The 67,473-nt window shown below is 55.7% G+C and overlaps 1 protein-coding gene across 1 annotated transcript; it reads right to left on the bottom strand.

Moving 5' to 3' along the window:
* Positions 1-35,763: 35,763 nt before the first annotated feature.
* SLC7A5 (solute carrier family 7 member 5) lies at positions 35,764-64,615 on the bottom strand. The gene is made up of 10 exons (XM_005892416.3): positions 63,969-64,615; positions 51,829-51,954; positions 43,576-43,681; positions 43,155-43,199; positions 42,669-42,792; positions 42,162-42,265; positions 41,697-41,793; positions 41,040-41,189; positions 39,295-39,472; positions 35,764-38,237 (listed from the first exon to the last, which is right to left on the bottom strand). The coding sequence occupies exons 1-10, from the start codon at positions 64,498-64,500 to the stop codon at positions 38,182-38,184; spliced, it is 1,518 nt and encodes a 505-aa protein (XP_005892478.3). The 5' UTR covers positions 64,501-64,615; the 3' UTR covers positions 35,764-38,181.
* Between the last annotated feature and the right edge of the window lie 2,858 nt (positions 64,616-67,473).

Here is a 67,473-nt window from a genome sequence, read left to right as displayed (position 1 = left end):
CACAACTTACTGTCAGCAACAACAATATCACCGTCACAACAATTCTGAGTCTCTGGCCCTTTAATCCTCCCTGACCCAGGAACCAGCTCAGCTTTCAAGCTTGACCATCTCACAGTCAACAACTTATGCTCAGGGTTCATAGCTGTAGCCCCTTAAGTTTCAGCTGCCAGGTTTTGAAAACAGATGGCATTCACTAACCCTCCTAATTCTCCAGAAGGACTATTCTGAGTACCTTCTCCATCTGGGAGGAGGCCACTTTCTAAAACCCTTCGCGGAAACAAAGCTCAGAAACCCAAGTTGTGGGTGCATCCTCCCGTCCTGGGCCACATTCGTGAATGATGCAATTAATAGAAAATATGTAAAATGCAACAAAGACAGCTTCTACATCAACACCTACCTGAGGGTTGGAATGTTTTTAGAAGCATTTAGAAACTGGATAGGAGAATTGACTAAGTATTGCCTGGTATTTCAAAGGCGTGCCAGGAGTAATGCTCATGTTATCTGATTTCTGAGAAAATAAAGATTTCCCATTAACGCATTTCCTCAAACCGTATGAGCACACGTAAGAGCTTATTGCATCAGGCATCTGTGTACTGTCTCTTTCGTCCACTAGATGTCAGTCTCCGCAGGCTGTGTCTTACTCTGTATCCCCAGGACAAAAATGTTGCTGTCTGTGTTAAACGTTAATAAATTATGAATAAACAGTGAGTGAATAAAACTCCCCAAATGACAGTACAACTTAATGCAGAGAATGTTTGTCCAGCACAGTCAGAGTGAGGGTATGTTTCAGTTGGTTAAATATTTCAGAGTAACGACCTGTATATAGACCATTCGTTCCCCAAAGATGGAGAACCACACACATTTGAAAAGAAAACTCAAGGGAGGTAAAAATGAAGATCAAGAAAGACCTATTAGAGAGGAATGTAGGGCTACTGAGTAAAGGGAACATAGGGCCCTTTGAATAAGATGCCTGTCCTACCCACCCTGTGAAGCAGCTTTGATGGCAAGCTTGATCCTCGCATTGCAAACTTTAAACTCTGCTCCTTAACATCCCCTCTAAGGGATCCGGGGTCAGCTCTCACTCCAATTCCTGTCTCATCAGTCCAGTTCAGTTCAGTTCAGTCGCTCAGTCATGTCCAACTCTTTCCAACCCCATGCACTGTGACACACCAAGCTTCCCTGTCCATCACCAACTCCCACAGCTTAATCAAACTCATGTCCTTTGAGTTGGTGATGCCATCCAACCATCTCATCCTCTGTCGTCCCCTTCTCCTCCTGCCTTTAATCTTTCCCAGAATCAGCATCTTTTCTAACGAGTTGGCTGTTTGCATCAGATGGCCAAAGTATTGGAGTTTCAGCTTCAGCATCAGTCCTTCCAATGACTATTCAGGACTGGTTTCCTTTAGGATGGACTGGCTGGACCTCCTTGCAGTCCAAGGGACTCTCAAGAGTCTTCTCCAACACCAACTCAATGTTAAAGCATCAATTCTTCAGCGCTCAGCTTTCTTTATAGTCCAACTCTCACATCCATACATGACTACTGGAAAAACCATAGCTTTGACTAGATGGACCTTTGTTGGCAAAGTAATGTCTGCTTTTTGATACCCTGTCTAGGTTTGTCATAGCTTTTCTTCCAAGGAGCGAGTGTCTTTTAATTTCATGGCTGCAGTCACCGTCTGCAATGATTTTGGAGCCCAAGAAATAAAGTCTCTCACTGTTTCCATGTTTCCCCATCTATTTGCCATGAAATAATGGGACCATATACCATGATCTTAGTTTTCTGAATGTTGAGTTTTAAGTCAACTTCTTCACTCTCCTCTTTCATTTTCATCAAGAGACTCTTTATTTCTTCTTCACTTTCTGCCGTAAGGGTGGTGTCATCTGCATACCTGCTATTTTTCCTTCCTCACTTCTGTTGACCAAAAGTAAAGGACACAACATAAACGTTGTCAGTTAAGTTTTATTTCCAAAAACATGGAGTTTTTAAAGTACCCTTGACATCACTTCTCATATAAATTCTTTCTTCTTTGCAATCACCCTCTGTGTTTTTACAGTCTTTTAACTTTATTGAGGTTTTCAACAACTAAATCAAAAATTTCTTGGTAAATGTCACATTGCATTTGAAAATATCTGGGTTATTTTCACTTATTTTTTGATAATGATTTCTAACATAATTCCACAGTGATAATAGAAAGACTCTGTATGATTTCAACACCTTGAGACCATGAAATTTTTGCACCTTGCTTTATGTCCCTGGATATGTTCCAGTGTCTCCTGGTCTATAGTCTGTAGGAATTTGAATAGAATTTGTATCTTGCTGTGTTGTGAAAACTGTGTAAATCTTAGTTATGTTGAATGGGTCCATAGTGCTTTTAAGGTCTCCTATATTCTACTTTTCTGTGTGTTCATTCGATCAATTTTGAGAGTTTGACATTCAAACTCCAACTAAAAATCTTAATTCACCTACTTAAAAAAATAACTGTAATATATAGTGGAACTACACATAACTTTGTTCTGTCGTTCCCAAGTCTCCTGTAAATGTGTTATCATACTTTCATAATTTAAAAAATAAAAAGAAAGTTTTTTCGGAGACCTTCATGAGGACTACACCTCTCTCTCACAGGGCTCTGAGGAACTACTCCAAAGAGGTAAGGGAAGGGCCAAGATATATAAGCACTTTTTTACTGGAAAAAACATGTAATCAAGCACACAAAGACTGCGGCTAATCACAAAGGACAGCCGCCTCAAGTTAATGGTTTTACTGTGCTTTTCTCTGTAGGAAAAGATGTGAGACTCTAGGGTCACTGAAGGTTTTCCTTAGATATTTAACTCAACTGTCTGGGAGGTCTGCATCCCCATCGTAGAGCACTTTCTGTTTTTCTCCACCTGATTCCCACCGGCCCCACCCAGCTCTGTTGGTGGGCGACTGCCAAAGGCTTGATCCCCATAGAACTGGAGTGGCGGGAGACTGTTTTTTTTTTTTACTCTCCTTTCCTCTTTTTCTTCTCTCTTTTCCTTTCTTTCTCCGCCCCCCTTACTTCCTTAGTATTTTTTGCTCTGGCCTGAGAAGGAAGGCCTGGGGTGGGCAGAGGGGAACTCCACCTCGATGGGCCCTGCGAGCACTGCCGATGCTGAGAGTGAAAATATGTGTGTGTGCTAAGTTGCTTCAGTTGCGTCCCACTCTTTGAGACCCTCTGGGCCGTAGCCCATCAGGCTCCTCTGTACATAGGATTCTCCAAGCAGGAATGCTGGAGGGGGTTGCCATGACCTCCTCCAGGGAATCTTCCTGGCCCAGGGATTGAACCTGCATCTCCTGCATTGGCTTGTGGATTCTTTACCACTGAGCTACCTGGGAAGCCCCCGTGGCTGAGTAAAAATGAAAAAAGTAGATTATTCTGGGAAATGGGTGTGAAGCAGGAAGGCAGGGGTGCGACCTTTAAAAGAATGAAAGAATATTGCGTCTGAGGACACAACATAACCTGGTTAGAACCAATGGGTCCGAGTTGGTGGACAAGCTGACTTCCACTAGATCTCGAGCCTCATTATATACTCATTGTAACACACCAGTAAATGACACACCCACAGGCCCTGTGACAGTTCCAAAGCTGACTGTCAAAGACCAAAAGTGGGTGGTGGCCCAATTCTTGGGAATCTCTGCCTCTTCTCCAAAATAGTTGGAATAATCCTCCCACTCATTGGCCTATGAAATTATTTATACAAGTTAACAACACCATGTTTGGAGGCCAGTCTACAATGGCTCACACTCTTGTCTTGGAATGTGTTTCTCTCTAAATAAATCCACTCCTTACCTAAGACTTCGTCTCTCACTGACTTCTTTCTCCAAGGAGACATCAAGAACCTGCACGTCATTAAGTCTTAAAAGCAGGTGAATGATCTCGGAAGACAGTGGGATTTGGCCAGGTTCTGTTAGGGGGGGACACTGACTGAAACCTCCCACCCCGACAGGCACCATAATAACCATTTGCATGAGTTATTTTATGACAGGAAGTCCTGGTAAGGAACACAGAACTTGTAGAGGAAAACGTCTTCCCCAACATTATTTATGTAAAAATATGTAACACCTCCTCACCAGCCTTGGGTGTTAGTGTCCTGGGTCTGGGGCATTCTGATCGGTGTGTGGGAGTGTCTCCCAGCTGCTGTAACCTGTAACACTGAACATAATTCAGTTCAGTTCAGTTCAGTCGCTCAGTTGTGTCTGACTCTTTGTGACCCCATGAACTGCAGCACGCCAGGCCTCCCTGTCCATCACCAACTCTCGGACTTCATTCAAACTCTTGTCCATCGAGTCAGTGATGCCATCCAGCCATCTCATCCTCTGTTGTCCCCTTCTCCTCCTGCCCCCAATCCCTCCCAGCATCAGAGTCTTTTCCAATGAGTCCACTCTTCTCATGAGGTAGCCAAAGTATTGGAGTTTCAGCTTTAGCATCAATCCTTCCAAAGAACACCCAGGACTGATCTCCTTTAGAATGGACTGGCTGGATCTCCTTGCAGTCCAAGGGACTATTAGCTACCACCAACCAAAAGAATTCAGGAAAAGTCAAAAGGAGATGCCATGTGTCCAACCATCTCCCAGAATCCTTCTTGCTTGGCTGAGCAATGCGTGTGCCACCAGGAAGGACCCTGAGTCAGAGTGATTGGCCAAAGAAAACCCGGAAACTACTCCTATCACCATAAAACCTGAGACTGTGAGCTATGTGGCAGAGCAGTTCTCCTGGGTTCCCTTACCCTGCTACTTCCTGTCGGGCGTTCTTCCCAATAGTCTCTTGCTTTGTCAGCTCATGGGTCTCCTCGGACAATTCATTTCCCAGTGTTAGACAAGGGCCCGCTCTCCAGCTCCAGAAGGGGTCCCCCTTCCTGCAACAGTTCGAGTCCCAGCCCCATGGGTTCAAGTTCCAACCTGAGGAACATGGTTTCAGGTGGAGGCTGATCAAAGCAAATGCCAGTGACATTGCTGTGAAGTTGTGCAAGGCCCCTGCGTTCCCCTGCCACCTGGACCCTCCCTCCGAAGCGGGACTCCACTCTAAGCTCTTGAATTCCACTGAAATGTCTGCCATCCCAGCCTCTCAAATAGCCTCTCTCCAGGATGCCACCATCAACTAATGGTTTTATAAATAATGCAGATGCTGTGCATCACATGTCATCAGGGAAACACAGGTTACAGCAGCTGGGAGACACCCCCACACACCGATCAGAATGCCCCAGACCCAGGACACTAACACCCAAGGCTGGTGAGGAGGTGTTACATATTTTTACATAAATAATGTTGGGGAAGACATTTTCCTCTACAACTTCTAGGTTCTTCTGGCTGGTCTATGAATCAGATTAACAGGAGAAAAATCAAAGTTTAATAACATGTGTACATAGGAGAGATCCAGAAAAACTGCACAGCTCACGAAAATGACCAAAACCCTCACCTTAAATACCATCTTCAGCTACAGATAGAATAGGATGATGAGTGGAGTGGTCTGGGTCATCGGAGGGGCAGAAGATAATTCACCTGGAATGTTTGCTGCGCCAGCAGAGACAATGGGACATGGAGTGGACTCTGATCGCAGGCCCCGCTGAGTCCCCTACCCAACCCAACCATATTCTCAAGACATCTTTATTGACAGTCCTATTCTGGGAACAAGCCCTCTATCTAAATCCTTTGGGCAGTTGGAGAAAGGTCAAAGTTTCTTCCTGAGGCTTTTAGGCCTTGATTGTCTTCAATTTGAAGTGATTTGCAGGTCAGAGACATTTTGGGTGGCAAATCTAGTTCCCCTACAGTAATGTATTTAAAAGAAAATACATAAAAAGAAAGCAAAAGTCGCTCAGTTGTGCCTGACTCTTTGGGACCCTGTGGACTGTATCCCGCCAGGCTTCTCGGTCCATCGGATTCTCCAGGCAGGAATACTGGAGTGGGTTGCCATTTCCATCTCCAGGGGATCCTCTCAACCCAGGGATCAAACCTGCATACGCTGCTTTTCAGGCAGATTCTTACCATCTGAGCCACCAGGGGGCCCAGTGTATTTAATGTTACAATCCACTCATCCGAAAAGAGAAGCAAACCTGAAGCAATGCTGTGAAGTCAGGGCACAGTGGGTGGGGTCTCGCGAGCCAATGCCCACCTCCCAGAAGGTAGGTTTAGGGTGCTGTCTCTGGGACACAGACTTGAACCTGCATGCTTGAGTGTGTGGCACTAAGGCTCACGGCGTCACTATAACCCACCTGCCAACCAACTGCTGTGCATTCGACACTAACAGTTGCTTCCTGGCTGGCAGGAGACCTCGTCGTCCTGGGATATCTCTGAGGCTCCCTGATAAAGACATGGAAACTTCTCTCCCAGCCTGGACCAGTGAGCAGGGCCTACAGGCACACCACGAGGAAGTCAGCTCCACCCACAGCACACAGGGAAGTGTTCATATTGGTGTATGTTTAGTAACAGTAATAAGAGAACAAGCAAAAAAAGAGAAAACCTGGTCACCAGACTTACCACGTTAAAAATTACCGGGCACTGGCAGTCCACTATTTAAGACTCTGAGCTTCCACTGCACGGGACATGGGTTCAATCCCTGGTCAGGGAACTAAGATCTCGCATGCCCCATAGTACGGGAAAAAAAAAAAAAAAAATTACCAGGTACGATGTGAAGCAGGCATTCTCTCCATGCCCCAACTCCTCCTTACTTCTGACCCTTGACAAGAGGAGACATTGAAGTGTCCGCTTTCAGCATTTCCTGGGTATAATAATAATGACTTGGTGATGATATTCTTAAAAGCAGAAGGGGGTGTCTTGTTTTGTCTGAGCACCAGACCACTTTGGTCCAAGGCTGGGCACCTCCTGCCATCACAGAGCCAGAGACAACCAGACCTTCTCCTGGGCCGGGGAATGAAGGACAGGAGGTGGACAAAGACTGAGAGAGCTGGGCTCAGTGAGAGCAGACGGGGCCCCCTTAGGGTTGAGGAGCAGCCCTGTGGTCCCAGGGTGTCACCAGCTCCCACAGCTGGGAGCCAGGCCCTGGACCCCTGCTGTGGACACAGTCCCCACAGGTGAAAGGGGCCTGAGGGGTGAGCTCACCCCACAGCATACGCCCTCAGGACCCCCAGCCTGCAAAGGCGCCCGGGGATAGGAAGGGCCTGAGGCTCCCGTGGGGCACACAGACGGCATAGAAGCTGGGAGGAGCATTCAGTTCAGTTCAGTTCAGTCGCTCAGTCGTGTCCAACTCTTTGCGACCCCGTGGACTGCAGCATGCCAGACTTCCCTGTCCATCACCAACTCCCAGAGCTTGCTTAAACTCATGTCCATCGAGTCAGTGATGCCATCCAACCATCTCATCCTCTGTCATCCCCTTCTCCTCCTGCCTTCAATCTTTCCCAGCATCAGGGTCTTTTCCAATGAGTCAGTTCTTCGCATGAGGTGGCCAAAGTATTGGAGCTTCTGCATCAGTCCTTTCAGTGAATATTCAGGACTGATTTCCCTTAGGATGGACTGGTTGGATCGCCTTGCAGTCCAAGGAACTCTCAAGAGTCTTCTCCAACACCAACTCAATGTTAAAGCATCAATTCTTCAGCACTCAGCTTTCTTTATAGTCCAACTCTCACATCCATGCATGACTACTGGAAAAACCATAGCTTTGACTAAATGGACCTTTGTTGGCAAAGGAATGTATCTGGCTTTTTAATATGCTGTCTAGGTTGGTCATAACTTTTTTCCCAAGGAGCAAGAGTCTTTTAATTTCATGGCTGCTGTCACCAACTGCAGTGATTTTGGAACCCAAGAAAAATAAAGCCTTTCGCTGTTTCTGTTGTTTCTCCATTTGCCATGAAGTGATGCAATACAGGAATCTGCCACCAGAGGTCAGCCCTTCCCCACTGACGGCCTCTGGCCATCTGACAATGGCCTTGCATGATCCCCGCATGGCATCAAGGAAGAGCCTGCTGGAAAGCTCCCGGCATCAGAAACAGAAGCACCCGCAGCCTTCCATGGCTGGAACTATTTCCCCCGTGGCCATCACATTGAAGGTGGCCGGTCCCCAGGCAGGTGGCCAAGAGGGACCAGACAGAAGGGGCTGGACTAGAGGTGGCTGGAAAAAGTGTCTTTTCAGAACTCACTTTCACCTCCCCAATGTGTTAGGAGAAGCGTAGGTTTTTTCTGACTGCACTGTGTGGCTTGTGGGATCTTACTTCCTGGGCCAGGGGTCAAACCTAGGCCCTCAACATCAGCTTCAGCAGCTCCGGGTCCTAACCATTGGACTGCCTGGAATTCCCAGAAGGTGTGTTTTTAAGAGGGACTTCCATGCTGGCTTTGGGGTCATTTTACAGGGTGAACTGAGGTCAGACGGGCCTGCCAGCCTTCACACATATAGAACACAGGGGAAGGCCCGGCCCGAGCCCTGGGGCCACAGGGGAGTGGAAAGATGGTGGAAAAAATTGTTTGTGATCCCTAGCGTCAGAAGCCCAGTGTCCTCAGGCGTCCATGGAAACCTGTAAATGATTGTTTGCTCAACTCTTCTGAAAACAGATAGGCACCGGAACAGTTCTCCCTGCTGCCCGCCAGGTGAGGAGAGCCCAGCCGGGGCTGGATGGAGGCCAACTGCTCGTTCTTAAAATGTTAACCTTCATCTCCACCATCAAAGTGTGGAGAACAAGAGCCGACATGCCTCTCTGCTTCTGGGGCTCAAACCCACGCAGCTCTACCCATGGGGTCTAAGATGGGCTCCTGGCCCTGCCTCCTGCCCTCCTGCCCTCCTGCCCTCCGCCCTGCACCTGCACTTTCCCCTCCCCACACCTATTGCTTTCACCTTTGGCCTCCTTTTTTTTTTTAAATCAGATACACATTTTTTTTCTTTTGGAATACTTTTAGATTTACAAAAAAGTTGCAAAGATAGTTCTGAGTTTTTGTATGTTCATCTTCCAGGACATCGGTAAATCGGTAGAAATGGAGAAACCAACACGGGGACACAGGTGTGTGACCACCAACTCAACTACAGACGCTGTTTGGATTCAGCTGGCTTCCCCATGAATGCCTGGTCCCGCTCAGGATCTCACGCAGGTCACGATGCTGCATTTAGAGGCCATTCACTTCTCAGGATGTGGTCTCTAAAGCACCCCGTGCCCATCAGATGTGCACCGCACACATCCCCGCCCCCCGCCTCCCCGCCTCCCCCGCCATATCCCACCATTGCTGCTCTGGGGAGAAAACACATCCTTGAGTTAAAGTCCAGGTTGTCTCTGAAATGCCTCAGGGCTCCAGATGGAGAGCTGAACCTTGCTTTGCCTGCTCCCAGCAGTCCCCACACTGGCCTTCCTCCATCCATCCCTCTGGGGTCCCCTTGGCCTCCTCTCAGCTCCCAGAGATGCAAAGATGAGGAGTTTTCCAGAACGGGAATAGTCTCGAGTCTTGGGTGGCATTAGGGATTAAAGCTTTTCTGAGAGTCCCAATGCTTGGAGGTCACTCCTGTGACTCTGGCCCTTTCTACCCTGCCCACCCCTGCAGAGTCTCCCCTGAATCCCACAGCTGGAGCGCTGACACAGGGCGTCATTTGAGACTCACTTGCATACAGCAAGACAGGTCTGTACTCTAGTAAACGGGAGGGAATCTGTAAGTCTTGCTCAGGCTGAGTCTCCGGGTAACCTTGATGCCTTGGCCAGGGGATCAGAACAACCCCTGGGATAAGGGATACAGAAATCAAAACAACCCCACCAGGCACCAAAGTGACTTGTCTCTCCCGCTCACTCGGGGGCCACCAGCCGCAGGGCGCCGGAACGTTAGCGATTGCATCCATTCAATCCTGACTTCATTGTGATTGTGAAATGAGGCCAAAGCCAGGGATGAGAGGAGCACTGCTTTTCTGAATCAGTGACCGCAGTGGAAGGCGCAGTGACCTCGCGGGGCCATGTCACTAACCGAGTCCCTGGCTCGGAGCCTCTTGGGTGGCTCAAACTTGGACAGACTGGACTGTCTCCTTCCTAGTCTTTCTGTGGTGGCCTCTGAACAGTATTGGGGTGGGAAAACCAACACCCCTGCACACCTGGGAGGGCAGGGCTTGGGGAGGCGATGAGGCTGAGGGGCTGTGTCCCGTGCCCACCCAGAGGCAGAGGCTCCACCTGTGAGCTCCATGCCCACAGCTGTCCCTCTCCTCCCTGCTCCTCCCCAGGCCCCAGACAGTTCATTCCGCACGGCTGCCCCCGCAGTCATCTTTCCATTTCCCTTCCCCCGTGCTGGCCCCGCAGAATACCCCTGGCTTTACTTTGTAAATCTGGGAACCTCCGGAAACAACACAAAGAGCTGCTGAGTCTGCAGCCAGGACCCGGGGTCCCAAGCCCCGGGCTGCAGGGTCCTCACCCGGGCAGATTCCGGACCCGGCAGAGGTCGGGAGCACAGTGACACCTGTGGCAGCTTCCAGCTCCTGCTCAGCTGTCCCCTGGCTCAGGGACTGTCCCTTCTCCTGGTTTCCTGTGGTTACCCCACTGTCACTTCCATCTACTCAGGACAATGCAACCCGACAAACCCTTTCCTACCACGTGGCAGTGAAGCAGAAATTACCCCCAAACCCGGTGGTACGTGGCCTGGGTGACAGTGACACGTCCGTGCGGGCTCCTGATGGTGATGGGTGCAGGGCTGTGGGACCCAAAGTTCCCCGTGGGGCAGGCCGAATGGGGCCTCTGGGAACGTCTAACTGCTTAAAAAATGAAGGCTAGTTTTCTTTTCTTTGGCTGCATTTGCAGCATGTGGGATCTTAGTTCTCTGCTCAGGGATCAACTCCAGGCCCCCTGCACTGGGATTGCAGAGCAAAAGTCAACACACTACCATAGATAAAATAGATAACTAAAGGGAGTTTTGTACTCAGTATTCTGTAACAACCTACAGGGAAAAGAATCTATGTATTCTAAAAAGCCAAGCTCTGTGGCTTGAGCGGCCTCATTTCCTCCAGGAGCTCACTAGGGGCCTCAAGGACCCCTGGGATGACAAAATTAAAATGTCCCGTAATTAATTTGTCCCACAATCTTTGTTTCCTTTTCAGTTTTAAAAAACTTCTCTTTACCTTCTACTTCTCTTGGAGCATTATTTATTGTGTTTATTTCCTTTTGCATTCCTTGTAATTTAGTCTTCACGTAGGAAATGATTTTTTATTTTCTTTTTTCTTTTGGCCACGCAGCATCTTCATTCTCCAACCAGGGGCAGAACCTTGGCCCCTGCCTTGGAAGCAAGGAGTCCTATCCACTGTACTGCCTGTCAGGGAAGTTTCTTTCCTGTTTTAAATTCTTTTCTTGAGTCTATCATTTCTGAGTTTTAAAAAATTGACTTACAATGGTTTTTTCTCAGGCTTTGTATCATTGTGTGAAACTTTTTAGCTCATTTTGAGACAGCAAGTTTCGGGTTTATCTCTTTTCAGATGCCTCCTTCCAAGTCTTCTGGTTCCTCCTCTGTAAGGAGTGTCACTCTGCTGCTTATTCGGGTTTTTCTTGTAGTAACTTGTATATGGAATTTGACCTTGATACTTTTCTGTTGCTTCTTATGTGAATTTAATGTTCATGAGCTTTTAGCAGGAGGCCTGGTACAAAGGCTTTTCCTGTTTCGCAGACACCCTCCTGCTGTTGACCTCATGTGCTTGTAACACACACACATACACACACACACACACACACACACCCTCCCCTCCCCCTCATTTGTCTCCATCACCCCTAAGGAGCTATGGTTCCTCAACTTCATTTCTAAAAGCTGTATGGATCTGTGGACCAGAGTGCGGTGTCCAGCGCTGCTCGCGCTCTCTCCTCCTGTCCTGCACACCCCACAAGCCTGCAATATGCGCTTTCCTTGATTCCAACGCGGGACTCAGGCCTGGGAGGCAAGAGGAACCAAGACCAGCGGGGGCGTGAAGCTGGAAAGATGCAGCCTCTCAGACTTGTCCGGTCGGGTTGAGTGGGCCATTAATCCACTGGAACGAGAGCCCAGCATTCTTGGGTCCCTCCGGCTATTTCATTCTTTGGGAATTAACACATAGGATCCTGCAAGTTTCAACAGACGAGGCCAGAAGAGAGGAGCGGGTCATGCCCCGAGCATCCGAGGCCGTGGTCCCTGGTGGAACCCGAGGTCCCTGCATCCACGAGACAGTCACGGGTCAGTTTCAAATGTCCACCCTGCGCCATAAAGGAGGCTTAACGAGGAGGCAGACATTCACTGAGCGAAACCTGTCACGTGCTCTCTGTGAGTGGGGAGTGCGGGTGAGCGGCTTCTGACGGCAGACCCCCACAGCAGCCCCCAGCCTCTCAGAGGCTACATGTGATCATTCCGGGCACCTTGGACCCTCTCCCGTGGAAGCTTGCTCTTGGCCTCTTTGCCGGGCACTGGGGTCTCCAGATCTCTATGTTGTTTTCCATTTCTCTGCAGAACCCGGAGAAGACTCGCCTCACTGGCCTTCCATCTGCTTGGCTGGTGAGCACATCTCTTCAGCCGTAAGCAAAAATCCTGGAACAGTGCATTCTCCGGAGATAATCTTCTAACTCACTGTAATTAACAAGCACGCCAGACTGTGTGAAGGTCCCTGGGCCTCGGGGTAGGCACAGCGAATGTGCTGGGACCTGGCCGTGGCTGCTTCCTGGGCTTGGCTGCCACTGGTCTCCAAGCATCATACCCTCTGGCTCCCCAAGGCTCTCCCACCCAGGAGGAACAGACTACACTCTGCTGCCAAGATGTGGGTGTTATTTGTCTCGCGGTCACAGAGCTGAGCCAGGCTGGCACCCCACCAATAAATATTATCGTCCGCTGCCTGTAGCCAAGACCAAGTTGGGATCTGGGAGTGGAGGTCAGAGGAGCAAGATTCCCAGATGGCACAGGGTTTGGGGGGGACATGGGAGAAGCAGGCGCCTCCCTCCCTGGGTCACTGGTGAGAGTTGGCGGGAACGGCTTCTGCTGAAACGGCAGAATGAAAGTCCAGGGGCCGAGACTTGGGCCCCGGCGCCAACACTGCCCCTTCTATTGTCCCCAGTCGAGCCCAAGAGCCCTTTGTGTGTCTGAATAACTGGCCAAGGACCGGATGGCACACTGTGCCAAGACCTGCGATGGGCCGGCTTGAGCTGGGCGGCCTCTGCTGGAATCCTTCGGCACTTTACAACATTTGGCGAGCGTGGTCAGCGGGCTCCGGGCACTCAGAGGCCTAGGTGTTCACAGAACTCACAGCTGGTCCTCAGAGGGGGACGGACAGGAACAGGTGCACGGACCCACAGGTAACCGGGGGCAACGAGAAGTGTGTGAATAAAGTAAACAGGTCAGCCCGGTAGGCAGGATGGGGTCTCCCGCGGGGCAGAGGCCAGAGGGGCCCTGCTGGGGTGACCAGGTCTCAGACACGCTGTGCCCTGAAAGGGGGCTGGGGGAGAGGCAGGACAGCTTCCCACAGGGCAGTGGGCATGAGGAGGGGTTTGGACCAGGGCAGTACGCCAGGCTGTGACACAGAGGGACCTGCCACCTAGAGAAAAGTCACTCTGGCCACTGCGGAGACACAGGAGTCTGGGGAGGTGGGTAGGGTAACCACGACCTGACCCAGGGGGACCTGTGGATGTGCAGACTCACGTGGCAAAAGAAGCTCTGCAGGTGGGATAAAGTGAGGCCCTTGAGGTGAGAAATGGCCCTGGATCATCTGAGGGCCCCGATGTCATCATGTGGATCTTTATCAGGGAGATAGGAGGTCAAGGTCAGAGGAGGAGAGGCGACACAGAAGCAGAGGTCAGACATGGGACCTCTAAAAGCTCGAGGAGAGGGTCCATTTTTAACCCTCCAGCTTCTGGTGGCCAGTAGGCCTTGACATCTGGGCTTGTAACTGTACCTTTCCAACCTCTGTCCAACTTCACATGGTCTTCTCCTCTCTGGGTCTCCATGTCTTCACATAAAGTCGCCAGTCACTGGATTTAGGGCCCACCCTCACCCAGCATGTGGCAGAATAGTGTCCCCCCCCCAAAAAAAAACATGTCCAAGTCCTGACCCCAGAGACCTGGGAATGTGACCTTATTTGAAAACAGGGTCTTTGCAGATCTAATTAAGTTACGAACTCCAATGATGGATATCCTTAAAGAGGCAAAAGAGGCAGATTTGAGACACACAGATGCTGACTCTTCCAGTGACCATGTGAGCACAGAAGCAGATGTTGGAGTGATACAGCATAAGCCAGGAAACACCAGGAGCCCCAGGAGCTTGAAGAAACTGCGAGTGTTAGTCGCTCAGTCATGTCCAACTCTTTGTGGCCCCATGGACTGTAGCCTGCCAGGCTCCCCTGTCCCTGGAATTCTCCAGACAAGAATACTGGAGTGGGTCGCCATGCCCTTCTTGAGGGGATCTTCCCAACCCAGGGATCGAACCTGGGTGTCCTGCATTGCAGACAGATTCTTTACCATCTTGAGCCACCAGGGTGAAAATGGAGGAAGCAGGAAAACTTCGAGGATTAATCTTATTTATGTCAGCTTGACTGGGCCACAGCTTTGTGTTCCAACACAATTCTAAGTATTTCTCTGAGGATGTCTTTGGATGAAAGTAACATGTAAATTTGTGGACTGAGTATGCAGATTGCCTTCTGTAGTGTGGGTGGGCCTCATCTAATCTGTCAACGGCCTGAATAGAACAAAAAGGCCAACCTCTTCTGAGTAAAAGAGAGTTCTTCCTGCTCAGTGGCCTTGGAACTGGGACAACAGTTTTCCAGTGAACCTGGAGGAAGTGACTTGGTGCCTGTGGTGACCAGACCATAGCAGGTTGGTAGCTTCCATTTCCTGTCCTGGGACAGTCACTCCTGGACCCCAGAATTTCCCTGTAAGGCCTCTGACCACAGGGAGACCCTCAGGGTCTGGGCAGCCCCATGGAAAGGCTGCATGGAGAGAAAGATGTCCGTCCAGCCCCCAAAACTCCAGCCACACCAGCCCAAGACCAAGAAGCAGGAGATGATTCTAGACTCTAGGTCTACCTGCCCCGTGATTGCAGCTATGTGACACCCTGGGCAAGAAGCGCCTGCTGAGCCCAACTGCCTGGAGCCAGGAGCCCTCATAACAAATTGTTTTAAGCTGTTAACCTTGGGGCTGATTTTGTAACCAAGCAGGGGCCCTCTGGGGAGAGGCCTTCCCCTTTATCCTCTGCTTTAGCTCCTCTCTGAAGTACCTGTTGAATAGATAACAATATCTGATGCACATTTCCTGAGTTGTTTTGTAGACATGAAAACCCTCCACCAAATGGAAGATGTAACTACTTGATGACCATGAGCACACAGCCCTAGGCTTCCTGGAGCCTAAGGACTGATAACGTTAACTTCTGTGATACTACCCTAATTACCTCACCAGCAACCGATCAGAGGATTTTGCACAAGCTGATCACAGACCCTGCGACCTGCCTCCTGGCTTTGTAAAAGGCTTTGCCAAAAACCCTTCAGAGAATTTGGGGCTTTTTAAGGCCCAAGCCACCTGTCTCCTTGCTTGGCCCTGCCATAAACCTTTCTCTGCTTTAAACTCCCACATTTCAGTAGGTTTGGCCTCCTCACCGTACGTTGGGCACAGGAACTTGTGCTAACAATTTGTTCCACGGCGATAGCAGGAGCAAGTAAGTGGCTTGGTGAGAACTTGAAGTCTTCCCCACTGGGGAGATGCTTTGGGCAGGGATAACCCCACTGGGAGGCTTGGCTCATGGATGGCCTCTCTGATGGACACCCTGTCCTCTGCTGGAGGAAGTCCCAGCCAGGGTGCCTTTGTGCAGTGCATGAACTGTGGCACTGTACGTGGCAGCCCCGAGTGGGGGCCTCACCACACACAGAAGGAAGTGGGAACTGTCTCCACCAGTGTCCCCACCACTCCCCCACTGCGTCCATCACTCACTCATCACAGGGCCTCTCCCTCATCCTGGCCTGTTTTGGCTGCCAGGGAGCTTAGCCAAACATGGAGCCAGGGGAAGGTGCCAGTAGAGGCAGGCCTGGGTGCCAGGAGAGGGAGGAGGAGGTGTAGGGAAGGTGCCAGCAAGGCCACGGGGCCCGTGGGCCAGGACTTGACCCCTCCTCTCGGGCACAGGTCTGTAGTCTCTGCTTGTCCCGGCCTTGTCTAGCCCAAGGTGAGCCCTTTTGAAGTCTGTTGCTGGGGACAATTAACAGGCGCCCCGATCCAGAACCCAGCAGCACTGCCCCGCCCCGCACCCTCTCCTGAAGGGGAGTGTGCCTCCTGCTGCCCTCTTCCCGGCCTCGCTGGCCCCTGGTGTCGCAATCCAGTCTGTTGTCTGGGCCTGAGAAGATGGGTGCTGGCGCCTCTCTCCGCCCCTCCAGATCCCAACCCCGCTCCCCACCCTCTGCAGACATCCCAGGGTGCCCTTGCCTTGGGCGGTCCTCATCTTGGAGGGTGACCCCTAGGCTGCCCTCTGTGGGCACCGCCTGCTCTACCAAGCCCCTGCCAGTGGGGAGCTGAAGGGAGAACAACAGCTTCGAGCACAGGTGAGAAGAGCCTCGTCCTCACTCTGACTCCAGAAAACCCTCAAGAGATGTGGAGTAAGGGGCCTCCACCAGGAGACGGTTGTCTGCATTCCACATCCTCGGGCCCGATGGGGGTTTGCAGGGCAGAAAGAGGAAACCTGCCCCCTCGTCCCTCCTCACCGGACGCCAACGCCTCATGGTTCACATCAGGGCCTCGCGTGACCTTGCCGGCCTCATCTGCCTGCCTGCTGCAGCAGCGGGGACCTGGGGCAGGAGACCCAGCCTCCCCAGAGTCTCACATCCTTCCGTGTAGTGACGACAGCAGAGTGTAACTAATGCCCACCGCTCGGCGACAGAGGCTGTCCCCTGACCAGACCCCAGGCAGGTTCCTCTGAGCACATTTTCGACGAGGCCTCATCCCTGGGCATGCACTCAGGGGCCGATTCCAGCAAGAAGTCTGCTTAGTCAGCTCAGCCAGCTTCCCCCACCTTGGTATCTGACCCCCTCAATATACAACCCAACCAACTCCTCCTCCCTCCCCTTCCCAGAGGAGGTCTCTGATGCCCTGGGCTGCCTCCAGCAGGAGGCCCGTTGGCCAGAGTCCCCTCCTCTCCCCCTTGTCCCCTCCCATGACTTTTCTACCCAGTGACCCCACCTGGCCCTCAGCTGTGACCCTCCCTTCCTGACGCTGTTTTCCAGGCTGAACCCATTCTCTCTCCCTCTGCAAATCCCTCCCCATATCCACTGTCTGGAGGGGCACCCCCCACAACCTTAGCACGTGTGATGAGTCATGCTTTCCTTGGTGACCAACCATGGTTCCCTTTGGAGGAAAGGGAGTCAGAGTCCCTGGTGCCTCGAGCTGGAGGCAGCAGCCTCTCTCCCCACCTTCCTGGGAAACTCTGACTTCTGAGAGGGAGACTTCTGTGCTCGGGACACCAGAGCAGCTGCTGGGGGCCCCTTGGGAGACCTCCAAGAGGACCCATATGAGCCCACCTGGCCCGGGAATATGTATTCACGTAGGGTGGTGGGGAGTAGCTTCCACTCCTGGGGAGCCCCTTCCCTGCAGCCCGACCTCGAGGAGGGCAGCAGAGCCAGACGGAGGGCAGCCAGCCTCCAAAGAAGCCACAGTGGAGAAGCCCGAGGGCTGGGGCGATGTGGGCGTGGCACTGGACGCCAGAGCTGCAGGACCAGACCAGACAGGACTGGATAGGAGGTCTGCTGGGCAGAGCAGGGGAGGACAGCTAGTGGTCTCCAGGCCGGCACCCTCAGGATGGAGGGCGACGGCAGGCGGCAGTTTTGATTACCAACACCTGTGAGGGGCAGTGCTGTGGCACCTGGGAGGTGGAGACCGCATGCTACTCGACAGCCTACAGTGCACAGGACCCCCCTCAGACCCCCAAGTTCATGTGGAGGTCAGGAACCCCTGCCATTGCCACGTGCTCTTCATGCAGGCAACCATGACACCAGGACATTCGTGTGGTCAGCGCCCCCACCCTGGGCACAGCTAGGCAAAGGCGCCCTCGCTCTGCAGTCACCCTGCTCCCACATCTTGGAAGCCTCGCAGAGCCCAGGGCCTTGTAGTCCCTCCCAGAGTCCCCGGCACTGCTGAAGCAGGGTTTCTGTCCCTCCTGGGGACCTGCCTCCTCCCTGACAGAGGGCATCTGGGGAGATGCTCCTGTGGTCACTGGGGTCTCCCCTCACCCTCTGCGCCTGCACAGTTGCTCGGGGCTCCAGGAGGGGGCAGGCTCCTTCTGAGGGTACCCCTACCCCTCCCGCAGAATTCCAGCCTGCCCGCCAGCTCCCCACCAAGCAGAGCGCTGGGCGGCGCCACCTCCCGCTGGCTCTTTCCGAGACCGCTGCGGCAGCCTGCTCACACTTCCCACTTGAACGGCTGTTCTGGGAGGCGGCGCAATCCGAGATCATCTTGCATCAGCCGCCAGCCTCAGCATGAGGGGGAGGGGCGGGGAGCGTGCCCCTGGATTCACTGATGCCAGGAGACCAATGTGTCCCTTGGGGCTTCTTTCTCAACAGAACATGCTCCATCTTTTCTGCCCGGTCCAGCCCTTGTGTAACCAGAGACCAGGCTGCGATGGGCCAGCGCTGCAGCTTGGAGCGGCTCCCAGGTGCCCACCTCCACCTGGCTCTGAGTCACCTCCCTGCACAGAAGGGCAGGGCAGGGCAGGGCAGGGCCGGGAGGATCCGGGAGCCAAGCCTGGTGTCTACAACTTGGTCTGATGCAATGGGGTCTTGGAGAAGGCAACTGTGTTAGAGCGCGGATGTGCAAACCAGGACGCAGGCACCACAGGGATGAAGAAGAGACCTCTCCTGGGGAGCAGTTCTGATCAACCCCTGAAAGGCATGAGGGGAGGGCGATGCTTGGCAGTGCCTGGAGATACTTTTGGTTGTCACAGCTTGGCGGGGCGGGGGTGGGGCGGGGGGAGTTGTTACTGGCATCTAGTGGGTGCAGCTCAGAGATGCTGCTCAGCAGCCTCCATCTCAGGCCTACCTGGATGACAGCGATCCATTCATTCCCCCTTCCCTCTGTCTCTCTCTGGGGCCTTTACACCTATAGGGCCCCTTTGTGATGCCAGCTGCCTGCAGGCCCTAGGGAGCACTTGTGTTTAGACCAGGGCTCGTGTCACCCTATTCTAGGGGTTCTCTGATGCGGTGGCCTTATGTGGGTTACTTCGTTCTCAGGGATGGTCTGTATACCGGCCAGGAGTTGAAATCTTATGTCTCCAGGAGCTGGAGACGAAAGAGAAAGGAGTTGACTGGGTGGGTGAAGGTGATGGTTACATGCCCAGGTAGCTGCTGGGCTCACCAGCCAATTCAGTCCCTGGGGAAGGAGACTCTGACTTTGCTAGATCCTTGGGTGGGTGTTTTGTTTTTTTTTAAGAAAAACAATTAGAAATTTTATTATTTTTTAATGTGAAGTTTACTGATTTTTTAAAATCACAAATAAGGCTTTTCATTATTTAGCTTCTTACAGTACTCACATAACAGAAACTGACAAATCCATGCTGCTGTTTAGTCGCTAAGTCAAGTCCGATTCTTTGGTACCCCATGGACTGTAGTCACCGGGCCCAGGAGAAAGGAGCAAGAGACTGACCCAGACTTGCCTGTGAGTGTCCAGGAGTCTCCGGTGGAGGCGTGGGTCGGGGTCACTGAGTGCAGCAGTGCATGCACCAGACAATTTGAGGGAGGCGCCATTATCTTCATACCTCCACCATAGTTTGGTCTCAGGTCAAACAACAGGGAGGGAACACGGTCCCACCCATCAACAGAAAATTGGATTAAAGATCTACTGAGAATGTCCCCGCCCATCAGAACAAGACCCCACTGTTTCTCCCACAGTCAGTCTCTCCCATCAGGAAGCTTCCATAAGCCTCTTATCCTTCTCCATCAGAGGGCAGACAGAATGAAAACCACAATCACAGAAAACTAATCAAACTGATCACATGGCCCATAGCCTTGTCTAGCTCAATGAAACTATGAGCTGTGCCTTGTAGGGCCACCCAAGACAGAGGGGTCATGGTGGAGAGTTCTGACAAAATGTGGTCCACTGGAGAAGGGAATGGCAAACCACTTCAGTATTCTTGCCTTGAGAACCCCATGAACAACAGTATGAAAAGGCAAAAAGATAGGACACTGAAAGATGAACTCCCAGGTCGGAAGGTGCCCAATATGCTACTGTAGAAGAGTGGAGAAATAACTCCAGAAAGAATGAAGAGGCGGAATCAAAGCAAAAACAACTCCCAGTTGTGGATGTGACTGGTGATGGAAGTAAAGTCCAATGCTGTAATATTGCATAGGAACCTGGAATGTTAGGTCCATGAATCAAGGTAAATTGGAAGTGGTCAAACAGGAGATGGCAAGAGTGAACATTGACATTTTAGGTATCAGTGAACTGAAATGGACTGGAATGGGTGAATTTAATTCAGATGACCATTGCATTTACTACTGTGGGCAAAAATCCCTTAGAAGAAATGGAGTAGCCCTCATAGACAACAAAAAGTCCAAAATGCGGTTGCTGCTAAGTCACTTCAGTCGTGTCCGACTCTGTGCGACCCCTTAGACAGAAGCCCACCAGGCTCCCCCATCCCTGGAATTCTCCAGGCAAGAACACTGGAGTGGGTTGCCATTTCCTTCTCCAATGCATGAAAGTGAAAAGTGAAAGGGAAGTCGTTCAGTCGTGTCCGACTCTTTGCGACCCCATGGACTGCAGCCTACCAGGCTCCTCCATCCATGGGATTTTCCAGGCAAAAGTACTGGAGTGGGGTGCCATTACCTTCTCTGATACTTGGGTGCAATCTCAAAAATGACAGAATGATCTCTGTTCATTTCCAAACCATTCAATATCACAGTAATCCAAGTCTATGCCCCAACCAGTAATGCTGAAGAAGCTGAAGTTGAATGGTTCTGTGAAGACCTACAAGACCTTCTAGAACTAACACCCCAAAAATGGTGCTTTTGGGCGTTGGATGGATGGATGTCCTTTCATTATAAGGGACTGGAATGCTAAAGTAGGAAGTCAAAAAATACCTGGAGAACAGGCAAATTTTGCCTTGGAGTACAGAATGAAGCAGGACAAAGGCTAATAGAGTTTTGCCAAGAGAAGTCACTGGTCACAGCAAACACCTTCTTCCAACAACACAAGAGAAAACTCTACACACGGACATCACTAGATGGTAAATACAAAAATCAGATTGATTATATTTTTTGGAGCCAAAAATGGAGAAGCTCTATACAGTAAGCAAAAACAAGACCAGGAGCTAACTGGGGCTCAGATCATGAGCTCCTTGTTGTCAAATTCACACTTAAGTTGAAGAAAGTAGGGAAAACCACTAGACGATTCAGGTATGACCTAAATCAAATCCCTTATGATTAATCAGTGGAAGTGACAAATAGATTCAAGGGATTAGATCTGATAGACAGAGTGCCTGCAGAACTATGGACAGAGGTTCATGACATTGTATAGGAGGCAGTGATCAAGACCATTCCCCCAAAAAAGAAATGTGAAAAGGCAAAATGGTTGTCTGAGGAGGCCTCACAAATAGCTGAGAAAAGAAGAGAAGCTAAAGGCAAAGGAGAAAAGGAAAGATATACCCATTTGAATGCAGAGTTCCAAAGAATAGCAGAGTTGAGAGTTGGACTATAAAGAAAGCTGAGTGCCAAAGAATTGATGCTTTTGAACTGTGGTATTGGAGAAGACTCTTGAAAGTCCCTTGAACTGCAAGGAGATCAAACCAGTCAATCCTAAAGGAAATCAGTCCTGAATATTCATTGGAATGACTGATGCTGAAGCTGAAACTCCAATACTTTGGCCATCTGATGCAAAGAGCTGACACATTGGAAAAGATCCTGATGCTGGGAAAGATCGAAGGCAGGAGGAGAAGGGGACAACAGAAGATGAGATGGTTGAATGGCATCACCAGCTCGATGGACATGAATTTGAGCAAGCGGTGGGAGTTGGTGATGGACAGGGAAGCCTGGTGTGCTCGCGAAGAGTCAGACTTGACTGAGCAACTGAACTGAACTGAAAGAATAACAAGTAGAGATAAGAAAGCCTTCCTCAGTGGTCAGTGCAAAGAAATTGAGGAAAACAACAGAATGGGAAAGACTAGAGATCTCTTCAAGAAAATTAGAGATACCAAGGGAACATTACATGCAAAGATGGGCACAATAAAGGACAGAAATGGAATGGACCTAACAGAAGCAGATGATATTAAGAAGAGATGACAAGAATACACAGAAGAACAGTACAAAAAAGATCTTCATGACACAGATAACCACAATGGTGTGGTCACTCACCTAGAGCCAAACATCCTGGAGTCTGAAGTCAAGTGGGCCTTAAGAAGCATCACTATGAACAAAACTAGTGGAGGTGAGGGAATTTCAGGTGAGTTATTTCAAATCCTAAAAGATGATGCTGTGAAAGTGCTGCACTCAATATTCCAGCAAATTTGGAAAACTCAGCAGTGGCCATAGGACTGGAAAAGATCAGTTTTCATTCCAATCCCAAAGAAAGGCAACGCCAAAGAATGTTCAAACTACTGCACAATTGCACTCATCTCACATGCTAACAAAGTAATGCTCAAAATTCTCCAAGCCAGGCCTCAACAGTACATGAACCATGAACTTACAGATGTTCAAGCTGGATTTAGAAAAGGCAGAGGAACCAGAGATCAAATTGCCAACATCCACTGGATCATCAAAAAAGCAAGAGAGTTCCAGAAAAACATCTATTTCTGCTTTATTGACTATGCCAAAGCCTTTGACTGTGTGGATCACAAAAACTGTGGGAAATTCTGAAAGAGATGGGAATACCAGACCACCTTACCTGCCTCCTGAGAAATCTGTATGCAGGTCAAGAAGCAACAGTTAGAACTGGACATGGAACAAGACTAGTTCCAAAGGAGTAGTACATCAAGGCTGTATATTGTTGCCCTGCTTATTTAATTATATGCAGTTTAAATAACTTATTTAACATCATGCAAAATGCCGGGCTGGATGAAGCACAAGCTGGAATCAAGATTGCCGGGAGAAATATCAATAACCTCAGATATGCAGATGACACCACCCTTATGTCAGAAAGCGAAGAAGAACTAAAGAGTCTCTTGATGAAAGTGAAAGAGGAGAGTGAAAAAGTTGGCTTAAAACTCAACATTCAGAAAACTAAGATCATAGCATCCAGTCCCATCACTTCATGGCAAATAGATGGGAAAGCAATGGAAACAGTGAGAGACTTTATTTTCTTGGGCTCCAAAATCACTGCAGATTGTGACTGCAGCCATGAAATTAAAAGACACTTACTCCTTGGAAGAAAAGCAATGACCAACCTAGTTCAGTTCAGTTCAGTTCAGTCGCTCAGTCATGTCCGACTCTTTGCGACCCCATGAATTGCAGCACGCCAGGCCTCCCTGTCCATCACCAACTCCCGGAGTTCACCCAAACTCACGTCCATTGAGTAGGTGATGCCATCCAGCCATCTCATCCTCTGTCGTCCCCTTTTCCTCCTGCCCCCAATCCCTCCCTGCATCAGAGTCTTTTCCAATGAGTCAACTCTTCGCATGAGGTGGCCAAAGTACTGGAGTTTCAGCTTTAGCATCATTCCTTCCAAAGAACACCCAGGACTGATTTCCTTTAGAATAGACTGGTTGGATCTCCTTGCAGTCCAAGGGACTCTCAAGAGTCTTCTCCAACACCACACTTCAAAAGCATCAATTCTTCGGCGCTCAGCCTTCTTCACAGTCCAACTCTCACATCCATACATGACCACAGGAAAAACCATAGCCTTGACTAGAGGGACCTTTGCTGGCAAAGTAATGTCTCTGCTTTTGAATATGCTATCTAGGTTGGTCATAACTTTTCTTCCAAGGAGTAAGCGTTTTTTAATTTCATGGCTGCAGTCACCATCTGTAGTGATTTTGGAGCCCCCAAAAATAAAGTCTCTCACTGTTTCCATTGCTTTCCCATCTATTTGCCATGAAGTGATGGGACCAGATGCCATGATCTTCGTTTTCTGAATGTTGAGCTTTAAGCCAACTTTTTCACTTCCACTTTCACTTTTACCAAGAGGCTTTTTAGTTCCTCTTCCCTTTCTGCCATAAGGGTGGTGTCATCTGTATATCTGAGGTTATTGATATTTCTCCTGGCAATCTTGATTCCAGCTTGTGCTTCTTCCAGCCCAGCGTTTCTCATGCTGTACTCTGCATAGAAGTTAAATAAGCAGGGTGACAATATACAGCCTTGATGAACTCCTTTTCCTATTTGGAACCAGTCTGCTGTTGGAACCAGCCCACATGTCACGTGGTTCTGATAGCTTATGGTGAACAGTGTCAGATTCGTTATCTCCGAAGAAGATTTAACTTCAGGACCAGGCTTGATCCCTCAAGAGCTTTTGCATAGCAGAGTTTTATTAAAGTATAAACAGGGATCAGAAGAGGGGTGGAGAGTGCCCCCCTTGCTAGTGTTAGCAAGGAAGTTACATTACTTTTTTAAATTCATTATTACAATAAATCAAAAGAATGTCTCAAGGTTGTAAAAATTTTACCAAACCCACTCCCATAATTCACATTTTAAGATAACAGGATTAGCCAGAAGGTTTTCAGGAAGGAGAAACTGTCCTCAAGCAGGATACATTGTTGTTTTATAATCCTTAGTACAGAGTTTAAACTGAGTTGTTTGTTGTGCTTAAAGAAAAAAACGTTTTATGTGACTAAGACTAAGGAATGTAGAGAAAAAAAAAAAGATGTTTGTCCTTTCCTCCTCCTTGAGGATTCCAGACCCCTTTCTCCTTGAAAGCCCTAGACACCTTTCTCCTCCTCGGGGACCCCGGACTTCTTATCAACCTGTGTAGGAATTGACCCTCTCAGTTCCGCGCGTGTGAAACATCCAGAAGCAGCAAGTCCAGAGCGACAGTGCAGGGACTGGGACAGAGGATGCGGGGTGACCACCAGGGGCTGCAGCGGCTCCTGCTGGGGTGACGGAAACGTTCTGCGACTAGACAGAGGTGCTGGTTGTACAACACTGTGAAGGTACTGAATGCCACTGAACTGTAATTTTTAAATGACTGATTTTACATTACACGAGTTATTCCTTTTTTTTTTTTTAAGCTGCACTGCACAGCTTGCAGGACATCCGTTTTTCAACCAGGGACGGAACCCGGGCCAGTGCAGTGAAAACACTCAGTCCTAACCACTAGGCAACCAGGGAACTCCCTACACCTCGATTTAAAAGTTTTTTAAAAACACATTTTTGAAAAGAAAGAAACTCGGGGAGAGAAGAGACAGAGGTGGCTTACGGCCTGAGACTGACGAGAAGCTCAGTGCAGTGGGCTCCCCCAAGCCCTCCAGGGCAAGGGCCATCATGCTCAGCCAATTGCTCTGGCCCCCAGAGGACATAAGGAATGGCCACAACCGGGCGAGGAGGGGACCCTGAGGCCCAGGCCTGCGTTTGGCGGGGACCCCTCCTGCCTCCCCTGTGCAGCCCCTCCTCCATCCCCCAGGCCCCCCGGGACATTTTTGCTGCTTCTCCCCAGCTGCCGTCCGCCTCTGACCAGCGGCTCCTGGCCTGGCCACGTGGCCCACAGTGAGGAAACAAAGCGCGCCCAGTGTCCAGGCTGACAGGGATGTCCTGAGGTCACCATCTCTCCGCAGAGACTCAGGGACACCCACACACAGGCCCGACCCTGGGAGGTGACAGCCGTCTGCCAGCTCATCTGAATGGTGGCGCCCACATAATCCTCCTGCCGGACAGGAGATTCCTCCCCATTGGAGAAACCTACCCACGTGGAAATGATGAGGTTGGGGTGCGGGGGGCTGGAGTCCAGTCAGGCCTGCAGGGCTACCCTGACCTGGAGCACCCCAGGGGAGCGGCTGGGACTACCTACGCCAGACATGCCAGGAGCTGGTGACAAACAACCTTGTTTGTCAGAAAGACGGTGACCCCCTAATTTACCTCTACCCGGAAACACCGGTGTGATCTGACTTGGAAACAGGGTCTCTGCAGATAGTCAGCTGAATTTAGATGAGTTCCAAACTGAGGTTAGGGTGGTCCGATGAGCAGTGTCCTCATATCTGAGGCGCATACACAGAGGAGATGACATGTAATGATGGAGGCAGAGCCTGGAGGGAGGCGGCCACCACTCGAGGGACGCCTGGAGCCCCTAGGAGTTGGAAGAAGCAGGAGGGACCTTCTTCAAAAGGCCTGTGGAGGGAGCCCAGCCCTGCGACCCTTTGATTTCAGACTCCTGGGCTGGAGGAAAGAGATTTCTGTTGTTCTAAAGCTCCCCAGCTCCGGGTCATCTGAGCCCAGGACACCTGGCCAGGGCAATATGTGGTCTCAGGGCCCAGATCCTTCATAGGCCTCTGGGCTGATGCTGAGACCAGCTCCGGCCTCACCCACAGCTTCCCCCAGCCTGCCTCTCACATCCCCATAGGAGTGGCAGCTGCTGTACTGCGTGGCCACAGCCCGACATCCACGTGGTTCTGCCGCACAGTGACTCATGGAGCTGGTTCTGAGAAGCACGGCTCACTGTTAGGGCACTGCGGAGGCGGATGGAGCTCACCCGTATCCACACAGCCGTGACGACCGCCCAGAGCTTGGGACACTGAGGGCAGGCCACCCCTGCCTCGCCCCGAAAGCAGTCCCACAGGACAGCTAGGGTGCCTGTCCTTGTGTGGACCAGGGTCCGGGGAGGAGCCCTCCAACCCAGGCGAAGCACAGCCCAGGGGGGCCTGGACAGGCAAACAGAGCCACAGGCTGGAGCCTGGGGGCCATGGAGGGAGGGGCGGCTGCACCTGCTCGCACTTACCTCCTGCTGGAGCCAGAAGTGGTCAGTACTCTCTTCTGACTCTGAATCCTTAAAACAGCCAGGGCACCTGCGACCCCACTGCAGCTTGGCTGCCTGGAAGGTCCCTGGAGGGTCTTCTTTGAGCCGGAGCCTGGAGTTCTGCCCAGCCTGGCCACAGCAAAGGGCTCACATTCCCTGATGGTCTGAGTCCTATGAGACGAAGCTGCCTGAAGGAGGAAAAGATTATCTTCAATGAGGGGCACCTGGGCCCGGGGCAGACCCAGAACGACCAGGACACAGCGATGGACGTGACCTGATGGGGTCCTCGTCCTCCAGGGACAATCCCCAGCCTCAGACCCAGGGCCTGGCTTCTGGTCACCGTAGAGCTCTGGTGCTGCTGAAGCTCTGGGCCCAGCACCAGCGCTGGGTGTAAATTAGGAAACAGAGAAATTCTTCTTTAGTGGAAGTCTGCCGCATTCGAGTGCTTATTCCAGAAATAAAACTAGGAAAATGCCTGGAGAAGGGCGCTGGGCTCTGGGATGACAGGTGATCCAGTGGGGTTAGAAGTCAGTCTGAAAAGGCCTCGCTGAGCACGTGACTGGCCCTGGGAGGTGACAGGTGAGGGAGATTTAGGGCTGAATAAGGCTCCCAACTGAGCCTGGTCTGCCTGCGCTGGCTGGGGCACCCAGGATATGGGGCGGGGCGACCTGGTGAGCAAGGGGAAGGCAGGGGGTGGGGTGGACCACCAGGGTCTTATGGATTTGGGGGTCTGTGGAATGGTCGTCCTAGCTGTGGGGTCCCACACCCTCTGGCCATTTCTGTCTGGGTCTGTGGTTCTGACTTAATGCTAATTAATTTACCTAATCAATGCTAATCCAGAAATGGAAGTGCGGGCTATCACAGAGTGCAGGGTCAGCCCTGGGAGGCAGCCCTCATGTTGGGCGCACACAGAGGCTGAGAGGCTGGTATCTTAGCCAGAAGTCCATGGTAGCCCAGCTCTGCACCCCCTCCCTCCCACCCCTGGCCTCCTCCTCACCCTCACTGTCCGGGGTAGTTACCCTATAGGGTGAGGGCACCCTATAGGGTAGGGAGGGCAGGGAGCAGAGACAGGAGGCCCCGCTGATCTGTCTGCTTCACCCCTGGCTCCCCATTCGCCGTTGTTTGCATGAAGGGTTATTCACTCCGAAGTGTAAAGACTCCGGTCTAGATGGGGGTGTTGTCAAGTTTTCTGAGACCCCAGCTTCACCCCCACACTCCCCGCCCCCACAATCATCTGGGTCAAGTTTCCAGGTGGACTTCCGCATAGACCAAGCTTGAAGATCTTCATATCAGGGTGCAGGGAGAGCCTGAGTCCCATGGAACCTCCCATGGATTAAGATGACGCCCCATCCATTCATGTCCACCCAGAGCCTCAGGCTGGGACGCTGTTTGGAAATAGGGACATTGCAGATGGAATTATGGTAGGGATCTCAAGATGACTTATCCTGGACTAGGATGGGCCCTAAATCCCATTAAAGAGTCCTTATAAGAGAAGGGGAAATGCACACAGCCTCAGAGACACAGGGAGAGGCCACGTGAGGATGGAGGTGGAGGTTGGATGGATGAAGAGGCAGGAAGGACCCTCCCTGGCATCTCAGGGGATCACTGCCCGGCCCACACCTTGACTGTGGACCTCAGACCCCTGGACTCCGACGGGACAGATTCCTGTTGTCAAAGCCTCTGGGTTGCACTAAGGGGAACACAGCCCCAGGACACTGGTTCAAAGGTGTGTCCCCAGCACGGACTTTCTGGGACGCCGTCACATAGCCAGGGTATGGTCCAGGCATCTCTCGTCCAACATGGGGTTTGTGGAACTGCTGCACGTGGCTGTGGCTGGCCCCTCATCCTCACCACGGTTTACTACCCACACATGACCTCACCACAATCTCTCTCTTGACAGTTCACAGAACACCAGGTAGTCTCCAGTGTGAGCTGCAGTGACTGGAACGTTCTCAAACATGCCCTGCACACATCTTGAAATCCGTGCTGGGTACACACCCAGAAGCGGATTTGTGAGTCATGGGCTCCAGCAAGTGCTGCCTCACCATTTCCAAAGGATTGAACTCATTTATATCCCCTCCCAGGGGGAGGGAAAAGGATTGAGTGATCCGGGGGAGAGTTGGCCAAATGGAATTTGTGCCGCCTGCAGGATCCTGAAAACCAGTTAGAGACCTTGACTAAACTGGTCCTGATCCCTGGGATCGAGGTGTTTAGTTTGTCTTGGCAGAATTAATGATTCTCCTCCTTGCCCTGGCCTGTGGGGCCCTGCACTTTGGGAGACGAGCATCAGGACATTGGCAGGAACACATTGCCACGGGCCAGATCTCCAGAGTGGTCCCCAGCGCCTCGATAAGAGACAGAGATTTCCCTTTGGAAGGAGCCAGAGAAAGAAGCAGGATGGAGAGGAGGCCAGACCAGGAGGACAGATTTTCCAGCTGCAGAAACGGGTGGGAATGCTAGTGAAACTGTTCACCTCAGGTTGGGACTTGAACCCGGCCAACACCCTGCTTGGGGCTGTAACTCACGTGGCTGGGACCTGATCCAGCCAAAACCCACGGTCTTCCAACTGAGATCACAGACCTGGTTTCAGGACCTACTGAAACTCCAGTTCTTGGTGTCTCACCTCAGAAAGGATTCAGCGAGAGACAAACTGATAACTAAGAAGTGGATTTATTCAAAGAGAAACACTTCACAGAGTGTGGGCTGTCACAGAGGGTGACAGAGGATGAGATGGTTGGATGGCATCACCGACTCAATGGACGTGAGTTTGAGTGAACTCCAGGAGTTGGTGATGGATAGGGAGGCCTGGCGTGCTGCAGGACACAACTGAGCCACTGAACTGAACTGGACTGAGGAGACCCATGAGCTGACAAAGCAAGAGACCTTATTGGGAAGGGGCACCTGGGCAGAGAGCAGTAGGGTAAGGGAACCCAGGAGAACTGCTGTGCCACGTGGCTCACAGTCTCGGGTTAAAGCCTGAGATGTGACGGATTCGTTTCTGGGCTGTCTTTGGCCAATCATTCTGATTCAGGGTCCTTCCTGGTGGCGCAAGCATTGCTCAGCCAAGACGGATGCCAGCGAGGATTTTGGGAGGTGGCTGGACACGCGCTGTCACATTTTGACCTTCTCTTAACTCTTCTGGTTGGTGGTGGCTTGTTAGTTCCTTGTTCCTTCCTAAAATAACTGTCGTAAATAACTCATGCAAATGGTTACTGTGGTGCCTGGCCAGTGTGGGTGGTCTCAGTCAGTGTGTTTGCCCTATCAGCTCCACGTCCCACTGAGCTGCACTTGGTCACAGCTGAGGCCCCAGCTGACCCCACAGGAGCTCTGGGGCCGGGGAGGCTTTGGGCTTGTCCTGAAACTGAGCAGGGCCCCGTGGGGCTCCCAGGCGCAGAGGGCCTTTCGTCCCGTTTCTTGTAGGCAAGCCTCCGGCCTCCATGACCTTTCCTGAGTTCCAAAGGGCAGGTTCCAACAGTTGCTAATCAAGGGAGAAGCAGCCAGGAAACCATGGAGATGAGGAGACCACCGCTTGAGATGAGATCGAGGGCGTGCAGGCCCTGCCACACCCTAAGCTTGTCAGGGAGCCCACCTTTGTTATAAAACCCTCATCAAATCCTCTTGGGTCAGCACACATAGGTTTTTGGAGCAGGACCCCGCTGTGGTCCCCTTTGCCTGACAAAGCAATAAAGCTATCATTTTCTACTTCTCCCCAAATTCAGTCTCTGAGGTTTGATTCGGCACTGTACAGAGGGGGCTGCAATTTCGGTAACAGCTGGGGACACCCGGGGACATGTCCAGTTGTCACTGGATGCCAGGGTTAGCTCTGGGTGAGTGGTCCCCTAGGCCAAGGGCAAGTGGGGAGGCCCAGCTGAGAGCGACCAGCAGCCACCCCGGGAGGTGGGACACTTGCGGTCCTGGAGCACCAGGGAGGGGTGCTTGTGGCAGCCTCTCCCGTGCTCCTCGGGCGCCGTGCCCTGTGTATGCGGGCCTCTTTCTCAGGCCACATCCAGAGCAGTAGCGGTTTCAGAACTCACACCGTGTCCCAGGGAAGAAAACGGCCTCTTCCTGGCACTGTGCCCAGAGGCCCCCCGCACGTTTCCTGGGGGCTCCCCCAGCCACTGGCTGCTCCTGGAGCAGGTGCTGGATGGGTCTGTCTGTCCCTGGAGTGGGCAGTGGGATCAGGGTCCTGGAGGGAGGGTGGATGCTACACTGACCTGGCCGCTTCCCTTAGCCCTCCCCACCTCCCACACCCACCTTCCAGGTGGGAAAACCGAGGCTCAGGAGGCGTTGCTCAGGCTGTTGTAGCTGGAGGGCCAGAACGCCACACAGACACGGCCAGCGCTCATGTCCTGGGGAAGCTCACAGGGCAGCTCACCCCCTTTCTCTGGCTTCCACCCATGCGTCCAGGAGCCCCCAGCTGCCCACGTTTTCTTAGCGACAAGTGAGGGAAAGAAATGTTAACAGGCAGCTCATGATATTCTGTGGACCTTGAGGTGCTGAGAGGCCCCAAGATCCCAGGGCCTAGAGAGGGCGGGCTCTGTGTGTGGGGGTGGGGGTGGGGGGCAAGAGGCATTTGCAGGTGAGGAGGAGGAACAGGTGCAAAGCCCTAGGGGTCTCCCAGCTGCTGTGAGACCAAGCTGGTGGGTGAGGTACAGAGGGAGGGGCGGTGGGTCAGTAAAGTCAGAAGGGCAGGTGCAGGGGCGGATGTGCAAGGCCCTGGGGTATTAATGGAGGCGGGTCTTTGTCTCAAATGCAATAGACCTTGAGTCACATCCAACTGAGGGATGTGATCCTGGGGTCTGCAGGGCACATCAAAGACCCACTGCGAGATCTAGGTGACGGCCAGGCAGCCGAGCCTCCGCTGCACATTTAAAAACACGTACAGGGAAGCGTGTGAATGTTTCGTGCCCAGCAGGATAAATTTCCACCCGACTAGATCTAAACACAGAACAGTGCCAGCATCCCAGGGAGGCTGCTGAGTTTTTAAAAGCTAATTTGAAAGTACTGCTTTTGTGAATGTGTAAATCACCCGTGTGATCGAAAACTCCAGAGGTGCAAAGGGTGCAAGATGGGCGTCCTTCCCCAGGGACTCAAGGCCTTTCCTGCAGATACCAGGCAACGACTACTGCAGGATGGAGCACCGCCCCCCACCCCCCAACAACTCCTTGCCACCGCCCACCCACGAAGACCCTCCATACTCAGGGAAATACACTTGAGATTCTTTTCTCCTTTTTTTTTGGTAAAAATGGTAGGTGCTGGAGAAGACTCTTCCGAGTCCCTTGGACTGCAAGGAGATTAAACCAGTCAATTCTGAAGGAAATCAACCCTGAATATTCATTGGAAGGACTGATGCTATAGCTGAAGCTCAATACTTTGGCCACCTGATGCGAAGAGTCAACTCACTGGAAAAGACCCTGATGAGGGAAAGATTGAAGGCAGGAGGAGAAGTGGGTGACAGAGGATGAGATGGTTAGATAACAGTACTGAATCAATGGACGTGAACTTGAGCAAACTCCAGGAGATAGTGAAGGACAGGGAAGCCCAGCGTGCTGCAGTCCATGGGGTTGTAAAGAGTCAGACACGACTGAGCAACTGAACAACCATATCCACCATTCCACACACTGCTTAGTGGTACACGCTGTTTATAAGGCAAGTCTTCATCTCTTTCTTCCTTTTTTTTTTTTTGGTGATGGGTTTATTGAGACATAGTTCACACACTGAACAAGTCCCCCGACAGTTTCCAGAGCATCTTCCAGGGTTGTGCAACTGCCACCACAGAACTGTCTCATCACCATGTTAGCCTCCATGGTCTCCACCCACCATGGGCTTGAGCCAGTTTCTTAAAAAAAATTTTTTTTTAATTTAAAACATTTATTTAATTGCAGGATAATTACTTTACAATATTGCAATTTTTTTTTTTTTTTTGCCATATATCAATAGGAATCGACCACGGGTATACACATGTCCCCTCCATCCTGAACCCCCCCTCCCCTTGAGCCAGTTTCTTTAGCCAGCTTCCTATTGCTCTGCCGGTGGTTTTAAAGATCAGGCGGGCCCCAGCACCTGTTTCCTGCTCCCCTGCGGTGGGCAGACTTCAACCCTACATGCATATTCATCACCCTGGGAATCTTTGCAGCACCCGTTACTGGCCGAGGGGCTGTCTACCGCTGGAGGTGGCCCTGGTAACTGGGGGGCTCGTGGGGGAACAGAGCTGGCAAGGCCAGGCTCACGTCCATGGCCTTCAGAAGGGTGTTGGGCAGCAGGAAGCAGTGGGAGCCGGCAGGGGTGGGGGGCAGTGTGCCAGGTACCACAGGAGAAAACAGCCTGACTTCATTAAGATGGGGCCCAACTTCCTGGAGAACCCCCCAAGACCAGAGGACACTTCCTGTTCCCCTGTGATGAGGCCACATGTGGCCCGGGGAGGGGCCTCTTGTCCTTCGCCCTCTGACCCAGGAGACGAACTGCTCATAATCAGACTCTGGTGACTCCCCTCCCTGCCCAGACCCCGAGCTGACAGCGGCTCCTGAAACAGGAGGAACCTCCCCACGGCCCTCCTGGCTGCCCTCACCACACACCCACCCAGGCCCTCTCTGACCCCTTCCCCTCCCTATGGAGACCCTTGGCCTCCTCCCCTCTCTCCCCGACCCTGCCCCAAATGTGGGCCCATCCTTCAGTCAGGGACTCTCTGCAGTGACTGTCCAACATACCTCCTTCCTCAGGCCAGATCTGGCTCCTGTGTGTCAGCTCCCTCCCTGTTGGGTCCACAGCCCAGAAATAGAACCGGAGCAGCTCTTCTGTAACAGCAGGGGCTCAGCCCCCCACCCCTGGGGCTCCTTGAGACACAGGCAGGCTGTCCCATGGGACCGCCGTCAGAGCCTGGAACACATCATGGCAGCTAGAGGAACGGGCGGGGGTAGAGGTCAGGTCCAGGCGGCCTCCCGCTCCACCAGCAACCACGACAGAGCGGCCGTGGCCATGGAGGAACCAGCCTCAGCGGCTGTACAGGCAGATGAGATGGAACATTCCCGGAGGTGAGGGGTGGCCCCAGCCTGCAGTCTCGGCCCGGAGGCCCAGTCAGCCCTTAGGACCTTGCCCTGAACACATCCCTTTCCCAAGTTCAGGGGCCTGGGTAGGGCCCAGTGTGCCTGGGTAGCCACTACCTGCCCAGGCTTGGAAGGGCTGGGACCAGAGGTGGGCAGGGGCAGGCGCATGCCACTCTGGGCCCAGAGCCCTCCTTCTTGGGGAGGAAGTGGGTAAGAGCCCTTCTGAGGGACACATGCCATCCTCCAGCCAGCCTGCAGAGGGCTAGGAGGGAATCTTCCATGCCCATCTTTTTTTTTTTTTTCATGCCCATCTTAGATCCAGAGAGGATAGGTTCTCCTCTGGGAAAACGGGTAGAGACGAGTTCTGTGAAGATCTGATCACCCGGGGCGCTGGTGTGATTTAAACTTAAGTGTTTTAGTTAATTACAGTTGAGTTCCTACTTGCAGGATTAAGTCACCCTTTGGCTGGAGGACAAAGATCTGGGTCTTGCCAGAGCTGGACCCCTAGAAGGGCCTGCAGCTTGGACCTGTGTGACGTGGCTGTGCACAAGGAGGAATTTAGGAGCAGTTTCTGGCAGGAGGGCAAAGGTCCTGGGGCTACAAGGAGCTGCTCACCTGGGGCAGATTCCTGAGTACAGAGAGCCCCTTTGGGAGTAGGGGTATTCTCTCCAGGTCTTCGGCCCCCCCTTCACCATCTCGGAGGACGTGTCCCGAAGCAGGAGCACAAGGTAGGCACTGCTTCCTCCCCGGTAGCTCATGATGGCTCGGTTTCCCAGCTCTCCCCCTGGGCCCCTCTCACTCTGGATCCAGTTCTGTTGCCTGGCCCCCATCCCCACAGCCAGGCAAGATCCTGCGCCCTCCTGGTGGTTTTGGCTAACCCCTGATGTTAGAGGCCCCTGTCTCGCTGCCCACACCCCCACCCTACCAGCCCCTTCCCAAGAATATTGGGACCACAAAGAGAGAGGCCTCCTGCAAGAGCCAGCACCCCTCCACCTTCTTCCCCTTCTCCAAACAAACATCCTCTCTGTGCCTGGGTGCCCAGGGTTTGAGCGACACAGGTTGTTGGGTGAACATGCCCGGTTCTTCTCCCAGCCCCCAAGGGACATTTCTTTCCCCCCACAGAGGACCCAGACCCACCAGCTCTGCTTGGACCACACGTGTGTTGGGCAACTTGCTTGGGCTGGTTGGAGACCCATCCTTTTTGTGTCCAGACCCGTTTCCATCAGCGGCTGTGGCAGGCACACGCCCTCCCCTCACTGCTGCTGTTGGGATGGACAGGGGACGTTAACGCACGTGTCCACGTCTCACAGAGCTGACCTGGGACTTTATCCAGCTGGGCCCCTGAAGGAGTTGAGGGGCTGCAGGATGGACAAGGCATGGGCAGCGGACCTGCTGAGGGCAGCACCAGGACCCAAGCCCAGGGGCTGGAACGAACACAGCCACAGAGGCCCCCAAGGCCCCACATCCCAGCAGACGGGGCTGGCTCAGCAGCTGCCATGACAGGCTGTGGCAGCCCAGGGGCGCCCTTCCCATTCTGGCACACCTACACCTGGCTGTGCAAGGCCCTGCAAGAAATGGAGTTTGCCATCAACAAGTGAGGGCTGGCGTGGCTCTCGGCCCTGCTCCATCCTGAGGCTGTGCTGTGGAAGCTTGCCCTTCCCTCTGACCCCAAGCTGGCATGTGCCGACCCCTGCCTGGTGACTCCAAGGCCTGCAGCTGCCAAGAGGCCAAGCCCATCTGTTCTCCTCTTCTCGGCTTCAATGCCTCTCCCAACAAGTGGCTCCAAGTTCCGGCTCAGTGCCCTTGCCTCCTCCCTGGCCTTGCTCACCTGCCTGTTAATGAGTGAATGAATGAGCGCAGTGACTAAATGAGCCGGGCAAGGAGCTGTGTGATCACCACCCTCCTCCTGGAACTTCCCTCACCCAGAACTTGGCGTGGAAAAAAAGACAAAAAGACCATCAGCAGTGCTTATAATTCCAATTCTTAAAAAACAAATTACCCCAACAAAACACAAAACTCCCCATCCCAAAGCAGCTAAGCGTAACACGTTAGCGTTAACAGCAGAGAAAGGCGTTAAGTCACACACGACATCGTGGCTGGCGGCTGACGCGGCCGGAACCCGTGGGGCGGCACGGCTGCTTATCGCCCCACAATAAATAAACACGGCGCCCTCCCCTCAGGGAGACGTGAGGGTGAAGTGAAGCACGACGGCTGGACAAACATGCGCGTTATGCCAAAACCTGGCTTAAAAAAAAAGTAACCCACAAGCAGGAACGCTCAGGACACCTGTCAGTAGTGTGGTCAGGAGTGGAGTCGGCCCAGAAGGCCAACGCAGCAGAACCAGGGTGCCTGGGCCCCCAGCCTGCCTTCACAGATGCTGGGGAGCCACACCCCTGGTCTTTCCGTATAAAGGGAGCTCAGGGGTGACAGTACCCCACACCTAGGTGCACATCCCAGGGAGGCCACCAAGCTCTGGACAGTCACCTGGCCCCTGTGCTCCGCCAGGTCACATTGAGAGCCGGTGGTGGACCACGAGGTAACCCAAGTGCCGCCTCCAGAGTCCCGCGGGAGGAGGCCGAAATCTGCCATGAGGCAGCTGGAGCCCCGTGGAGAGGCAGAGGGCAGTGCCCCATGTACACCCAAGAAAACTGAGGCCCCAACAGTCTCAAATCAGGCCTCTGGCTTCCTCGGTGACGTTCTGCCTCCAGACGCCGAGCCGGGCCCCTGACGTGTGGACCGTGGCCTAGAAGGATTCGCCTAGAAGGATTCGCTTGGTGAGGAGACAACGGTGGATGCTGTTTTGGGAGCTGCAGGCTGGCAGGGTCTCCTGACCAGCATGGGGAGAAGGGCTGGACATCTGGCTGCCTCCACTTCAGCCTCAATGTCCATCCTGGGCCCCCCTAAGCTGCTCTCTCTATGCCTATCGGACCACATGGGGCCCCAGAGCCCAGGCGGGTGATGGTGGACTGGCCACGTGGAGGTCACGTGGCCCCTGGGAACCAGCAGCAGCTTTTTTGGCTGCAGCTGAGCAATGAGGCCCAAGGGCTCGGCTCAGCCCCACCCTGGTGAGAAGATCAGGGGTCATAGGCTGAGGCAGGGCCTAGAGGGAGACTGACCGTGGATGACACTGCTCCCCAAGCGGGCTCCGTGGAAGACAGAGAGCAGGCCCAGAAACGCCAGACGAGCTTCTGGGCCTTGGCTGCCTCCGGGGGAGAACGCTATGGGAACTACAACAACAAAAGCACAGCCTCTTGTTGGGAGTGGGGGGAGGCCGGGTGTGCGTGCTGGCCCCAGCAGGACTCAGGCGGCCTCCGGAGCAGGTGCAGCTGGGGAGCAGAGGCTGGGCGCCAGGGACAGGTGACGGGGGCGGGGCCGGGGGGCCTCGGCCAGGAGCTGGGAGCACCCCAGACAGCTGCCAGGGCTGTGACCCAGCCCTTGAGGCCTGGGGTGGGGGGGTGCAGCCTCATGGGACACAGATAAGAAGCCCCTGAGGGGTCGAGGGGTCTGCTTACAGATTTCAAGTGTGAGGGTTTGAAAGAGCTAGAGCTTGATTCCAAAACTGATGCAGAACAGGCCTGAGGCTGCACTGCCCACCATCTGCCACAGGAGCCACCGGACTCCTCGGGCCTTTGCTCAGGCTGGCGTTCAGGGTGGGGTGTACAGACAGGACCTTGGAGATGTTCTGAGTGACAGGGTGTAGTCCGCCCCCACAACTGCACGTACTGACGGGAGGCCCGGGGTGGCCCAGCTGCCCCTGACCTCTGCTTGGAGCCCCCTGCCCACAGCAGGTGCCAAGGCACCGCTGTCCACCAGCCCGAAGGCCCTGCTTCTACAAGCCTCTAGGCTTTCTCTCTCTTCTCCGGGGGAGGGAGCTAGCGCAGGGCTTTAAGGCAACGAGACGTAAGCCCGGAGGTTAGTTTCACGAAAGTCACTGCATCTACAACAACGGAGAAACAGGGAAGCCAAGCACATGTGTCCAGGCCACCGTCCAGAATCTGGTGACAGGACCTGGCCCCTCGGAAGAACACTGTGCTGCAGACAGCGTTTGGGGAGAAACTTCCACCCCATTTCTTAAAAAAATAATTGTCTTGGTAATGTCAACCTGACGCAAGACTTAAGTTAAAAAAAAATAATACAAATAAACAAAGGTGAGAAGGGAGGAGGCCCAGTTCGGGAGGAAGCCTGCAGCCTCCTTGGTCCGATGTTCCTGCCTCCACGCTCGAGAGGTATCTGCGGACATCCACCTTCGGGGACTAAATTCGTACCAGGGTTCACCGTGGCCCAGCCGCCCCCTGGGGCAGGGACAGCGGGGGCCCCGGCAGAGCTGCCTGGATGGTAGGACCAAGTTGCTCTCTCAGGGTGGCCTCCTGGTTCTGGTCGCTTACGTCTCCTGGGGAACCACGTGCATGAGCTTCTGGCACAGGACCGTCATAGAAACTGCCGGGAGGAGAGAGCATTACTCAGGTGCCCTGGCCTGGTGCCTGGGGGTCAGGGCTGCACAGGACGTGGGCTCACCCAGCCCTGGTTGTCTAAGTCCCGAGGTTGTAAGAGAAGCCAGGAATTCACGTGTGGGCATCAGGCCCCAGGCCTCCTGCTGGGGGGGCATGGCCTGCTCCCCTGGCTCTCTGCTGGGACTATTACTGGAGGGTGGCGGGGGTGGTCAAGGATCCTAGCAAGGGAGGATCCTAGGAATGGAGGCAGCAAGTAAACTGCCTCCACCCCTCACCCCAGTTCAGACCCCAGGACCCATAACGGGGTGATGGTCCCGGCTGCCCACACACCCACCACAGGCCTCAGAGGGGCTGAAGCAGGCGGGTGTGTGTGCTATGGCCCGGGTGAACCCATAGACACTCCAGGAGCATCACTAGGGGGGGCGTTTCAGGACGGAGGGGCCCTACGTGTGAGGGACTGCTCACATCATTTCACTGATGGACAGCGCCCTGGGCCCCAGGCAGGTGGCCAGCAATTCTGGGATGGCTCCCTGGGGGGTGTTGAAGCCCACCCAGAAGCCCGTTGCATTAACAGCGGTCTCGGCGCAGGTCCTGAACAGGCCTGTCAGTGAGTCCCGTGACCGCTGTGAGGGATCCCGTTTTCTCCTCCCCTGCTTTTTTCTAGGTCAGCTGGATGGCTTTAAGCTGGAGGCAGACGGTGGGGGGGGGGACAGGGAGGGCGGATTTTGTTACTTGGCAAGAGCAGCCTGGTTTTCTGGAATCCTTTGTTTTGAGATTAGGTGGTGCCAGGCTCAGCGTCTTATCCTGAAATACGTGGGCCAGGTCACCGCCAGACAGGCCCGGCTTGGCCACTGCGGGCCCCTCAGCCAGGACCTTGCACATCCTGATGCTGACCGCCCCCAACCCTGCCAGTGACCCAGGGCGGGGGGCACTGCCCACTGTGCTGCTCCTGGCCACTGGACTGAGGTCAGAGGAGCACAGCCAGGTGGGCGGAACAGACCCCTGGGGGACAGAGGAGGCCCAGCAGGCAGGGAGGGACTCACAGATGCTCTGGAGCAGCCACTTGGGCTTGTCTCTCCACCAGACCCCAAGGAAGTAGACGGGCAGGCCGCTGAGGATGATGGTGAAGCCGATGCCACACTCCACGGGGGTCTTCCAGAAGGAGACGGCGATCAGGAAGAGGCAGGCCAGGATGAAGAACACTGGGAGGGCCAGATGAACCTGCCGGGGGGGGCTGCAGCTGACGCCAGGGAGCCTGGAGTCCCCTCCATGTGTCTCCTCCCGTCCACACCTGACACGACCCGGGCACCCCTGGAGCCCTCCCTCCGCCCCTGCTGGAGCTGGCCTTCCCTGGGGCCCACCCGGCCTCTCCCACAGACCCCCAGACAGCCCTGTGCCTAGCTGAGCCTTCTTGATCCAAAAGGCCCACCATGCTGCCTGAGCAGCATTTCTGCTGTCTGCCAGGGCCTGAGGTTCCCCCAGGCTGGCCTCCCTGAGCCACACCGGCCTCTTGAGAAACGGGACCCTGCTGCGTTCTCCACTGACCCAGCTCAGCAGCGGGCAGCAGGCAGTAATTACCCAAAGACCAGCGGGAGCCGGCGGGTGAGCAGGAACAAGCAGGCTTCTCAAGGTCAGAGGAGGGTGGACTCCCAGGTTCCCACATCACAAGGAGGGAACCCTGCCCCCCACCCACGGTCGGCTGATGGGGGGTGACGCCTCTAGGAAGACCATGGCCACCACTAACAAGCAAGATGTGCCTGCCTTCTCAGAGGGCCCTTGTGGACAGGCTGGACCACAGGTACACAGCCGCTGGGCAGAGAGCCCCACCCACACACAGCCAGGGGCCCAGGGACACTCGTCCCCCTCTGCAAACACTGTGCCTCCTGCCAGGCAGTCTGTCTACACACGGACTCCACCCTCTGTCTACACACTGGCAAGAGACCTGGGGAGAGCAAGGGTCCCATAAGGTCAGCCCAGACTGCCTACACCACGCCTGACCTCACGGGGACAGCACCCCCCCATAAGCAGGGAGTCAGGTGGACCAGGGCACTGAGGTCGCCCTGGCGCCTGGGGAACCTGTCCAAGGCAGGAAGGCTGGGCCTGGCCTCTGCAGGACTGCTAGGTGGGGAAGCAGGCAAGAGGCCTGTGTCAGCTGCAGAGGGGCTCCGCCTTCGATCCAACACCACTGTTGGGGGACAGAGCCAATGTGTTCACCAGGGCCTTGGCAGGTATGTGGCCCCCTTTGTGCAAAAAAACGGTTGCCCTTGGGGAGCTGCCCCCAGTACCAAGTGGAGGAAAGGGAGAGGCCCTCTCAGGCTAGGTGGACAGGGGGCAGACAGTCTGAAAGGACCAATCGAGGACAAAGTCGGGGGACATGTCCTACGCTGCAGCCTGTCGCGGCACCCCCATCCTTGGTCACGCCAGCACCCGCCCCTCCCCAGACAGCATGGCAATCCTCACTCTTCCCATCCCCTCGGCCAGGCAGCTCAGTGCTGCCCCAGGCTATTCAGTCCCCTTGCCCCGCACACCTGCCTGGCACGGCAGCCTTCTTCTGCCCTTCTTCTTTTGGCAGAAGACAAGCTCTAGGAGAGCAGGGCTTTAGGGGGTCATTTGTGATCTTGAATGAACCCCAGCACCTGGAATCACACGCTTGGTTATCACCAGTCATCGACCGAACTCAGTCCCTCGTCCAGATCAGAAGGTGTTCATGCACTGATCAAGGTGCCCTTGGGGAAGGTGCCCTGAGCCCTGGTCTGTGGAGGGGACAGCGTGGACGCCCAGCCCTCACCTTGATGGGCCGCTCCAGCTCCGGTTTCTGGTAGCGAAGCCAGAGCATGCCAGCAATGGCCAGGGCCACGCAGAGCCAGTTGAAGAAGCTGAAGAAGTTGATGACGGAGAAGATGTCTTTGGAGAAGGCGTAGAGCAGGGTCATGATGCACTGCAAGCAGAGGGCAGGCCATGAGCCTCAGGATGAGCCGGGGGGAGGGATGACCGCACGCACCCCTTCTTAGCAGAAGAAGTGGTCCGCACCACGCGAGGGCCCTCAGAGCAAAGGGACGTGCTGATGGCAGGTGGCTGAGGTCCTGGGCTTCATGGAGGTGGCAGAGGCCATGTCTACCCTGGTCGAGAGGTTTGGCTTCAAGTGCCTCTATGCTGATTTTATATTTTTTTTTTAACAACTACCGTGTATTAATTCTGGAGAAACAAAAAACTGTCTTATGCTCTCTGGCATCCAGGGGCGCATGTGATGAAGGGTACTACACTTGTGCTAACCTATCTACATCTCATCTCAGCCTCTGATCCCCAGCCTGGCTGACACCAGGTGGAACCAGCACAGGGGTCCCCAGACAGGGCATGCACCCCCATCTCAAAGCCCCGTGATTCCCAAGGGACACGCCTGTCCTCCACCTGCCAGTGACCCCCTACGTGGAGGGCGGGGACTCACCGTGAACACCAGTGAGGGTACGGGTGTCAGCAGGCGCGGGTGGATCATGGAGAGGATGGAGGGCAGATGGCCCTCCCGGGCCCCCACGAAGAACAGCCTGTGGACAAGGGGGTGGCGGTCAGCCTCGGCCAAGGGACCCAGGCAGGTGGCGGTGGAGGGGCCTGTGCCGTGGGCCTCAGTGTCCCTCGTGGACAGCTGCTGAGGGGTCCCATCAGCCCCGGCCCAGCAAGGTCCAGATGAACCCACGAGGGTCTGGATGGACAGGGTAGCTGTGTCACCTCTAGGCAGGGATTTGGGTTATTTCCAAGTCACGTGAACATCCTGACGGCTACGTTGTTACTCAAAGTAACAAGAAAGAGAACCCTCAGAACTCACGTGAGGAAGCCATGTGCAGTGTCGACCCACACCCTGTCTTGCTCTGGCCCCACGGGGCCCGCACGACAGAGCCGCCCTGGCCGGGCTCACCTGGAGGACGTGAAGAGGGACCCGTTGACGGAGCCGAAGCAGGACAGGCCCACGAACACGGGGATGATCCAGGACATGACGCCCAAGTGGTAGTTCCCGAAGTCCTGGATGGACACAGACCGTGAACCCTGCCTCCGAGACACCCCCGCCCTGCAGTCCCTTCCCGAGACACCCCCGGCCCCAGAGTCCCCTTCCTCATCCACACGACCCTCCCTGAGGAGCTCAGTATTTATTCAGATGGTGGACCAGCCTCTGAGGTGGGGCTGCAGGTGTGTAATGGACTCAGCCCCTCAGCTCCAGCACCGCTGAGCCAATCTAAAACCGTCCGGGCGGCCTGAGCACCAGCGCCGTTAAAGCCTCCTGTGGTCCCCACGCGCAGCCAGTACCCTGCACGCCCAGCAGGCCTGGCAAAGCACCGGCTCAACCCCTCCTGGTAGGAGGATGGTTTGCAAAGGAGGGGCCCCCTCTGCTCCTGTCTGAGCTCGGAGGGCAGGGCTGGCATCTTACCACGGCCACGGCCTCCGACGTGAGCATCTGCTCGGGGGTCAGTGTGGTGAAGTAGGCCAGGTTCGTCAGCACGTACACCAGGGTGACGATCGGGAGTGAGATGATAATGGCCAGGGGCAGGTTTCTGAGAGGACCGGGCGGGCATGTCAACAAAACAAGGCCCAGCACGGGGCCAGCCGACCCCTCAGTGGCTGAGCCCACGTCTTACTGCAGGGGGAGCGGCACGTGGCTGGAAGGCGGTGCATGGGGCAGGGCAGCTGTGCAAACATGGGCCAGCAACCCAGCCCGTATCTGTGAAGTGGGCTTCCTATCCTTTCTGTGGGAGTATGCTATTCAAGGTCACACAGCCCGCCGTGAGCCCAACCCCAGGGACCCTCCCTGCACTGCACTGGGCTGGGCCCAATGATGGGCTCTTGGATACAGCCAGGCTTCTTCCTCCTCTCAGGTGAAAATGATGAAAACACACACCTCTGATCACACACATACCTGTAGGGATTAATCATCTCCTCTGTGACAAAATTCAAGTAATTCCTAGAATTCAGAGAGCAGACTTTTACTAGACATTCCTTTTGTCATTGGAACAAAAGAATATAGGTCCCATGGGACCCTTCCCAGCTGCCCTGGGCGGGGAGAGGGGACCCCACAACCCCCAGGCCCCTACTGAGATGGCGATGGTCCTGCCCCTCCCCACACACCCGGGCAGCAGCAGTCTCCGAAGGGTCAGCAGTGTCCCTAGAAGTTTATCTGGGGGCCCCCTTCTTGGGGGCCACGAAGAGCACCAGGGCTGCTATGGGGGCCCCTCTGTGCTTCCTTGGGATGTGAGGGGTCTCCTGCCCTAGAATCATCACAGACGACCGAGATATGTGGGTTTCTGGGCGCTCTGGGGCCTAGGAGTTCTAGAACCTACCATCCCCCATAGGCAAAGAGGCCGCTGTACAGCGCCAGCACGATGTTTCCCACGTCCAGTTTGGTGCCTTCAAAGGAGGACTTGGGATCCAGATTGGCTACGTCACCTGGCAGAGGACAAACAGACAGAAAGGAATTCTGGGTTAGACAGCGTGGCACCGAGGTCAAGCCACAAGTTCCGGAATGTTCCTGGAGCAAAACATGGTAACAGACAAAAATGCAACAGATTAAATGCACCTGTGAGCCACCCGGGGCCGAGGGCGTGGGGGCCAAGGGAGCTCGGCTCTGCCCTGAGCATGAGGAATGCAGCCCCCAGGGCCCTCCTCTGGACCCTCAGATGGGACTGGTGGCTCTGCAGACCCGTGCTGAGCACCCCTGCCTGTCTGTGCCTGGGGGATAGGACACCCCGTGACGTGGCTCTGGGCCAGAGACCTGCTCTCCCCTTCAGTGCCAGGAGCCCAGAGCTGTAAACCCAGGCTTCTCACGCCTGCCCCTGGATGCGGCAGACCCAAGGGGCTGTAGCTGGGGAAGGTGGGCTGCTCTTTAACCCAGATGGACATACTGGCTCTTGGACACAAGGGGGCTGGCTTCCCAGCTGACCGTTTCTACCCCAAAGGGCCCCGGGTGTCCTGGCTTGTGGCTGCATGGCTTGACCTCTGCCCCACCATCACCTGGCACCTCTGGCTGTGACTCCTGTGTCCTAAAAGGACATGTGTCACTAGATTCAGGGCCCCAGCAAACCAGAGTGGCCTCAGCTCCATTCCTCCCTTTTCCTAAATGAGGCCAAATCCATATATCATTAGACGTGTCACGGGGGCCCCCCCTCAACTTGGTACAATAGACATGAAACATGGGGGTCTCAGAAGGGTCCTTGGCTACCAGCATGGTGTCTGGCCTGCCTGTTCTGGACTGTTATAACATTGGTGAAATGGCCCCTTAATACCCAGGGCTGGAAAGACTTGCTCCATAATGAGGCGCCAGCCTGACAGTGGGCACTGACCCAGTAGGGGGTTAGCCAGTCCCCATGGGGGGTCAGTTCCTGGCTCCCCAGCTCTGGGGGTGGCAGGGGCACTGATACACACCTCAGCGACCATCACCTTCGTGGGAGAGGCTTGCAACAGAAGCAGAGGTGCTGAAGGGAGCAGAGCCAGTGTGCTGGGCACACGGGGCTGGAGGAGCTGAGCATCAAATCAGGGCAGGGACAGTCTCTCACCTGCAGGTGAGGGTCTGAGAACAGCTGGCTCAGGTCCACGGGACCCCGGGGCTGACACATGGGTCCCTGTGGCCCACGGCCAGCAGGTCTGCAGGCCCCTCGGGGGATGGGGAGACGGAGGCTGCCACACCACCCCTGGGGCATGACAGGGAGACTCCTATGAACCCCTCCTTCCACCCACCCAACTGAAGCCTGCACTTCCTTCCAGGCAGCACCCATTTCCTCCAATAAAGCTCCTTGGGGGAGAGATGGACCCTGAGTGCCTGTTTCTGGGTCCGCATGCCTGCACTCTGTCTGCCCTTCACCTCCAGCCTAAGCTAGGAGGTGGACGGGGGATGCGTGAGGCCGCTTCTGCCCACCAGATGAGGCCATGATCTCGTGATGAGCACAGGCTCCAAGGCGGCTGGCACTTCACCCAGCCCGCCGCGCACATGTGATCCGAGTAGGATGCCTGGGTCCCGAGACTGCCCAGTCACAGGGTGATCAGCAGGGCCGGGGGTGGCGCAGACAGCTGGACAGTGCACCTCAGCACAGCACCCAGAGCCCGGCCAGTCCCCACGCAATGTTCTGGAATGTACATCCCTTTACATCTGTCCCACCATCAGGGATACGGAGGCTCAGGCCACCTGCCAGGGGCCCAGCTCTGGGGCCATGAGGCGCCCACCGCTCTCAGAATTCTGCAGCTGCTCCAGAGAGCCCAGGGGAGCCCCTAGCGGCTCCACCATGCCTGGTCTGCACAGATCCCGCACCCCCACATGCTTTGCTGCGGCTGCCACTGGTTTCTAGGGCATCAGAGGTCTTTGCCAACAAGGGCTCCTTCCAAGGAGCAAACCTGCCGTTCTCCTCAACCTGCCCCACTTCCCCACCAGGACACGCCTCCTTGTCTCCTGCGGATTCACCGGAAGCTTCTTTGCACACAGGCTGCGAGACAGACCTCAGTGCATTGCTAGAACTGGCTCCCACCTCAGGCACAACCCTGAAGCAGTGACACTGCCTGCATGTGTGTGCACGTGGGTGCACACCCAGGAACACACACACGTGCACTTGTGGGCTGGAGACACCACTACGCAGAACAGCTGCTGTTTTTGCCAAGGATGAAATTCGAGGCTTGAAATACAGGCTGGGTTTTCATGTAAGAACCATGGTTTTTAGCCCTGACATCTGGAAGCTTCTGTTTTCATCAAGGGTTTACTCAGCTCTGTGGACAACAACCAGCCTGGTGTCCTTACGTGAAAGCATCATCGCCCCGAGACAGTGGATGGAATTCCTGTCCCCAGAATTTCCTGGATGTACAGGGTGACTTGTAGCCTTGAAACCCCAAGAAAACAGTGGCTCTGCCCGAACTCAGACTGAACAATCTCACTGGGCTGCCCACGCCTCTGAAGGACAGGTGTGGCTGGGCCGTCCTGCGGGGAGCTCCCGGGTTGTCTAGGGCCTCATTTCCTGTCTACAAAGTGTCCAACTTCCCTGGAGCAAAGTGGAGCATCCCAGACCCTGCATCCCCCTGCCGTCACTCCTGGCACAGTGTCGGGGCTCGGGGGAGCTCCGCCGGGAATCTGGCAGCTTTGGGCTCCGACCCACTACTGCAAGCCCCTCTGGACTGCCCCGACCCCGTCACCTCCCTCCCGCCGAACTGCCCCAAGTGAACCCACACAGGCCCCCTCAGTGGAGCTCCTGGGTCTGTCCAGCCTCTGTCTGCTGGAGGGCCTCCCAGATCAGGCCTGCAGCTGCACCGGGCACCCAACCAAATGCTGTCCGAGCGCTGCCCTCCTCTCCACAGGCGCCTTGGAGCAGGCGCCGGCTCTGCTGGCTCCACACGGCACTTGGCTGGGACGGGCACAGCGGCCTCACCTGCCCATGCCATCCACACATCCCGTCGGGAATGGGGCCCTCAACGCAGCTCTGGAGAGCCAAGGGGGACCACCCGCCTGTCTCCAGAACAGCAAAAAGCCGAGTGAGGCGGCCAGAGCCCCACGGGTGCAGGCAGCTGCCCGGTGCCAGCAGCCAGCGCAGGGAACAGACACGGGGGAGCCCTTCTGGGAGGGCAGACCCCAGACTCCACACAGTGGTCTCAGCCACCCACCAGCCCCGGCAAGCAGGGGACATGGTGCTGACCAGAGACACACCTGGGGCTGTCATGCAGGGTAAGGGTGGGGGTGGGGGCCATCTGGTGGGCGAAAGCGAGTGCAGCTGGACAGAGCACGAGGAGGCTCCCCCAGCAGACACTGCCGGGCAGGATCCGCCCAAGAGCGATGGCAGGTGTCTGGGCCACGTGAGAGGGTTCCCACGGACCCCAAGCTGGAGTGCGAGTCTTGTTTAAACATAGAGCTCCAGGCACCAAACAGACGCGAGAGAGATGACTGTGCCGATCCCCCACCCCTGCCCATGACCATGGAGCTCCCCACTCCAGCTCTGTCCTCACAGGGCCCCCAGACCCACGAGAGGCAGACAGGAATTTCACCAGGGTGGACAGGTGGGGAGGCCCTCTTGTGGGGCCTGGGTGTGGGAACTCCAGCAATTCAGTGGGGTCCCCTGGGCACCCCCTTCTCTGGGGCTTCTCTGCAGGCCTCACAGGGCCACAGGAAGGTGAAAGCTAGCAGACAGCCACACACCGGCCCCCGGGCAGCTCTGGGCACCAGGCAGGCCCGCCTGCCCACCAGGATCCCTCTGAGAACAAGGGGGATTGGGAGGGGAGTGTTCACAAGGCCCCAGGGAGCCCATTTCAGGAAAAGCAGCCCAAACCCCTGCGTCATGCAGACAGGGCCGTGGGAACCAGCCAAGAGAGCTGGGGGTGCAGGCGCCCCGCCCTCAGAGGGGCCGTGTGCGCACTGGAACGCGCCAGCCCCTCCGGATCAGAGGACAAAGGCTCGCCAAGGTCTCTGTGTCCCCCTGGGACCGGCCTGGCCTGTCACCCTCACCACGGCTGGGCCTGGGCCCGGGCATGGGAACCCGCAGCCAGTCTGGAGATGGCGGCTGGCGGAAAGCCAGAAAAATCCCAAAGCCTCAGGGTGACCAGGACCCGCCCCTCCTGCCACAGCCCCTAGAACCCCTCCCCGGATGGGAGGCCGACTGTGAGAAAGTCACCCCCTCAACCAGGGCGGGGGACGTCCACTGTGCTGGAATCTTTCACTTGGTCCCTCTGTAACTCTTGGGGCTCCACACGTGGTGCCAGATGCTGAACAGGGTACCCCCGACAGTTCATGTCCCCCCTGGAACCTCAGAACATGACATGCTCTGATAAAGGGTCTTTGCAGATGTAATCAAGGCAAGGATCGCAAGGCGAGACGCCGTGGACTAGGGTGGGCCCCATTCCCCAAGCGTCCTTGTAAGACAGAGACGTGGGGGCCACGTGAGGATGGAGGCCGTGTGATGTGGCCACGAACCTGGGAAGCACTAGGCAGGAAGGCTCCTCCTGTGAGCTTCGCAGGGAGCTCGGCCTGGACTGTGGACTGCCAGCCCCAAGACTCTGAGACCAAAACTGCAGTGTCTGAAGCCCTGTCCGTGTCCTGTGCTGCGGCCGCCCCAGGACACTCTGCAGAGCGAGGGCTCAGACGCCCCAGTCTCCACTCTGCAACGCACAGGCACAGTTGGGACGTGAAACAGCCTGGCCGTGGACCCCTCCTCTCTATCACTGGGCCAGCAAGCAGGTGCTTGGCTGCAGGGCTGAGCTCTGCTGAGAGTCAGCTCTGCCCTCTGCTCCATCCACAGACCAGGCATCCCTGGTTGGGGTGGGGGGGGGGTGTTACATCTGCAGTGGGCTTGTCAGGGGTCCTCTCTCCTGTTTCCCCACCCTGGGCTGGGTACCTGGGGTCTGGTGCCTGTTCTTTGGCTCTGCCTAAGGGGGTGGGGGGCAAGGACTGGACGGTTCCCACGGCCAGCCTGTCTACTGTGTCATCCATCTTTTAAACTCCTGGAGGAGCTGCTGCTGGACATCAAGACTGGTGTGATGATTCAAAGGACCCTCTCCCTACTGCACAGGAGGCAGATCCGCGAGCACCCACTGTGCCCACTGCACAGGCTGGGAGACCCCGAGCACCCATAGTGCCCAGCACAGGGCTTTGCCCTGCTGCCGCCGGCCTGCTGCTGACCACCCAGGGCGGGGCTGAGTGGGGGCGGCAGGAAGACAGAGCCAGCTGCCAGGCCTTTGATTTCTTCTGGGCGGGCCTCACAAGTAAAGCATGTGAGCTGCGCAGGCAGACAGAAAGGTCTCAATTAAAAACCATCAAAGAGCACCCGAGGGGGTGAGCCGCCTGCATCAGTCCTCCCACGGCAGCCGTGGCGCCCCGCCTGCATGTGACCCGCTGCTCCGGGCATCAGACGGCCCACCAAGCGCCGGCCCTGTCTTCTGGGGCACGGGTGACTGGGGGAGGATGGAAGTCCAGCCTCGTGGCCCCAGTCAGCGTCCTGCAGTCCTAGTGTGGTCCCGACCCCTCTAAGACGGCCTCTGTCACGGGCACCCTGAGTCCTGCACTGGGGTGGCCGGGCCTAGGAGCATCCGAAACATCTCCCCCCGATTTTGAAGAGAGCAGCTCTGCTCACAGGCTGCCCGAGGCACCTGCCCACGACCCAGAGACAGGCCTGGGGCTGCTGCGGCCGCTTATCAGATGAGGATGCGAGGCTCCAGGAGGCACAGGGCTCTGCCTGGAGAGAACAGTCTGAGCCCCAGATCCTCCCGGGATGAGGGTCTCCTCCAGGCCCCACAGCTCCCCCTGCCCCCCAACCACCAGCAGAGCTGCTCAGGGCCTTCCCCACCACCTGCCGACACCGCCCTGGGGCAGGATGCAGGTAGGCTGACCCAAGGGAGCTTACGTCCCTGCACATGGTGACCATCCACAGTGGCCTCCACACCCAGGACTCCTGCTGGGCCCAGTGCCAGGTGAGCTCATGGGAGCTGTTGTGGGGGGTGTGGGGCGGGGCTGCCTGGTCCCCTCCCGTGACCTCCAGCAGGGGCACCCTTTATCTGCAGGGTGACCCCAGCCACCGCATCCACACACCCACGAGGTCCCACCATGTGTCCTCTGGGCAGGGCTGGGCTCTAGGGACCCGCCTTCTCTGTACCTCTCCCACCCTCCAATCCGGGAACAGCCTGACCTTGGGCTGAGGGCCTTGCAGGTGCTGTAGGTAAATGGCCAGCAGACAAAAGCAAAAACACAAAAAGCTGCCCACGCTTCTCTTCTTGCTCAGCCCTGGTCGTCAGGGCTCCAGTCCCAACCCTGCCGCTGGGCCTGCTGCTCTCTGGGGCTTCCCCCGGCTGAGCCGTGCCCGCTGGGATCTGAGATAATCTCAGTCTCCCCTTTCCTGAAAAGGCTGGGAGTGGTCTTGAGGGCCCACACGCCCGATCCCCCCCACCCTCAGTCCCAGCGAGCCCCTCCCACACCTGAAATCTCAGTCCAGGACTGCAGAGTGGTCCCTGGACACACCAACCCCCTCTCCAGCCCTCAGAAAAGCCATCCTGGTCGGGGCTGACCCTCCCCAATCTGAGTTTCCTATTCATGGTCTGGTCCTGGGGAAGGAGGATGAGAAGGAGGGCAACACTGCCTGTGAGTCTCACGGCATCAAGGATGAGGCCACAGAGGCCTGGAACCAGACCTGCTGGCCCCACGCCCCAGCCCCTTCTGCAGCCCTGGGACCCCTGGGCTCCAGGCAGGCCGGTGGGGCCCGGCACTGGGTGAAGGACAGCAGGAACAAGGCATGGGCCAGTCTGTGAGACACAGGTCTACCCTCCAGATGCAGTGCGGCCCGCGGCCATCCAGGCACCATGGTGCTGAGCCCCGCGTGAAGGGTCCTGGCCCTCCTGCCAACATTCAGCTCGGGACCCTGGGGCAGCCACCGGAGCGGAGATCAGGCGGTGGTCATGGGGAAAGGGTGGTTTCCACAAAGTCCTCTAGAAGGGAGGGGACCATCTGGAGGAAAACCCGTAGACAGGAATTCTGCAGACGCTGCACTGCTTCCCAGGTTCAGAAAGGAATGGCTTCAGGGGGAGGATGTTTTCGACGGCAACAGAATTATAAACACGTTATGTATTCAAGCTGAACAAAAGCTCTTTGCTATCCCTGCTGAAATCTGTTTTCACAGAAGTCCAGTCCCCCTGCATTCCTCGTCAGTCTGCATCTTATCACACCAGCCAGGCGAATCTCCCTCAGCAAGTCCTCCTCCTTGGGAGACATGACACAGTTCCCAGCAGGACAGGCTGGTGGCACAGGAGGGGTTTCTTCTCCCAAACTGTTGGTTCCCAACGTAAGCTCCAGACAGCAGGGAGTCCCCTCCGCCCTGACCACCTCCCTCAGAGCTGTCACCCCCTTGACACCTGGAGCCTGGCCTGGCCAGCGTGCTCCAGACACAGTCTTGTCTTCAGGAAAATGCTGGGGCGTGAGATCCCAGGAAGCCAGGGGACACAGGCTGGTCTCCCACCTACTGCCCCCGACTCTATCAGCACTCAGATGCAGAGTGAGGCTCCAGGGTCCCTCCTTACACACGGGGCTGGGGTGGGGACCTCAGCCCTGCGGGACCACTGACCTGCGGCAGCTGAGCAGATGGACAGCCTGGCCTACCATCCAGCTGTGCCTCTGTTCACCGAGACACCCTCCTTCAGAAACGGAAGCTCTGTGGGCCACCTATCATGCCACGTGGGTGGCCATCGTGGGAGGGGTGGGGACGGTGGGCGGGCATCCACATGGCACTGGGGGCCCTGCAGAGGGCTGGGGGCACGTTCCCAAGTGGAAGATCCACCAGCACTGGCAACAACACCTCTTGGCCACACTCCTGACACGGCAGGTGCATCGCCAAGCTCTCCCCTCGACTCCACATCACCACCATGCCCGCCCTGTGTGGACAGGGGACCGTGGTCTGCGTGGTGGCCCCATTTCTCCCCCTGCTCCAGGACTGACAACTTGCTGGTCACCACATTCACTAGACCTACCTCAGCATCAGCGCTTCTCCTGGGACCGCCCGACCCACTGACTCTAGTGAATCCCCTTAGCCAAGGCGGTGGATCTGGGGCCAGGTGTCCAGAGACAGAGCCCCCACCCTAGGCGCACTCACCCTTCCCGATCTGGATGAAGCCGAGCAGAATGATCAAGGCCAGCGCCAGCAGCTTGGCAGCGGCGAAGGCGTCCTGGACGCGGGTGGCGGCCTTCACGCTGTAACAGTTCACGGCCGTGAGTAGCACTGTGGAGAGAGGGCAGCGAGTGAGTGCTGTGGAAACGCGGGCAGAGAGGCAGGCACTCCCCAGCCCCTTTCCCGGGTCTGACCATCTGGACTCTAGAAGGGAGGGAACCCCAGGCTACAGGCTGAGCACAGGTGCCCCCAGGCTGCCATAAGGGAAGGTTTCCTGATGGATAGATTTCAACCTCCCATGGGGAATCAAAACACCTCCACCCACACCTGAGTCCCTCCAGGGGGCGCCCTTGAGAAGCACAAGCTGCCACGTAGGGGTGGGGGTGGTGTGTGTGCACATAGTCACTTTTCTGCTCCCACCTGACACTTCAGCACAATTTATCTGACACCCTAACCTCTCAAGGGGGAACCCTCTCTTCAGAGGGTCCTCGTAGGATCCCTTGGGGACACAGAGGATGAGACCTAAGCCTGACAAGTCGGCAGGGGGGAGGGTGCAGGGAGGGGCTGAAGGAGACCTACAGCTGGGGGTCCCAGTGGTTAGACCAGAGAACCAGCACCAACTCCGCTGCTGGTGTCGAGGCAGGTACAGAAGACCCCACCCCAAGGCAGTCCCCACGGTGGGGTGGAGATGTGGGGTGGGGACACAGGGCAGGCAAGCTGGGCTCCACAAACTCAACAACACAGGCAGGCCCCACCTGGGACCCGGGGAGACCCCAGACCTGAGCAGGGGCAGGGGCTGAGTGCTCAGGGGCCTGGCGAGCTGGCGTGAAGGCAGCCAACTCTGTAAACTCAAAAGCAAATAGAATGAGATGAAAAGGAAGGAAGGAACCAGCCCTACCGGTGCCCTCCTCCACCACATCCCTTGTGGATGAGATGAAAACAAAGGAACAAACCAGCCCCCAACACCCATGCCTTCTCCACTGTGTCCCCCGTGGAAACATGCCTGGCGTGACGGCTCTAGGGGTGGCTCTGCCTCATGCTGCTGCTGGCACCAGCTGCCCAGGGGGATGGCCAGGGCGCAGGTAGGGCCTTTTATGCTGGGCGGGCTGGCAGTCTAACATTAACCGGATGGCCTGGACCCATGGGAAGGACATCTGTCCACCACGCCCCGCACACAGCACTTCTCTAGACAGAACCAACCTGGGCTGGCAGGTGCCACGTGGCTCGCTCCCCAGCTAAATTAATTACATGTACTTTTACAAAGTGAGAGAAAGGCCCTCAAAGAAATAAATCCACGCTAATTAACTAAATGAGACACGACAGTCCAGGTGGGCGAAAAACAGGAACTGGCCCCATGAGCTCTGGTTAGGACCAGCCCCTACCCACAGCTTCTCTCTCGGAAATTAACTGATAGCGTAATACCACCCTCCCTGTCCTTTTCTCTTTGCTACGCTGAGCCTGGCTCATGCAATGGCTGATTACGACCGTCTGCCACGTGCCAGAAAGTAGAGGTTAAAATCTGCCTTAAGACCAGTTGCCTTTGGCCCCTGCTCCTCAACTGAAACCTTCAGATGTTCCCCATACCAGGTACGACAGTGGAGGGCTGTGACAAATGGACCCGGAGTGGCCCTCACTCATGGGGACCCTGGCCGGGCCCCCAGGGCTCCCAGTTGGTGGTCCTGCACTTGTCAGAAGCTGGTGGTGGACCCGCTTCAGGGTGGTGGGGCCCATGTGAGGCCTTGAGAACGTGGGGGCAGAGTCCCTGTCAGGGCACCAAAGCCGTCTTCAGCGGCAGGAGCTAAGCCCTGGCTGGGAGAGGCTCAGATGAAGGGGCCGACATGTGCAAGGGGCAAACAGCACCAGTGACTCTCAGCGTGTGGCTCGGGGGTGGACACACACTCAGTCCAGGCCCTCCAGGTCAGCCCCAACACAGCTGTCCTGTATTATGCACATCAGCACTGCCACTCCCAGCACAGAAGAGGAGCCAGAGGCTTAGAAAGGACCCGTCTTCCGTGACAGGGCCAGACCTGGGACTCTGGGGCCCTTCTGATACACATACCCCCACTGTGGGTGGGGAGAGGTGGAGCAGCAGGGAATTCCTTCTCCTGAGCATCCAGGATGGTGCAACCCACCACGTGGCTGGGACCCAGGGTGAGGGGCCCTGGGAGGGCAAGCCCAGGTGCCCTCCCACCAGTGGCCCGAGGAGCCTGGGCAGAGCAGAGAGCGGGGAAGGGTTGGGGGAGGAGGGACCTTTCTGGGCAGTCCTATATTTCCTTAGGTGGAAAGTGAAAACCCTGAGGCTTTGGTTTCCGCATGCAGCAAGAGGCTGGAGGATTGCATCACTCCTCCATTCACGCTCCAGGTCAGAAGCCGGAAGCCGGGCGGGCTGGGGGCGGGGCGGGGAAGAGGCGTGGCCAGAGCCACGGGACGGGGAGGCGGGGCTCCTGCCCAGCAGCCCTAGCTGCTGTCATCTCTGCACACCTCAGCGGGTGTGGGGGTCTCCGCCCCAGGGTGAGCGGGGGCTCCCCTCCCCACCCCACAGATGAGGTCTCTGAGGATCCAGGAAGGGGGTGTGCCTGGCCAAGCCCAGCCCCAGGGCCCCCTTTCAGGGGACCAGGGCCATGCCCGGCAAGCATCCCAGCCCCTGTGGACCCAGGAAAGGGGTGTGGCTGGCCAAGCCCAGCCCCAGGACCCCCAGGGCTCCGTGGACCCTGAGCTTAGCTCTGTCTCAGACAGTGGAGGCTCTTTGGTCGGGAGGGAAATGGGCTGATCCCAGGACAAAGGGGACTCTGTAATATTCCTTTCTTTTTACAGAAAGAAGAATAAAAGCATAGAATGAGACGTTAATGTTCATTGACTTTGGCCGATGAGTAAACGCTTTACTACTCCCCATAATGTCCTTTCTATATGGGGCTCCATCCCAGCCTTAGACAGCAGGGCTGGGAGGCCGTCTGGGAAGCTGGGTCGGCCTCTGGCTGCCCTGGCTTTAAGTCCATCACCTCAACAAGGCACCTCAGCTTCCACATCGCAGGATGGAGGGGTCATCGGGTAAAACTAGGGTCTCTGCTGTCATCACCATGGTTAGGGGCAGCTCCCACCTGTGCTTCAGGGCAGGGGGCACAGTCTGCCCCAGGGCACCAGTAGGCAAGCACTGGCTGGAAGCTGGCCCCCTTGGGGTTCCCAGTGCTGACACCCCCCAGATAAACACCAGGCAACAGCTGGGGCCGGTAGATAGAGCCTGGTGGGCTTGGGAGAGGAGTGGCTGTGGGCTGTGGGCAGATGGCAGGGCAGGCGGGGCCTGGTGGCTGGTCCCTCAGGCTTTCAGGACTGGGCCTGTCCTGGCCTTGTCTGGCTGTGACATGGCACCTTGCTGCCCTGCAGGGGCGCCCCAGTTCTACCTTGCAAGGGGGTCAGGGCCTCAGGTTTCCGCTAGAGGGCCAGCCACCTCCTGCAAAGTCACTATCCCCCCGTAACGAACTCACAGACTTGCACCCATCCTCATGTCTGGGAGGGCAGGACATGCTGCCCAGTGAGGGAGGGACAACCCCTGGCCGGCCTGGTGGGCTGCTCGCAACCCATGGCCCCCTGGACCACTGGTCATGCTTAGAGCCTGACCAGGAGTGCCAACTCCAGTTGCAACCTGGCCAACCAGGTGGCTTGAGTTCAGAGTCCTGTCTGCAGACTGCAAGCCACCCCCACCCCGCAATGCCGACTTGCAGGTAGAAGAAGGTACTCTGAGCTGGGTGAGCATACAAACGGGAGGTGTGCCCCAGGGCATTTATCTATCTGAGCAGCACCCAAAGGCTCTGCCCAGCCTTGCCCAGCCTGACCGGTTATCTCACTCTCCAGGCCTAGGGTCCACCTCCGATAACTCGTCACACACAGGCTGTCAGCTGTCAGCCACTGGGGGCAAGCCTCCCAGCCCCCAGCATATGCTGGACTTGAAACACAGCGGGGGCTATTTTCACTTAAAAACAAAAACACACCAAAACCCATTTCCCTCTCTGACCAGAGGTAAAACCCTCATGAGCCTTATCAGGGCTGCCCTTGGATTCTGTGCATGCCAATAACAAAACAACCTTGACAGCTGGGGCAAAGTATAAGCATCCACTGTCTATACCCCACTCAGTGCCCTCAGGGTCCCTCACCCTAACTGCCTCTGCTGGAGTTCAAACACACCAGAGCAAGGTCGTGGGCAGGCAACAGAACCATCCAGAACCACAGTATCTGGGGACTGGCTGCCCCCACTCATCAGAAAATTCAGCCACCGTCCCCATGTCTGTGAGGGGGCTGCAGCCATGGACCCTCCCTTGTCCCCAGGTCTGCAGGGACCATCCGCCCCCACCCCCAAGAATGAAAGGATGAAGGGCCCATGGGCCAGAGCCTGGAACCTCACTATCAACAAGCTGCCAGTGAGTCTCTTTGAAAGAGGTGCCTTCTTTTTAGGGTCCTTGATAAAAAAGGGGCAACACTTGAGGAAAAGACAGTCTGAGGCCCAGGAGTAACTGCTGACCCCACACAGGTGGGAGGGACTGAGATGCCAGGGAGATGAGCACCGTTTTATCAGAGCTTTGCTGGCAGGCCCCCAGCAGTGCCCCAAGACAGCCCTCAGTGGGCTCTGAGATGGGAGAGGAAGTGGCTGGCAGGCCACACGGGTTGCAGGAAGCCAGGCCAGCTGGTCTCCTGGGGCAGGAGCTGGTAGCAGGCCAGAGAGCAGCAGGTGCTGACCACTGCGACTGCGGCCGGACGAGCCCCAGGCCCAGGCAGCCAGCCTGCCCATCATCGGAGCCTCTACCCATCAAACAGGGTCACTCACTGGGCATCTGGACCCGGAGCCCTGGCTGCAGGTGGGCCAAGGCGGCTGGGAGAGTGGCTGGCAGTGGGGCTGACTGCTGAAAAGGCAGCGAGTTGCTCTCGGGGGTGTGTCCTGCCTTGACCTATTGTCCAAATCTGCTCGGCATGCAGGGACCCAGGGTTCAGAGGGTACTCGGTGAACCAGGTCCTCCGCTCTGGTCCCGGACTCCCTAATGTCCTCTGGGCTTGGGCTGAGCCCCCCACCCCCAGGCCCAGCCTCCATGGTGGCCTGTGCCCCACACCCAGCATTTCTTCCCTTCCTGCCCTAACTCCCCCTACCCAATAACAGACTGGTCTCCCACTGAATGTACCACCTCCCAGAGCATCTGACTGGGCAGGCCTGAGAACCCACCGTTTCTGACAGTTGAGGGGTGCTGTCCAGAGGACCCACACGGAGAACCAGCAGCTGACTTCACGACATGTAATTCCCCTTTACTGGCTCCAAGAGAGTGAATGCCCAGGACTCACCCGTACCCCAGACATCAGGAGGCTGGCCTCACTTCCAGAGGCACTGGAGCACAGAGCCTACGCAGGGCGACAGCTCGGCTCCAGGACCACCAACGATCCCACCACTGGCCACTCAAGATCGGAGCTTCCCGAGTCTGGAGAACTGAACGAAAATGAGGGAATTCCAGGGGCAGGGGCTGCTCAGACGGGACCCAGGGCTCCATCTAATTCCCATGTCCAATCTCTGCAGAGACAGGCCGTGGACGCAGGAGCAGACAAACACAAAACCTCAGTCCAGTTGGGACGTAGCCCTTGTCGATCACTGATTTCTTATGAAAACAATTACTAATAGGCCAAGTCACATTTGAAAATGTGACCAGCCCTGGAACATGTGTTTCGTGTTTTCCATTTTTAACCTGGGCTGGGTGACACCCGGCCAGATCTCCCCCACCCTTGCTCGGAAGCAGAAGTCTCAGCCAGCGTCTGAAACTGGGACTGACACTTCATTTCAAACACACCAGAAAGAGGCAGGTTCAGTCCAGTCTGAGATCTGCTGACACACAAACCCTGAAGTTAGCAGGAAACTCCACGAATAGCCACATCTCATTTTATTGGGTTCTTCCAAAGCAGAGCCCTGCAGAATAAACAGAGGTTCCCAAAGGCCCCCCACAACCCCAAGAACACCCAGGAGCCACAGGAAGGAGCCCCTTCTAAGTTGGTCCTGATTTCTCACATGCTGTGTGATCTTGGGCTGGTGACTTACTGGGTCTGAGCCTCTGTATTTCCTCATCAGCTAACTGGGAATACTGCTGCAGGCCCTGACTGTCGAGCCTGCAAGTTATTAAACTGAGCGGTCATGGTCGAGTGAAGATGTGCTAAGGAGCCGAGGCTGTGCGTGCAGGTGTCTCCACAGTTAGTATCCATGCCCGGCTCGCACCTCCCTGGTCTGGAAACCCCCAGCTCACTGCAAACCTGCTGCACCTGAGGGTGACGGGCCCCCATGGCCCCCACTCTGAAACCTAGTTTGCTAGTTAGGGGAGGGGGGTGAGGACATCCAGGCCTCCCGAGTCCCACTCCTGTGCGGTGGCCCCTTGCCTGAGGTCTTCAGCCCCGGTGCCTGTGACAGGCTCCCACACTGTGCTACTGCAGACTGGTCAGCCTGGGGGGCCTGGACGTCACACCTCCCAACCAGGTGGTTCCAATGCAGTCGGGGGGGGACCCATCAACTGGGCCAAGTCCTTAGGGCCCCACCACACACACACTGCTGACATCCCTGGAGGGGAGGGGACTCTGAAGCAGGCTGTCACGTTGGTGGGGGCCCTGGGGCAGGGGTCCCGAGCAGGATGTGGGGAAGCACGATGAAGTAGCCTGCCCTCCGCTGTGAACACCCCCATTCATGCGTGTCTGCCTCCCAGCGAGGCTGCCCCCGTCCCCAATCTGTTCCCCTGACTCAGCCTCAACACCCAGCAAGAGTCCTCACGTGGACCAAACAGGGCTGACTTCAGGGCCTGAGGACCCCGCACCAAAGTGCAGGCAGACAGCCCCTTGCCCACACGACCCGAGGACACTCCCCTGGTCCCCTGTGATGGGCCAGCCACCAACTCTGGAGGGACCCCCCCCATTCATCCCCATAACCCAGGGAACGAATGCATGATTGTCAAGACTCTGGTGACCTTTCCTTCCTGCCCAGACCCCCTGAGCGGACAGCCCCTCCCTGTGCCCAGTGGGGCCGGAGCTCCTGGTCCCCTTGCCAGGCACACCTGCTCTGTCATTTCCTGCCTGGCCAGTCCTTCCGAAAGTGGACCCCTGCTGAAATGGGTCAGAACTCACACACCCTCTGCAGGTACAACCTGCCCGCACTGCTCTGCTCCAGGTTCTGAAACCCAGGACCAGAGAGGCCCAGCACCCAGCCCTGGGTTACACAGCCAGGGCCTCAGGAGCCTTTCGGCTGACAGGATGTCCTTGACGAGTACCAATTGAAGAAGACCCAGCCCTGTAGCCTGTGTCCCTGCTGAGGGCTGAATCCCATACCGGCCTTGGGCAGAGGCCTCGGTTCTGTACTGGCTACACTTGGGGTGACTCTCCTCTGGGTTGACAGCCAGCAACCAAGGTCAGGGTGACTCAGAGGGCGGACTGGGTTGCCTACAGCATGCTGGAGGCTTCTGAACAGGCAAATCCCCCGGGGGTGGGGTGGGTGGGGCCCAGAGAACTGCCCCTGCCTGGAGGCTGGTCTGGACGGACCCGGTTGGGGTAGGATACACCTCCCTCCGGCACAAGAGGGTGTCAAGGCCACCTACCAGCCCACCCTCCCAAGCAAGAATTCAGGACTCCTCCAGGACTAAGGAAAGAGTTGGGTGGGGGCCTCCTGCCAGGATGCAGACAGGACCCCAACCATGAGCCAAGAACCACCACTGGATGGAGCAGTGGTCCCACTGTGGGGAAGGGAAGGGGCAAAACTGGGTGGTGGGGGCGTCAGGTGTGCTCTGAGATCCCTTGGTCAATCCAGACCCAGCAGACCCAGGAAGGTCACACCAACTGGGGGTGTGGAGTCACGTATGCCCAGTCTCCAGCACCTCTCATGGAAGGAGAGGACAGGAACTGGAGGCCAGCGTGGGCACAGGACAGGGCCCGTGGCCACAAGGCAGCTGGAACCCATAGGGCAGCTGTTGGCCACCCTGCTCTGGAACGTCATTTGCAAGGGGAAGGTCTTGAGAGGAATATGGCGTTTTCCTAGACAGCTCCCTGTAAGAGGTCTGACTCCCCACAGTGGGGGAGATACGGGTTGAGGGGTGGAATATGGCGGGGAGTGCTTCCCAGGAAGTCCAGGGCACAAACCTCAGATCCACTAGTGTTTGCCCCTGATGACCAGGCACTTGGACATGGTATCGGCCACTGTCCCAGACCCTGGCACCCTCCACCCTCACCACAGACATGGCCACGTCCCCACATGCCGGGTGACAGAGGTGGCTCAGGACGAGGACACCCTGTCTCCCTGGCTGTAAAGTTGAGGGGATGGCAGATCTCAAAGGCTGGGCGTTTCTTCCAAGATAGGGGCAGCGGTCCCGGGGGTCTGGGAACCTGCGATTGAGGGTTTGGGGCGGACATCTCTGGGCAGGGTCTGCATACTGTGAGGGATCATCAAGGGGCCCGTGACCCAGAGGAAAAGGGTCAGAAATGCCGTCTCCCGCCTCCCTTGGGTCACGCGCTCTGTCGAGTACTCGCTGCACCCCGTGACTGGGCCGGAGTGCTTTCATGTCTGGCCGGGAAAGTTGGATTTCAGGGCTAATTACCCGGCTGTCGTCTGCACTCAGCTCACAGCCTGCAATCCCAGGGTCGCCAGCTCCTTGGAAACACCCAGAAGCCTCTGCTTCGCGAGGCAAGGGGCTTAGGCCGGGCAGCTGGCAGACATCCAGACAGCTTGCAGTGGGTGCGGATGGTGTGCCGGCCTTGCTGGGACAGGCCTGGTTTAAGGCCCAGGGACACAGTGGTGGACACGCCAGGAGGGTCTCTCATCGCCAGGAAGGGGGGACCACAATGGGAATCCTGGGGGAGAGGTGTGCTGCCACACAGCCCCCTTCACGTCATGACCTCAACTGACCATCCTGTCCTGGAGCCAGCTAGCAATGGCTGCCCCAGTGCTGGGAGGGGCCACCAGTGGGGTGGGCTGAAACGCCGCCACCCCCCACGCTAAAAGGGGGTGCGAGGAATGGCTTCTAGCTCAAGACATCGAGGGCGAGAATGATCACGGCCATGGTGTGACCCTTTGTGTGGGGTGCCACGTGCATCAGACACGTCATGGCAGAGTTCCCACAAACACCAGGAACCCGAGTCACAGATGCAGAAACAGGCTGGGCGGTTGCGTGAATTTCTCTAAAACAGAACCCAAGTCTGTCCACATGTAGAATGCAGGCTCTTCACCTGCCACGAGCAGGAGATATCCCAGGTCATGGGTCCCCGAGGACAACAGCTGAGGACCCCACCCCCACTCCACACGGGCTGCCCAGTGAGGCCAGCTCACCCTAGGGGAGCCTTGGCATCCCATCTGACCCCTGGGAGAAGGAGGGAAGCTGTGCTCTCCAGGCCCACTAAGGGCCACCAAGCTGGAAGGGGATGTAGAGTCCCACTCTTGGCCACCAGCAGACCTGCCAGGTTCCACCAGATAGGTGATAACTAGGGGGTTGTGGGAGAGGGCGAGGGGGAGGTTGGGCGACTCGAGGTCACCTTCTGTGTCCAAACTCAGACAGCTTCTGAGTCTGGCCCGGAGAGATCCTCAGTCACTCACCTGAGTGACCTCTGCCACTCTGATAAAAGCCAGGGTCACCTGAATCTCAGGTGCCATCAGTAAGTGCTGGATGATCCCTGCAAACCTAGACGCACAGCAGACTCCCAGGCTGTCATAGCGGACTCCCGGGCTGTCAGCAAAGAGTCACGGAGCTTGTGTCATTCACCTTCACGGAAAGACAGAAACCCCAGGGTCGCACCATGAAAGGGCCCCACGCTGTCATTTCCACGTGTCATGTAGGTCTGACGTGGAAAGACCTACAAGAAAAGGGACCTTCCCCCATTTATTTTGTCCGCAGGATCATTCTAAGCACCAGAGCCAATGTGAGCCACCATACGTAGAGAGCAGCTGTCCTCGGGCATGCCTGGGGGCAGGAAAGGCAATTGGCAAAACTGTGGCTCCACAACATGCTGTTCAAAGGGTGGGCCCCTGGGCTGTTCACCACGCATTGGCTCAGGCTGTGGGCTGCTGGGCTGGGGCGCATGGGCTTGCTGCCACAAGCGGGGGGCTCAGGGAGTGCGAACCTGGCGTGTGTGCAATAATCAACAACAATTAGAAACTGTGGCTTTTCACTGCCATCTCAGATGCGCCCAAGAGCAGACCCTTTCTTGGGTGGTTGTGACCTTCCTGCCAGCCTCGGACAAGCCCCCATCCCCCTCTATATGTGGCAGGCTCTAGACTAGCGCTCCCTCCTTCAGACAGCATATCCTTGTGTTACTATAAATCTCCTTTTCACCAGAAAATACAACACATACACAACACACTCGCAAGGGTGGTTCAGGGAAAAGAGCAGAGAATGGCCAATGGACACGTGAAGAACATCATCCCAGCTTGCATGAGAAGGGGTGGAACTTATGTGACCCTCCTTGCCGCCCACAGGAGTCCTGGTGAGGGCTTATCCGCCACAGCCACTCCAGAATCCATCCCATGGCTTCACCTGCTTAAACCCAAAAGCTTGAGAAAGTGAGGGATCCACTTTCCAAGATCACAGAGGGGCCCTTTAAGGCAGTGTTATGTCATCACATCCTGGGCCCAAACATTAGACCTAGCAACGATGAAAATCGGACAATGAAAATTCTACTGACAGAAAATCAACAAAGAGGGGCTTTTCCTCACTCGGCCCAAAGCATCGTCTGAGAAGCCCACTGGAAGCCACAGGTTCCCCTGCCTTCAGGCAGATCAACTATCTCTGTGACTGTTCCTAGATTTGGGCCAAAGGTTTTTACAAGCTGAGATGTTCATTGCTGAAATTCCCCTCAAAGGCAAGACGTCCCCCTCCCCCGGCACGGCCGCTCTGTGGTCTCAGGTCTCCCTGGGACACCACTTCTCAGAGAATGCCTCTGAAAGCCCCCCACCCAACACACACACAGTGAGCTGGTGCCCCAGGCTCCAGAATTCCAACAGCACCAGCGCGTACTGCTGGTCAAAGCCGCTCCAAGCGATGGCACGGCTCCCTGAGTCTTGGGGCTTGGACAGAAACCAGCCCTGCTGGCTCCACACCTCTGTGCACCTCAAGGTTTAGGCAAGGCCTCAAATCAGGTGGCTGGACACTTCCACCCTGCACGTCTCCCGAGATGTTTGCAGCCATAGACAAAGATACGAAAACCGTGTGGCTTTCAGTACAAAAATTTTTTCCTGAAATACCACCAGAAAACAACCCACCAACATACCAGAACCTCCTCCACCAACATCCTGGGACCTCCTCCACCAACATCTGGGCTGTGCCCAGTGTGTGTATTTCAGCACAGCTTGGGATCCCAAAGCCAGCACCCACCCTGCACACACTTAAGATGCAGTTAAGCCCCTTCTTTTAAGACTGGCTAGAGGATGCAACCTTCCATTGTCTACAAGAGCAACTCATTCATTACCCACGCACAATTTTACTATTATTGGTTTTCTTTTTTTTAATTTTATTTTATTTTTAAACTTTACGTAATTGTATTAGTTTTGCCAAATATCAAAATGAATCCATCACAGGTAAACATGCTCAGTCGGGAAGGGCTGACTCTTACAAAACCAGTAATACACACATGTATTATTGGTTTTGTAAGAGTCAGCCCTTCCCGACTGAGCATGTTTGAATGACGTTTGTTGATTTTTTTTTTTAAAACTACGATCTCTCTCCACAAACAGTAAGGCTTGGGGAAGTCAAAGAACACAGAAACAGACAGGCTTCTCAGGCACTCCACGTGGGTGCCTCTCAGGAGGTAAGTAAGGGTCAGCTTAAGCATGGTTCCGGAAAGACCGAGTGGAAAGGCGCTTCTGGCGAGGCTCAGGGCGGGGCCCCTGCTGTGTAACTCACTGCGGAGTTCCCAAGACTGTGTGGAAAGGAATGAATGAAACACACGTGGTATTGGGGCCCTTGCCCTCAGTCTAGAACTCCGGGGTCGGACCGGGGAGGGGGGCGGGGGGCGCGGGGTGTAGGGATAGTCCAGGAGTGCCGGGAGGGCCAAGGATGCGGCGACCACGCTCGGCACACATCCCCTACTCCAACCCTCCCCGCGCCCGCCGGTGTCCCAGGGCCCCGGTACTCAGTACTCACGCACGCAGAGGCAGGCCACGAGCTTGGCAGCCTCCTCGGGGACAGGGCAGGTGGGGAAGATCGGCTTGAGCAGGTAGGTGGCGAAGACGAGCGCCACGATGTACTGCGAGGAGGGCCGGATGATGAGCAGCTCGATCCACAGCTTGAGGAAGGCGGGCAGCGAGCCGTACACCTCCAGCATGTAGGCGTAGTCGCCGCCCGACTTGGTGATGGTGGTCCCCAGCTCGGCGTAGCAGAGCGCGCCCACGATGGAGAACACGCCACACACGGCCCAAACCACCAGCGCCAGCCCGGGCGAGCCCGCCTCTTTGAGCACTCCGGTGGGCGTCACGAAGATGCCCGAGCCGATGATGGTGCCCACGATGATGGCCACGCCGTTCAGCAGCGTGATGTTGCGCTGCAGGGTCACCTCGCCCTCCGCGCCGTCCGCGCCCCGCTCCGCCAGCATCCGCTCCCGCGCCTGCCGTTCCTCCTTCTCGTTCGCCGGGAGGGTGGCCGCCGCCGCGCGCCGCTTGGGGCCTGAGCCCGCCATGCTGCCGCGCAGGGTCGGGCCGGGCAGGGCCGGGAAAGTCCGGACACCCGGCGCGCGCCGCCCACCGGAGAGAACCGGCTCTCCTACCGCGATCGTGGCGGTAGCCAACAAAACTCCACCATTTATACCGGGAAAGTGGCCCCGCCCCCGGCCCGCCCCGTCATTGACGCGCCTCGCCCCGGGGGTGTGGCCTCCACAGCCGTTGAGAAGAACCGGACGCTCCCACTCGGCTCACGCGCAGTACGCAGTGACCTGCATGGCTGGTGGTCCTGGCCCCACGTGGTCCCGGGAATCCCGGCTCCGCCGCGCGCGCACGCGGAGCACTGGGCTCCTCGACCCCCTCACTAGCTCAGTGGTCATCGCCGCCCCTCTCCCGCGTGCACTGGGGACCCCAGCTGCTCGAGCGGAAGCGGGTGGGTTACAGCAGGGCCGACGACCTGGGGCCACCGAAGAGGATGAGTGGGATTTGGGGCGTCTTGGGGGCTCAGTCAGAGGAGGCAATGCCTGCCAACCTGGAGGGCGCCCAAGGCCCGAGGTGGTAGGACCCCGCTTGGTCCGCTCATCCCGGGGACCTGGGGAATATATTAAGATGGTCAGAACCGCCTCTGGGGAGTGGGGGTGGGTGGCGAGCTCTCGAGATCCAGGTTGGGCCTAGGACCCTAAATCCCAGGGCTGAAGGAGCACGATCTCGCATCTGAGCTCCTTCATTCCTGGGCTCGGAAATTCTCATTCTATCGCAGGGGGAACCGCTTTGCCAATGAGCAGCGTTCAAGGGCTCATGGCTTGGAGGAGCAGCGACAAAGAATCTGGGAAAACCGGACTCTGCAGAAAGCTCGGTTACATTGACAGAATGAGGGTTTCCTGAAGGAGCCCGGCCTGCAGGGTGAAAGGGCCTTAGCCTTGAAGGACTCCAGAGGCACTTGGATTGGAGGGCCAGCAGGTAACCAGTGCTCAGAGTCAGAAGGGGAAATGCAAGATGACCAGTCACTGCAGGCCTGCAAGCAGGAGTCAGACATGCTTGCTGATGAAATTGATGTGTGCACAGAGAAAGAATTTAGAATCCCATCTCGGGGATTTAGCCAAGGCATATCATATGGACCTTCCACATCCCCCCTCTCCCCGCGCTGTCCCCAACAGGCCAGCCCTTCATCTGCAGTGTTCGAACCAAACACTTCGACAAGCCTTGGCAGCTGGAAGATCACATAGCACAAATATTAGCTTGCGAGATGTCTAAGTCAGTGACTTGGTGGAATCAGGAATAACCTCTCAGCTCTTGTTCTTCCCATTGTCCTTTTAGAGGGTGCTGCCTTGCAAAGACCAGACAACCAAAGCTAAGCAAACTTTCTGACCCTTTATCAGGCGTGAGCCCTTGGTGTACAAAGTCTCATTTAATAGAGGAGCTGCTGATGTTACTGTAGATGAGGAAACAGTCTCAGCAGAACAACGGGACTTGTCTGACCAGTGCCCTGAACCTACGTGGTGCTCATTCTGTCGCCTCTCTTCTTGTGGTTTATTTATCACTAAATTTGCTTTACAAGGATGGCAGTTATTTGCAATGCTCTAAGGAGAGGTCCCGAGCTCCTCCACCCTGTACTCCCATAGCAGGCACCTCCTGGAGCACCTCCTCCAGACATAGACAGGCAATCAATAATTGCTCATCAGAGTGTAAAATTAACAACCATGATAAGCCCAGGGCTCTAAGGAGCCAGAGCCAGGTGGAAGGAACCAGGCCACTCCACTACAGCTTTCCTAGGGTAAGAATTAACAAGGGAGATGGGAGGGACGGGATATGCATGTGGACTTGTCGGTGTCTCCCGTGGGGGCTTCTGGGAACCTGCAGAAGACTTAATAGCTGGATGGTGACAACCTCCAGTGGTGTTTCCACCATCTCATGGCAGCTGTGCCACCATTGTCAGTTTCTACCTGGTTTTTGTGTGAGACTGTACTAGATTTCCAAGGGTAAACTTGATTTGTCTGTGTGTGTGTGTGTGTACCTCAGACTTCCCTTACCAGAAATTTAGAACCTTGCTGCTAAGTCACTTCAGTCGTGTTCGACTCTGTGTGACCCCAGAGACGACAGCCCACCAGGCTCCCCTGTCCCTGGGATTCTCCAGGCAAGAACACTGGAGTGGGTTGCCATTTCCTTCTCCAATGCATGAAAGTGAAAAGTGATAGTGAAGTCATTCAGTTGCGTCCGACTCTTAGCGACCCCATGGACTGCGGCCTTCCAGGCTCCTCTGTCCATGGGATTTTCCAGGCAAGAGAACCTTAGCTGGTGGTAAAAACTCATCTGCCATTGCAGGAGATGCAGGAGACAGGTGACTTGGCATGCAGGATGCAAACACCTTAGCTAACAGCACCATCTGGTGGACAGAAAAGCAACTTCTTGTCCCAGGCAGGTTCAGTTCTGCTCACTCTGCGGTGCTCTTCAGTTGTTTTAGTCCCTCAGCGTCCAACTCTTTGGAATCCCATGGACTGAAGCTGTTCAGGCTCCTCTGTCCCTGGGATTTCCCAGGCAAGAATAATGTAGTGGGTTGCCATTTCCTTCTCCAAGGGATCTCCCAGACCCAGGGATCAAACCTGGGTCTCCTGTATTAGCAAGCGGGTTCTTTACCACGGAGTCAACCAGGGAAGCCCACTCTTTTCAATGCTAGCCAGTAGTTTCTTAAAAGTTATGTCATTTATTCTCACAAGGATTGGTGGAGAATAACTTGGGCATTTCTACAGGGAGAGCTTGGGAGTTTCAGTCAAAAACCTTAAAACCGTGTGTCTCACCTGACCTGTAATTGCACTTGCAGAAGTAGATCTAAGGTGGTAAGGATTGTGCTGAGTTTTGGCTACATGATTGTTTATTGTAGTTTTAAGAACGAAGTCGCCAAGCATGGAAATAATCCAAAGTCCCTGGGGACTTGCTTTGGCAAATGTTGCTACATCCGTGTGGTGGGATCCAGCGTAGCTCTTAAAAACCCGGAG

The sequence above is a fragment of the Bos mutus genome, chromosome 18 (genome assembly GCF_027580195.1).
Source record: "Bos mutus isolate GX-2022 chromosome 18, NWIPB_WYAK_1.1, whole genome shotgun sequence".
In the NCBI taxonomy this organism is placed as follows: domain Eukaryota; kingdom Metazoa; phylum Chordata; class Mammalia; order Artiodactyla; family Bovidae; genus Bos; species Bos mutus.
Note: the sequence above shows the minus strand (reverse complement) of the source record. Positions and strands in the feature narration are given on the sequence as shown.

Excerpts from the sequence above, each read along its gene's own strand:
- SLC7A5 (XM_005892416.3), bottom strand. The coding sequence starts at position 64,500 with ATGGCGGGCTCAGGCCCCAAGCGGCGCGCGGCGGCGGCCACCCTCCCG. Across the intron at positions 43,682-51,828 it reads CTTCATCCAGATCGGGAAGG|GTGACGTAGCCAATCTGGAT; the intron begins GTGAGTGCGCCT and ends GTCCTCTGCCAG. Across the intron at positions 38,238-39,294 it reads GTGGCTGCTCCAGAGCATCT|TTTCTATGACGGTCCTGTGC; the intron begins GTGAGTCCCTCC and ends TCCTCCCGGCAG.